We start from the raw sequence: 72089 nt of genomic DNA on the forward strand, positions 1-72089 counted from the left end.
AAGTATGTGGCTTATGTTGGCATTGTTTAACTAGGCTGAGGTTTCTTGCTTTTTTTGTTTGCTTCTTTAATGTGATTTGCTAATTTCATGCTTCCAGAATGTCAACAAGGGTAATAAAATAGCAATTTAAGGCCACATTAAAAGCTGAACTAAATGGCACCATTCTACAGAAGACATTAAAACAAAATAACAGCATGTCCTCCTATCAGAAGGCATCTTTGTAGCTTTAATGTAGAGTGGAGAAGAAAGATCTTTATTTTTCCTGCCCCCTACTTTCTGTGCCAGGGATGATGTTGTTCGTGGGACTAGAAGGCCTAGCTTGTTGCTGCTAAAATAATTTTTGTGACAAGTAAATTCTTTCTCTTAAAAAAAAAGTTTAAAAAATCACTTTATTAAGATATGATTGGCATTAAGAACCTGTAGATATTTTATGTGTACAACTTGATATGTTTGGATATATTTATACACTTATGAAAGTATCAGATCATCATCCCTATCAATGCCATAAATTTATTCATCACTTTCAAAAGCTTCCTCCTAGAAACTTATTTTTGGAGTTTGTTGTTGGTGTGTGTGTGTGTATGTGTTTTCTTTTTGTGATAAGAACACAACATAATGGAAACAACTAATATCCATGTATGGTTACATGGATAAAGAAAAGGTGGTAAATATAGACAACAAAATATTATTTCAATCTTTAAAAGGAAGGAAATCCTGCCATTTGCAACAACATGGATGAGCTTGAAGTATATTATGTTAAGATAAATAAACCAGACACAGAAAGACAAATACTGTGTGATATCACTTATATGTGGAATCAATTCTCTTTTCACTTGAATAATTCACATTCTTCTTAGAGTAGGATTGTAAGATTTGACAGTTGATTTGAATACACAAACAGGGCAGCCATGTTGTCTGTATTCTTAATAGGGGCTCACGAGAAGGAAACTCACCTGGATATTAAAGGCTGGTAAACTTAGTCTCTCTCCACCAGTATCAGTAGAGTTGGCAATATTTACATTGTCAATGTTAAGGGCATTGAATCAGGAACTCTTCCCCCGACTCCATCAACCTCTCACCATAAGCATGCCTGGTGAATAAGGTAACACTATTTTTTGATATGCTCCTTTCTTCCCAATTGGTTCCATGTGGATTCTCCATCAATATTCACATTATGCCATTTTCCTATGATATTCTGTGTGAATTTATAAGGTTGTCTTTACATCATCCACCTAAGTAGTGACAAAGTAGAAAAGTCAGTGAAGAGGCCGGGCGCGGTGGCTCAAGCCTGTAATCCCAGCACTTTGGGAGGCCGAGGTGGGCGGATCACAGGAGATCGAGACCACAGTGAAACCCCGTCTCTACTAAAAATACAAAAAATTAGCCGGGCGCGGTGGCGGGCGCCTGTAGTCCCAGCTACTCAGGAGGCTGAGGCAGGAGAATGGCGGGAACCCGGGAGGCGGAGCTTGCAGTGAGCCGAGATCGCGCCACTGCACTCCAGCCTGGGCAACAGCGTGAGACTCCGTCTCAAAAAAAAAAAAAAAAAAAAAAAAAAAAGAAAAGTCAGTGAAGAATACAAGAAACTTGAGACTGAAGTTCAGAGAAAGATTAAAAACCTACCCAAAAGTGACTTAGAATTTGTTAGTATTGACATTATTTTAAAGCACTTCTTTACTCATGTCTTACTGTCATCTGATAACATGTTGTGTTAGGAAGGCAAGATGTTACTTAACTTCACAGAATATGAAACTAAGAGACTAAGAGAGTTGGGGTCAAATGTAAGATATATTCTACAATCATGACAATAGCTATCAATACAAGCCTTTAGGTGGAATTTTATGTACAGGAAATATGCAGAAACTTCAGCATACTTCTTGGACAAATTGATTTTACTTTTGTACTCTGACTGATGCTAATCCCAAATGCTCTGTTTTTGTGAATATAAGAATTTATTTTTTGGCTGGGTGTGGTGGCTCACGCCTGTAATCCCAGCACTTTGGGAGGTTGAGGTGGGTGGATCACAAGGTCAGGAGTTCAAGACCAGCCTGACTAACATGGTGAAACCCCGTCTTTACTGAAAATACACAAATTAGCTGGGCGTGGTGGTGCGCACCTGTAATCCCAGCTATTCAGGAGACTGAGGCAGGAGAACCGCTTGAACCCGGGAGGCAGAGGTTGCAGTGAGCTGAGATCCTGCACCACTGCACTCCAGCCGGGGTGACAGAGTGAGACTCCATCTCAAAAAACAAAAAAAAAAAGAAAGAAAGAATTTATTTTTTGTCAATTTTTACATGTCTCAGAAAATGTAAAATCTGTGGAAGGCTTGGTAACATATACAAGAATAACGCACATTTAATTTTGGTAAAATTTTAATCTGTATAGATCTGTCAATCTTAGCCACATTTCATTACTATTCCCAACTCTTGGCCTTTCATTCTATATTTATTACAGATGATTGAAATACATTAATATACAATCCCTATCATGATATTCTCATTATTAATGCTTTTCTAATTAGAATTTAAAAATATAAGAATAACATTAGGTAACCTTTAGTACCTTGGGTAGAATTTTACCAAGTGTTCTGGATAAAAGTATGTTCAGGAAAACAATTCAGCATTATAGGAATTAATTGTGCAAATCTCAACCGACCTCTCTGATTGTAAGTGAAATTTACTACAGATCAAAGAGATCCAAAGAAATTCTAGTAATCTAAAAAAACGAATGTAATATTTTGAAAAATAATCACAATAACTACTGGATATTAAATGCTTATTATTAGCTGGCCTTACTTCTTCTCCATTCTAAAGTTTTCTTTCTGGAAAGAGAACTCAATCTTTATTATCATTGGCCTCTACTGTTGCCCTCATTCTGCCCAACGAAAGGTAAAGTGACATCTAATTGGTGATTTGCAAAATGCAATTGTTTGGCCCAGCTCTGCCCTTTATTTCTCTTGGGAGCAAGTTTACTTCACAAAATTGGGAGTTTCCATCTGTTATGCCTTGTGCCAAATATTACCTAGGCTCTCATTTGCTCACTACCATGCTGCTCCTGCTCTGCCTGATTGGTGGATAAAATCTGCCTTCTAGTAGGAGACCCATTGACTCCTGCTCAAAAGTACCTTTCTCCATTGACGTTAAGGATATTTTAGCTTCCTTATCTACTTTTTGCCTTATTTCTTAAAACATTTAGAACCTGGTAGAGAAGAGAGTTGCTATTCATTGAGGTGCTTCTTGAAGACCCAAGGTTTGCAACAGAGAAGAGTATTTTAATCCATGTAATCCATTCCAGAGACCTTGAAAATGTGTTGATTTTCTTTTACAAATGAGAAAGTGGAAGCTCAAGGATTAAAGAGTTCAAGGCCACATGGTAAATGGCTGAGCTTGGGTAGAGCCTGCCTGTCTCTAAGTCCTATACTCCTAAAGTTGCATTCTGCTTTCTAAAGTCACAGAGATGAAAGATTGTTTTTGCACTCTCATCTCGCTGATGAGTAAACAGAGCCAAACAGAAAGAAGTTAATTGTGCAAGGTCATGCAGCTAGGCCTTGACTTCATCAAGGCTTGAAGTCAGGTTCTGTACTTTGTCCTCTTCTGTAAATGTATAATCAGGAAGTAACTTACGCTAAACAGAGTTTTGCCAGGTGTGGCTAAAATCTTTTATGAGAAATCTGATGCCATATTTGCATTTGGCCATAGGACACAGAATCTGGAGAAGAATAATTAAATATTTATTTTCAATTTGGGTTAAAACCAGAAACAGAACATGCCAATAACTGTTTTTAGTAGAGGGCAGGGGCTAAAGAGATTTTAAAAGAGAACAGTCAAGGTTTTATAATTTCTATTATGAAGGTTGAAATAATTATGCAAAATCATGTATCTGCAGAGAATGAACATAAATTATTTTTGTATTGCTAATTGAATATCAAAATCTATTCTGCTGCTGTTATTTGTTTCACAAGAAGAGATATAATAATGAAATTATTATTTTCTGACTTGACTTGTAAATCCAATACATATGTACTTTTTTGATTGCTACAATTTAGAGTAATCAGTCTGTTTTTCAGTACTTTACAACTCCTCACAAACCTTTAGGTCCACTGGCATTTTTAAGTTTTATACCAAAATATATGCAGTTTGATAGCCTCCTCCATATCTGCATACACACACACACAAACAGAAAGACTGTGTAATTGGTATACTTTTTTTTTTTTTTTTTTTTTTTTGAGACAGAATCTTGCTCTGTCACCCAGGCTAGAGTGCAGTGGCATTATTTGGCTCACTGCAACCTCTGCCTCCCGGGTTCAAGGGATTCTCATGGCTCAGCTTCCCAAGTAGCTGGGCTTACAGGCACCCACCACCACGCCAGGCTAATATTTGTATTCTTAGTAGAGATGGGGTTTTGCCATGCTGGCCGGGCTGGTTTTGAACTCCTGACCTCAGGTGATCCAACCCCCTAGGCCTCTCAAAGTGCTGGGATTACAGGCATGAGCTACCGTGCCAGGCCTGGTGTACTTTAAGTACTCTTAATACAATAACCTTCCATGTGTATCATTTAGCTATTACTACTAACTCTCCAAAAAAAACTAGTGTCTTAAATGAACAGGTCTTTATTATTTCTCATCATCTTAGGGACCAGCTCAGCTGACCTCAACAATCTGCTAGGTGATTCACTAAATAGTGTTGCTGATTTTGCCTGTGTTTTCATACACATCTGAGTCTTTGGCCTAGAAAATTTGCCTGTGTTCCATATGTTTTTTCATCATCCAGCAGGCTAGCTCAGTCTTGTTCTCAGCCTAGCTTAAACTTTTTCTAATAGTGCAAGAAATAGAAGTATAAATGTGCAAAAGATTTTTCAAGCCTCTGTTGCTTGTCATGTCAGTTAACATCCTATTGGCCAAAGCAAGTCATATGGTTGAGTCAGAGTGAGAGGGGACTACAAAATTACAGGGCAACAGCTGTGGTTACAGAAAGGCCATATTAGGGTTATCCATGCATTTGTCATACCATACAATGTCAGGTAGCTGACTTTTGTAATTTATTGGAAGATCACAGATAAAAAACATTAATAAAATTGTGTATTCTATTGACTGAATCCTGATGGTATTTATAAGCAATTTAATGCCTGTTGGCAACATCATTTTCTTCTTATTGCTGCACATACAACCAACTTGAGCAGGAGCAGGTTGAATATATTGAGTCGTATCACAAGTTGATGTAGTTTAGACATTATCTGGAAGGGGAAGGAAAGGAGGAAGTCAATAAAAAGAAATCTTAAGCCCAGAGGCGTTTTTAGATAAGCATGACTATTTTCTAGTGACTGCTTTTGTTAAACAAATAAAATGACCAACTTTAATACTGGGACCATAAATGTCTTGGATGGTGACTTAGATGTCTTTTGGGTTCTAGACTTCCTTTCCAAAGTTCTGCTTTTAGCCCATTTTTTTGTTTGTTTTTTGAGATGGAGTCTCACTCTGTCACCAGGCTGGAGTGCAGTGGTGTGATCTCGGCTCACTGCCACCTCCACCTGCCATGTTCAAGCAATCCTCCTGCCTCAGCCTCCCAAATAGCTAGGACCATAGGCACGTGCCACCATGCCCAGCTAATTTTTTTGTATTTTTAGTAGAGACGGGGTTTCATCATGTTGGCCAGGATGGTCTCAATTTCTTAACCTTGTGATCCGCCCATCTCGGCCTTCCAAAGTGCTGGGATTATAGGCGTGAGCCACCGCAGCCAGCCCCAAAGTTTTTTTAAATGTGCATAAGTTACAGTTGAGATGGATTTAACTCACTCATTTTTGCTTCTTATTCCCTAGTTATATGTTTCCAATCACTTAATGACTTTAATAAATTATCATTTGAAATAATGGTGGTTCTAGATGTAACATTATTAACATAGAAATTAAATGAGAGAAAGCATGTGGGATTTTGAGTATTAATCACAAAAATAATTACATAATATTGAATCCACTGACTTAGGTTTCACTTTATTATGAGCATTTATCTTGACATTTTATTTAACCAGGACTCAGCTTCTGAATTGAGTATATCTGCCTTCATCTACTGTCACTATCATTGTGGGATATTTATATAGAAAAAAATAGATCAGATTGGCAATCAGCAGTGACACTGACTAAATTTATAGACCCAAAACTTTAATGCATGCAACTGTCAACTGATCACATCTGTGTGGTAGAATTTGGGGGAATCAAGTTGGTAAATATTTGTCCTCTTGACTTAATTGTTGCATAGCATTTGTGGTGTTAATGTTGATAAATTTGAAAGGTATACAAAGTTATGGAAGACATAGCCCCTGCTCTTAGAAACTTACTATGTGGAGAGGAAATAATAATCTAATGCATAAAAGCATGAAAAATGGCATGTGGTGTCTTAGTTTATTTCATGGTGCTGTAGCAGAATATCACAGACTGGGCAATTTATAATGAACAGAAATTTATTTTGCAGACCCTGAATATCTGAGACAGGTCTCGGTTAACTTAGAAAGTTTATTTTGCCAACATTGAGGACATGTGCTCGTGACACAGCCTCAGGAAGTCCTGACGACAGGTGCGCCAGGTGGTCAGAGCACAGTTTGGTTTTATACATTTTTGGGAGACATGAAACATCAATCAACGTCTGTAAGATGAACATTGGTCCAGTTTGGAAAGATGGGACAACTCAAAGCAAAGGCGGGACAACTTGAAGAGGGGAAGGGCCTTCCAGGTCCTAGGTAGATAAGAGAAAAATGGTTGATAGATCATAGGTAGATAAGAGAAAATTGCTTCCAGGTCACAAGTAGATAAGAAAAAAAATCTTTTGAGTTCCCGATTAGCCTCTCCAAAGAAGGCAATCAGATATGCACTGATCTCAGTGAGCAGAGGGGTGACTTTGAATAGAATGGGAGGCAGGTTTGTTCTAAGCAGTTCTCAGCGTGACTTTTCCCTTTAGCTTAGTGATTTGGGGGCCTCAAGATTTCTTTTCTTTCCACAATTGGCTCACAGATCTGGAGGCTAGAGAGTCCACGATCAGGGGACTGGCATTTTGAAAGAGGGTTTTTGCTGTGTCACATCACACAACACATGACATGGCTGAAGGTCTGAGAGAAACAAGGGGAAATCTACTACCACAGTAACTGTATTAGACCATTCAAGAGTGTGGATCTCTCATGATCTAAACATCTCTTAAAGGTCCCACTTCCTAATACTGTGCCAAGGGCCATTACATTTCAATGAGTTTCAGAGAGGACAAGCATTTCAACCATAGCACATGAAATCATACAGATTTGCGTTAAATTCTTAACTCTGACGTTAACTATCTGTTTTAGTCCATGTTCACGCTGCTGATCAAGAACATATCTGAGACTGGGCAATTTACAAAAGCAAGAGGTTTATTGGACTTACTTTATTCCCCATGTGGCTGGGGAGGCCTCACAATCATGGCACAAGGTGAAAGGCACATCTCCCATGATGGCAGACAGGAGAAGAGAGAATTGTGCAGGGAAACTCCCCTTTTTAAAACCATCAGATCTTGTGAACCTTATTCACTATCATAAGAACAGCATGGGAAAGACCTGTCCCCATCATTTAATTACCTCCCACCAGGTCCCTCTCACAACACGTGGGAATTCAAGATAAGATTTGGGTGGGGAGACAGTCAAACCATATCACTCTCTATGATGTACTGGATCTTACCAAGCCTGAGTTTTTTCCATCTGTTAAGCTGAGATAGGTTTATTGGGAGAATCAAATGTAATAATTGATGTAAAATGCCAAGAACAGGGTCTGCATGTGGTAAGTGCTCAATAAATACTAATATTTAATAACATTAATGAAAAATACAGAAAATATATGTAAGTGATTATAATAAAATGCTGAACACTCATTAAAATAGATTAAATAAGGTTTGTTTAATGCATCCAAAAGTGTAGAAATATTTTAACAAGCAAATAAACTTAATTAAAATGCAATTTTTTAGTTCAGAAATTAAGCTTTGTCTATTTGCAATTTTCCCAGTAGAAGTGCAGAATTGCATATGTTTGCGACTGATGCTTGCATGATCCTGGTTTCTGCTATTTTTTCTCATGGAACCAGTAACAAGAGTAGGGAGCTTCTCTTTTGTGGTAGTTGATATAAAACTTGTCTACCAATATATCCCCTCATCTCAGTGCTTCCCAAATGTTAATATGCAGAATGAAAACAAACAGCATCATCAAATATGCAAATTCAAAATAACACAGAGGTTCTGATTCAGGGTACAGCAATGAGATGAAGAAATCTGAATTTCTCATAATCATGATGTGTTACTCTGATGCAAAAAGTTAGGAGCAACACCTTGAAAACCAATGAAAAGTCATCTCTGCTCTAAATGTCAGAGCCAAAGCATCCAGGTTGGAGCGATAAGAGTATTAGCATTTGAAGAAGACAGAGGCTGATTCAAAGTGGTTCCATGTTAAGTGTTTTTCATCTTGGAAAACATGTGACTGTCTACAGTCCCTTCATTATGGTTTGAAATGCACTTGATGGTGGAGTTGGCAGTCGCTGTATGAAGAAAGGAGATATGTTTGAATGTTTCTGTGTACAATGGATGGGATTAAAATCAGTTGGAGGCTTTGGTGAATACACTGTAACTTAGACAAACCACTTAAACTGAAGAGCACAAAATTAAATTTCCTGTTTTTCCCATCAACACAAAAGTCTTCATAGATTTAAAAATGAAAACTATTTGGAAAATATTGACATAAAAATCTACAGAAGTTTTGTACCTACATAATAATTATCATCAATAACAACACATAGATTAATTTTAAAATTGTTTTCTTAAGATGATTTAATTTCTATGATATGGGAGACCCTGAATACTGAACTATGTACTAGACCTTAAAGTTAACATTACAAGAGAGAATGGCTGCCCTAGGGAGTAGATATATTTCGAGGGCTAAGTAAAAGCTTTTCTATCTTAAAAAATGTATCTTTTCATCCAATGAAAGTTCTGTTATTCCAATAAAATTACAACTTATATGTATAACAACTTTGCCTTAAGTTTGGTAAAATTAACAAGCCCTCAGACTCTTTTATGTTCTTTGATATAAAAGTTGCCTTATCATAATAAGATATAAGTGATCTTGCATAATGTTCTATCCATGAACATTTGTAAAAATGCTTAGTAAACAGAATAATAGCAAAAAATGTAAATGAAATGCTCTCCCCCGATGACACAATTTAGTTCAAAAATATGATGCATGCACATCAAGATAATTTAGAGGCAATTGGGAGAGAAAAATAGGAATTATAGTAAAAACAAACAAGACATATATCTGCTACCTGTCGAGCACTGTTCTAGGTTGTTTAAAATTATTAACTCTAATTCTCAAACAAGTATTGCAAAATAGCTGACTTGGGCTTCATTTTACAGATGATAACTGAGGCTCAGAGATGTCAAATAATTCACCAAAGTTTACACAACTTGAAAATGGCAAAACCAAGATTTAAACTTAAGAATTGCTGCATTCTTTCACAAAAATTCTCAAGAAAGTCTACAGCGTAAAGATCTATAGCATAAAGTATTTATTCAGTATTGTTGCTTCCAATTGCATGCCAAAATGAACAAGAAACAACAAATTGTTTGATCTCATTAAAAGGTAGGGCTGAAAACCAAGATTTGGAACTGCTCATTACATATTAGTTATACTCCTTGACAGTAATCTCTTAACTTAGTCCTAATGAGTCCCTTGCGACATCATCATGCCATTAATTAGTTTAGCAACTCCAGTAGCATGAAGGGATGAATTTCTTGCAGGCCCAACATAAACTTCCTTATGGTTTTTAGTAGTAGTGTCCAGAGAATGAAATTTCTTGATCATCATAGACTTTGTGAAAATCTAACATTATTATCTTTCTCAGCAAATTCTCTGTTACAGCAATATTAATTTAACAGCCAAGCTTTCTTTCCTCCAGAGAAAAGTTTAAAGTAACTTGTGCTTTGCAATTAAATAGGATTTTTACTATTAAAATAATTCAGAATCAGCTAAAAGTGAATTCTGTCAAAGTTCTAGTAAAAATATGCAATAAAGTTAATTTAAAAATAACACTTAAACCAAACCAAGATTGCAGCACCTAATTCCAATAGTTATAATATCTTCTTTAACAATATAACATAAAGCAATATATGTTAATTTATTTAACAAATTAAAGATGAAAAGTGCTCTACATGACTATCCCACTGCAGTAACACTTGCTAAGAAGCATTTTGGGGTAGAGTGTTAAAATATTTAAGTCTTTAATTACAAATCATTTCTCCTAGAGTTATGGGTGGTATAAGTATTAACTAAATAGGGTGCTACAGAGCTGCAAACAGATGGAATCAAATATAGAAGCTACAGAAATAAAGCAACTTACTCTTCCCTGCACTTGTGAAAAACATAATTAAAAATTATTGACTCAAGCAAGTTGCAGGTGAGGGAGAACATACGGAATGAGGCCAATTGAAAAGTAAGAGCAATCTAATAAGACCAAATTAGGTATTTTATCCCATTTATGTTTTTTTCTTCTGGCTTGTTATATTCTTAACCTTTCTGATCTTCATTTTATTTTGTTGCTGCATCTTTGACTCAAATTTGGGACAATTATCTTCCAATTACTTGTTATTCTAAGGCAAATATGACCACATCACCAACTCTGTTTCTCCCAAGTAGGTGCTTCGAAAATGATAACGATTTAGTAAATGGTGGTTACTGTTATTTATTTACGTTTATTTTAATTTTTATTAAAAAGTGGGGAGCAAGATAAAAACAGGTCTCTTAGTGGTAAAAGGCATATCATACAAAAGCTTGTGCATCTCACTCATTGTTGATTTACTTTTGTGCTTTTTCAGCATTCAGTGCTCTAAAGCAGGAAGCCAGAGGGAGTGCTTGAGTAAAGGGAAGCCCAAACTACTGATAGTGAAAAACTTGCGAGAAAGTAGACTAAAAAAGCATTTGAGAGAAAATATAGCACAAAATGGAGCAATTTTCTGAAGAGCCAAATGAGACTGCCCTGTCTATGCCAATAGTTCTCTATGATTATATTTAAATCTTAAGATGATAATTGTGTAACTACAGTCATGGCAAATAAAAAGATCGACCCTTTGTCATGTTCAAACCAAATCATCAATTGCTTTCTTTAAAAATAAACATATAAAAAGGTTTTCATAAAATGGTGTCTCTAAAAGGGCTGAGAAATTTAATTCTGCAAAATATTCATTTCTTGTTGATGCTAGATGAAGAAGACTATGCCGTATATATATTTTTTGTTTCGTTTGTTTTTGTTTTTTGTTTTGAGACAGAGTCTCTCTCTGTTACCCAGGCCAGAGTACAGTGGCATGATTTTGGCTCACTGCAACCCCTGACTCCTGGGTGCAAGAAATTCTCATGCCTCAGCCTCCCAAGTAGCTGGGATTACAGGTGCAGCCCATCATACCTGGCTAATTTTTTTCATTTTTAGTAGAGACTGGGTTTCATCACGTTGGCCAGGCTGGTCTCGAACTCCTGACCTCAGGTGATCCACCCACCTTGGCCTCCCAAAGTGCTGGGATTGCAGGCATGAGTCATTACGCCTGGTCTGTGCTGTATAATTTGACTATTTTCTTTAGGTGTGAGACAGGATATCAAAGCAATTTCAATGAAACTGATTTTAAATTTGCCATCTAAATTAGCCGAGTCCTCATTTTGTTCTCTTTCAAGGAAGAACTGGAAAGATACAGGTGTGTGGCAGGGTATGGTGTAGAGAAATAGCTACAAAACATCCTTTAGGCAAAAGAAGCAGCAGAGGGCAGGAGAAAAGCGTCAATTGGGAAATAGACACGGCCTGCTCACCAGCTTTTGCCAATCACTTACTTACCTTCTTGACCTCAGATGAATGGAATGAGAGAGGGCACCAGATGATTCAAGGTCTCAATCAGCTACAAAATCATAGGAATTTGTGGCAGGAGAAAAATCCATGACTCCTAGAAAAACCTGTGACTTCTGATGGGACAGAAAAGGGATGCAGTTCAATACCAATCCTTCCTTTGATTATACCCGGCCCATTCTACCTGGAAGCTGACTAGCTTTCCTTCATAAACACTTTGTTTGGATTCCCAAATAACCGGAGTTTCTTGTTCTTCCCCAAACATCCCTTAGGGTAACTGGGTATCCCCTGATTCTCCATCTTTTCTTGCAGGCGACAATAAGCCATCTCTGTATGTGCCTAGATTCATTGTTTACTGCTACACAGTATTTACAGGTTCATAGAATGATAAATAGGCAGGAAATTAGAATTATATGAATAAACTTCCTAATTCCATAGGCAGGGAAAAAAATAAATTTCAGAGACATTAAGAAAACAACCTAGAGCCACAAAGCAGTTACATATAGTTATCTAAGAAGAAAATCCACATTGCTTAACTTCCAAAACACACCCTGCGTCGCTCTGTAGTTGCTATGTTATCACAGGTTATATCATAGTATTCTTTGTTAAATATTGTATTGAATGTGGGACCTTCTTTTACGCTTTCTCTGTTTAAAAGAATTTTTTCTATATGTATCCATGTCAGGTTTGAGAAAAACCATTTATAATGAGTAGTTCATGAATCTAATTTACACTCAACTCAAAGTACTTTCTGTTTATCACTTTCTAATTTTCCTCTTTGCTCTAAAGCTCATTATGTCACTTTTTATCTTCCCTGAATTACAGTAGGCATCTCATTAACCTACATCCCCATGCAATTGGACTCACCCAGATGTTGAGTATAACTGATATTGGGGTTGGCAGTGGAGGGTGTGTTGTTGGCTGCCACTTGATTTAAGGTGCAAATTTAGGATTTAGCATTATTTTTATTCTGCAAAGACTTATTTAATCTACACTTCTGTTTTTTGGATCAAAAGAAAGATGAAACTCCATACCAGTAACTTTCTAGTAGGCAAAATGATTTTGAATGTGCTCATAAATGGATGAAATAATAGAGTCCAGTGCTCTTATCTAGTTGTCTTGTGTTTATGTCTTCCACAACAGCCATTTATCAAGTACATTTCAGAAAACGTAGAGATGAAAGCACAGCTCTTCCCCTGAAAAAGTTCATATTTAATGAGAGGTAGCTGGAGGGAAAAACAGAAATAGTCACCAAAAATGCCAGCTGCAAAGCTTTATGCTGAATGGGCTCTCAAGGTGCAACATCTGCAAAGAGATGGGCCCAGATCCAGACTGGAGAAATTGAGGGAGGCTTCCAGAAGGAGTTAATGTCTGAGCCTCTTAGAGAATGTCAAGAAGGGGCGAGCCAAGTGATTCTGTAGAAGGAGGACAGAAGGTAATATACAATTTTTAAAAATCTGGAGCCGAATACATTGGATGTATTTAGGGAAATGTAATAATTTTGGAATGACTGGACTGTAAGAAACTTCCCTAGAAAGGGCAGTGAACAGGCATGCCTAGTTTCTGCAGCTTCCTTTATATAAGCTAAAGAGTTAGACCTTCATGTTGAAATACAAGAAATCCTTGAAAGACTTTAATTGAGAGAATGATGTGATAAGATATATATTTTTATAAGAAGCTGCTGGCAGCAATATGAAAATATATTTATATTTCATAATAGAAATATATTACATAATGTAAACATAAATATATTACAATCCTTCCTTATATTACAAGGAAGAAAAGATGAGCTCCTGAGTAAAGGCAGCCTCACTAAGAATGGAAAAGGAAGACACCCTGGAAACCAATAAGAAGAGAAAATGGACACTCGAGAGAACGGAGAGTCCTGAAAATGTGAAATTAATCAACCTGGGCCACATACTTAATGAGTACCAGAGCAGCGATTAGAACCAGGTGCCTACCACTCAGTTAAGGAGCATTTTGGTGACATCAGTCTGCATCTCTGAGGCTATGCTTTGACAATGATAACAATTAAATTTAAAATAGATTGACTATTTATAGCAAAAGACTATATTTAAGAGATCCCGTTTTCCTCATTATCCAACACAAGTAAAGGCAGGTGTTTGATTTAAATAGAATAGGATGTTAACAACTCCCTCAATGCCTGAACTTCTCGAAAACAAATTGACATTGGCTGCCCTTGATTTAACCTTAGAGCCGATATCATTTCCCTTCATCAATGAGCAAGGTATGTGCAGATTTCCTGTCTTGTCTCCTCTGGATTTTTTTTCTTAATGAAAAGCAACACAATGCCAACAGATACTGTTGCTATGAGGGAGGCTTCTCACAATTCAAACCCTTATTCCCAAGCAGGGTTTTGGGAAATGGAGAGGAGTAGAAGTCAAGGAGAGGGGTGGGGTAAGTAGCAAATGACTGCCTCTCTGCCTGCCTATTCTTCTTGCCTAGCCAGAAATTATGTCAATGCCGCATCTTCATTGCAAGGATCTGATGGGAGAATGTGTATTAAAGGGCTTTGAGAAACTGTAAATGGGAAAAATCAAAAGTTAGCAATTATCGTTCATTTCTCCAAAGTGGAGATGATTTTTAAAGTATTTTACAATGCTTCATTTACAGAGGCAGGACATTTCTTTGCCCAAACTTCAGTTTCCCAAAATGAAATGTGTGTGCCCTTTGGTCTACAGAACACTGTAATCATAGATTTCAAACTGTTGTCAGCTGGCTTAACTCAATTTGCTTGTACACATCTCTTAGATTACTTTTGGTAAATGGTAATTACCAAAAGTTTTGTGGGAGAGTGGGTTAATGACATCCCCCAATCTCCACTACCAGATTATGGTGAATGTCTTCTTTTACACTTAAGTCTTCTATTACACATGTAGGCATTTATTACCTGAACATTAGTAGCAAAGGCCTACCATTAAAACCATTTACAAGAGCAGTTCTAGAGGCTTAAGAAAGTCCTTGCACCTGGAGAGAAATAACAGCGTTCAATGTGTCAGTTGTCATTAGATCTTCACAAAGAGCAAACGAGGACTCACAGCAAGTATGTTCCACAGAAGGTAAGGTCCTGAATGTACGTTAATCCTCAGGTGCACTTACAAAGCAGGGAGGTGCAAAAGTGTGCATTGGTGGCATCATGAAGATAGTGTTGGTAGAATGTCAGAGAAGAAAGTTCTAATTATCCTGTAAGGAGAGGAAGAAGAGATTAGAGCAGAGGACATGGAGTGCCTGACAAGAAGCCCAGGTTTTGAAGGGTAACTTGAAGTTAAATTTACTTGAAGATTTATCTATGAATTTCCATGTTGTTAGCAGTTTTGAGACTAAACAAACTAAGCTATGAGTTCTTGCTTTAGAACAACACCTCTCAGAGCTGTGGAGCATTAACACAATCTTTTGGACGTGATTCCGTTACACCAAGATATTTTTTGGGGAAATTTATTTATATAAGTTAATTTAAAGTTATATCATATATACTGTAAAATAATCATATAGTATTAGTATATAATAGTATATATGTGTGTGCGTATATATATATATCTTTAAATGTGTATATGGGAAACGTAATTCATTGTGACCATGTTATCCATTATCAAATACATCTATATCCTCTCCTGCCTCTGAGCCTGGAGATATGTGGCTCCCAAAACTTGTGACATTCTCTATAGCCCTTGCTTCCCTTTCTCTTTCTCTCTGTATGTTTTTCTAAGACCTATTTATCTTGTTGGTCTCCACCTAAATGCCCCCTACTCAAGGTGCTTTCTCTAATTTCCTACACATGTTAAATTCTGTCATTATATGCTCTTAATGCATCTTCTATTTTTCTATTGGTAATATTTATTATGCTTGTAATTATTAGTCCAAAGACAGACTATTAACTCCTGCGGGAAAGAGTCAATGCCAATCTTCTTCAATACTTTTTTTAGATTTATGAAATTCCTAATATTCTATTGTCTTTTGACTTAAAAACAGCAATTTCATGTGGTTCAAACTCTTACATGACTTAGCACTTAGCAGAGTACCTGTCTGAATGCTAAACACAATTCTACATCTTAAGAGATCTTCATCAAGTATTCATCTGTTAATGAATATGGACAAATGGGACATCCAACATGTTTTACCAACTCTGACTTTATACTAACTGCATTTTTCCCCTGGATCTCATTTTTAAATGATATATTAATCTATTTATGATAAAATGATGCATTATATTATACATGCATTGTTTATGTGATACATCTATGTTACAGCATATATTAAAAGAATAAAAGAGAGATGGAAAATTTAATAGCAAAAGATGCTAGTATTTATGAATAGTGAATTCAACACTCTTCACTTAATTTAGGTGGCTTCATTAAAGTGGAAACATGCCCTATTATCCCAATGCCCCTTTCCTCCCTATTTCCTACTTCTAAATGGAAAGTTGTGGAGACATACATGGTCTGGAGTTGACAGCCTAATTCATCACCCTTAAGCTGTCCCTGGTACTGGGAGAATCAGTATTGACCTACAAGTAGTCATTGCCTTAGAAAAAAATGCTGCTGTGGAAGGTAACCTAGAAATACAAAAGATTTCATGACTGTGAGTGGAAATAGTTTAGTTTGGTTACTATTTAGGACAAGAATTAGCAAACTGTGGCCCATAGACCAAATCCAGCCTACTCCCTGCTTTCGTAAAGTTTTATCAGAACACAGCCCCTCTGATTTATTTGCATGTTACTCATAGCTGCTGAAACACTAAAAGAGCAAAGTTGAGTAGTTGTCACGGAGATAATATTGCCGCAAAGCCAAACATGTTTACTGCTTATCTCTTTATAGAAAAAGTTTGCCAACTCCTGATTTAAGATCCGTGTTTCCTTACATATGTCAAATGATTTAGAAATTACTGCTCAAAAATTAGCAGTATATAGTAACATAGGTAGATAATAACTGAATCATGCAAATAATTGGCATTATTGCATTACTTACTTCAGCAAAGTTATTGCCTATTCCAGCCTAAAGTAATGAAATGAACCCTATGAGAGTTAATTTTATTTTAAGCCTACGCTTAAAGAGGAAAGCATAGTTTGTTCAACATGAAATGACTCATGTCCAAATGCTCATGAACTGATCCACAATATGGCAACCAATTTCAATCACATTTTTCTTCACATTCACATTTTCTGAGTGGGTTGATACAAAGCTAAAAAAACCAAAACTCAGTGTCTGGGTTTAAATGCTCAACTGAACTCCACGTATCCTCATTTCTTTTGATGAATTGTAAGGGTTGCCGCAGTCAGATTGAAAGAATCATGAATCAACAAAAGCCCTTTATTCTCATGCTTATGGGTCTCTAACTGACATCAAGGTGTTTCCCCATGTATTGCTAAGAAGATGAACTGTGGAGACCAAACAAAACCCGAGCCCTCTCAGGTCCAATCCTGAAGACTGGTTGTCTGTTGCAGATGGTTCACAGCCTTCAATAGGGCCCTGGACACTCTTAGGTCACACCTGGGCTTCGAAACACAGCTTTGAATATAGTAATCCATTTTTTTCCCCAAATAATTTAGAAATCTGTCATTTGCTGTCAACACCTGCATTTTTTTCCCTCCTACGCTCTGACCAGAGTTGCATTTTTCACACATGTGCTGTATCTCTGTTTCCTCCTTGGTTCCAACTTCTCAGTCCATTTGTTTTTTCTATGGCTAAATAAATTATTTCCTTCACCAACTGTCCATAGGCAAGCATTTACCAATTCCTTACTCACAGCTTCTGCTATGTTACTTGTTTGGTGTATCCTTTAATCATTCATATCTGGTTCTTATTTGTAGATACACACATGTACATACACACACCTATGTGTATATAAAATATACACACACATATGTATATATTACCAGTTATATCCACTGATGCAATCTCTGATCCCATCTATGTGGGTTTAATTTTCCTTGAGGACTTTGTTATTCATTAGAATGTGTTGTATTCTTCTGGTAATACTGGCTTTCTATTTGGCTTAGGTAGAGATGAGTATCTCCATACCATCTTTTTAAAATAGTATATGAAGAAGTTACTAATTAGTACTAATTCTCTACTCATCTAATTTTCTTTATTTTTCTAGATCAGTTTGACCCCATTTCTAAAGCCCTTATAGATAAAAAATACTTATTAAATCAGCAAACCAAATTGAAGCAATTCTTTATTATATGCAGAAACAAGAGAATTTTTTTTGTGTGTTAGGATTTGTTTCATGTTGTTTTTTTGTTTGCTATTTTAAAAATGCATTATACTGGCTAGTTATCCTCAAAGGTATGTACATTAACATAAAATAACAATTCATTGGAAGCTAAGAACAAGTGGAAAATAAAAAATTAAATAACTTCACTTTAATTAAATTTTTAAGCAAATACTTTATTAAGGCTGTAGGTAATACAAAGACTATGAAAACCCTTTACTAGTCTTAGAAACCTGTAATAAAATAATAAGGGTAGTTAAATGGATATAAGCACACTTTTTCAGATATGAGCACGCTTTCTTTCATTTAAAAATAATATCTGTCTCAGTGGAAGTACTAAATACTGAAAGTAGAAGGGGGAGTAAGATACTGTCTTTATTCTTAATGAGTTTTCAGTCTTCTGTTAGGGGAAAGAAAAGTGAACTCCCAGTAGCAATGCAACAATATGAATATTAAAACTGGCATTAATGGAAGTAAATTAATAATCCAGACAGATAATTTAAGCTATTACATTTGTTGATTTTCTTCTGAAATTCCAATGAACAAATCTATAAATTAGCTATTAATAAAAGAAGGCTTAGAAATAGAGGTAAGAAATGCATCAATGATCTATCCAAGTAAATGGAAAGTATGACCTCTGAGTTAAATTAAAGAACTGTATCAAATAATCCATCTGAGTTTGTGTTGGTTGCAAAAAAATAGAATAATTACCACCAAAATAATGAAAAGGTCAAAACATGTTATAATAAATGAAGTGAGCCCATTCCTGTTGCCAACATCTCTCACATTAATTGGCATTTGTTTTTAAAGGAATTCTGTGACATTTACACTTCAATTACATATGATAAAAATACTAACCAAGTTTCAAAACAAACAGAACAGCTAAAAAATTAGAATTCTACACTTGGAACAGAAACAAAAATAGCAAAAGGTTTACATCTAAAATCAAATCTGGATTATTATTATACATACTCAAAAGAGCTAGATTTACCATGAACTCAAGTATCCGAGTCCTGTATAGGATGGCTTTTATAAACTGAACTAATAATTTTTTATTGATAGATTTAGTTTTATGTCAATATAGATATTTTGGAACTGACATCTCCTGTCATACATACTGTATTTGGCATTAAACTGATTTTTTCCAAAGCAGAAGTCAGGTTGCTCATTTGTACAATAGATCTTCAGTGGTTTCTCAGTGTCTGTTGAATGAAGTTTTGACTCCTTAGCACCAATGTTTAACCTGCCACAAATGTTGAACCTAACTTACCAGCTTCGTTGCTTATTTCTACTTTGTATAAATTTAATAATCTTTAAATTATAAACTTAATATCTGCCAAACTGAGAGTTGCTTCCTCTTTCCAGACCAGAATATAATTTAGGTCATTTATGTCCAATGTTATGAAAATGACCTGAAAAAAATACAAAAGCTAATCAAAATATTTCACTGTCTTTATATTTCGTTAAATGCAATGCCAAATACTGAACTGGTATTTCTAGCTATTCGCTACAAATGTGAATCATTGAAGAACTAAAGAGAGTTAAACATTGTTTGATAAAGGGCTCCAATGCATAGAGTTTTAACCTCCATAGTACAACACTATTCCAGAACGCCAGGGATAGTGGGTGCTTTGTTCCTTGTATTGCTATGATTGGCTCTCAGTACACATGGAGTCAAAACTCTCTAATATTATTTAAGATGGTGCAGGATTATGTTTTTGCTCATTTTTGTGAAACCACAGAAAATCAAGAAATCATGGGAAATATTTAATAGGGTAATAATGTGGGTTACATAATCATCTCCCTGATTGTGTTCCCAGTCAGTTTCTTGGAAGCAGCATTCAAGTAACCTGTTTAACAACTGAAGAAACTCACCAGGTGTTAATTTCATCTACTTTCATTGAAAAGTAAAAGCACTTACAAGGCTCTGCTGGGGAAAGTGAGGACTGGGAGGAGAAAGATCCATGCAGAAAATTTTCCAGTGTCTGAGTTCAGGTTGCCCTAATAGAATATTATAGACACAGACAGGGTAGATTTTAGATAACAGAGATTTATTTCTCATGGTTCTTGAGGCTGGGAAGATGAAGGTCAAGGTGCTGGAAGATGATTCAATATCTGATGAGAGCCTTCTTCCTGATTCATAGACAGCCATCAGCTCACTGTGTCCTCACATAGAGGAAGAACAGCTAGAGAGCTCTCTGGGGTCTCTTATAAGGGCACCAATCCTATTCACAGGGCACTGCCATCATAACCTAATCATCTCCAAAAAGCCCCACCTTCCAATACCATCACCTGAAGGGCGAGGATTTTAACATATGCATTTCCGGGGGACATAACCTTTCAGTCTGCAGCACCAACATATCAATCAATTTATATCATTTGCAAATGGTTTTCTCTGCTTCCAGCCTTTCTTTAGATAACTTCTTCCATCAGAACTACTTGTTAAATGTAGGTAAATATGTCCATTAAAAAACCCTCATATGATATTCCAAGGGTAAGAGACATTAAAGTCTACTAATTGCTAAGTCTAGTTTGAAATTTTACTTTTATTCTGGCATATATTTCTCATTCCAGTAATTATTTACAATATCAGATAATTATAAGTTTATAGACTTTTTGCAGAGAGAATCCAAACTACATTTAGTTCCAAAATTTTCACTGTAAAAATAAGAAAAATGAGGCCTAATGGAATTAAGTGACTTTCTCAAGATGAAATCCTAGTTGAAGTTTTCATTTCTACATCACGTGAGGTAAACAAACACAGATGCCTTCTCCTGTTATACATGAAGATATGCTTGACATTATAAAATAGTGACAGATATAGAATATAGCCAGCTAAATAAGAAAGAAAGAGAATGCAAAGAAAATACAATAGAAAAAGGGACATAATACAGAGCTATAAGTTCAAAAGATGATTATTTGATGAACAAGGGGTCTTTTGTATTTGAATATAAAAACTCAATCAGAAACATAAATTATGTGTTTTGATCCTCAAAATTACACAAGATTCCACCTTGACTAGGATTTTGGAATTATTGTTCCTGCCATTGAACAGTATGAGTAAATCCATGTTCTTTAGTCATTGAATCTACAAGAATTTCTGTCTTTGCTTTGGAGTTCTGAATGGAAAATTTTAAAAAATCTCATAAAGAAATAAATCTCAATTTGCACATAAGTGTCAATTCTAGATATATATTCTTTCTAATGAATGGAAATTACAACTGAAGAAACTAATGTAAAAATAACACTCAGTAAAAGTGCACAAAATCTACCATGTAGGAGTACTGCTACAACCCATGGTTGATGGGAACCTTATAGAAAAACAAACAAACAACAGAAAACAACTCAAGAAAAAAGTGAGCTGGAACCGCCTGTTACTTTTTTCCAGCAGGAGCAGGCTTTGTACTGGCCCCGTGGCAGAGCCCGAGTATGCTACAATGCTCTTTTAGCCCTGTCGTCCACGGAAGGATGTGTTAACCAGCTCAGCAGGGAGTGAGGGTGACTTTTACATCCTGCCCTTTTGGTACCCGGGTTCTTGCCTGGCGTCCAGAAAGAATCAGGTCACACAGACTTGAAGGATGGTGAATGCAGATATTTTATTAAGCAGTGAAAGTGGCTCTCAGTGGAAGGGGAGCTGGAAAGGAGATGGTGTGGGAAGATTATCTTCTCCTGGAGTGGGGAGATAATTTCACCTGGGGATGGCCAAACTCCTCTCCTACCATCCGCAGCTGAACTCCTCTCAACTTTCAGAGGCTTCTTCTCTTCTTTCCTTCTCTGTCATGCCCCGCCGCTCTTTTGGAGCCTGGGGTTTGAAGTTCTTATGGGCACGGGATTGGGGGTGGAGCAGGCCAGGATGGTCTTGGAAAAGGCATCATTCAGGCCTGAAAACAGGAATGCCTGTTTTCATTTAAGGCCGTGGGTCCAGGTTTCTTAAGGATGGAGCCCTTGCCAGGGACCCTGCCCTTCTGCCTTGTGTCCATATCAGTGTGAGCTGTTGAGAGTGAGGGAAGCTGTGTGTGTGTGTGTGTGTGTGTGTGTGTAGGTGTGTATATGGGAACTCTCTGCTAAACCTAAAAAAAATAGTGTATTAAAGAAATACCTAGTAATTTGGGAAGCTGAGGCAGGCAGATTGCTTGAGCCCAGGAGTTCAAGACCAGTCTGTGCAACATGACAAAATCTCATCTCTACAAATAAAAAACAATAATAATGCAAAAATTAGCCAGGCACGTTAGCACATGCATGGGGACTCAGCTACTTGGGAAGCTGAAGCAGGAGAATGGATTAAGCTAGGGAGGCAGAGGCTGCCGTGAGCCATAATTGGGCTGCCTCACTTCAGCCTGGGTGACAGAAAGAGACACTGTCCCAAAAACAAACAAACAAAAGAGAAATAAAAGGAAAAATAAATAAATAAATGGATTACACATATAAATCAAGTTGTTAAAAAAGAACAACATAAAATAAAAGAAGGAGGAAACAATAAAGCTATAAAAAGTCAATAAAACATAAAACTTACTGGGCAGATGAACAAAATGAACATTAATTAAAAGTTATTTGGCTAAATTTTCAAAAGAAAAAGGAGAAAATCCAGGAAAAAGAAAAATAAAGACACTTTAAAACTTACCAAAATTGAAAAAGAAATAGAGTGCTGGAATAGAACAGTTACTATTTCGAAAATAAAATGGTAGTGGGTGATCTTCTTTCCCACCAAAACTGAGGTCCATATGCTTTTATTGGTGAGTTATAATAATTTCCAAGAAGAATGAATTTCAATTTACATAGCTTATTCTAGAGAGTAGGAAAACATAAAACAACTATAATGCTTATTTTATAAGGCTAATAAATTATTGGTTTTAAAACTATATAAGAAAAATACATGAAAGGAATTTGAAATCTAACTTTATATATGTACATCATTATAGAAATCCTAAATATCATATTAGCTCTCCAAAAGCAATTCATGTATTTAAATATACTGTCATTTTTAAGTAGAATTTATCTGAGGAGTTAAGAAAGGAAGTTTTTAACATCAGAAAATTTAGCGATGTTGTTTACATTTAATAGAATTATAATATCATCATTATAATATATGAAGAAACAGTATTTCATTCACTTTGGTGCTTACTTATAATATATATAACAATATGAGATTAGAATAAAACATTTTAAAATTGATAATGTTTGCATTCCCAAATCTTAGAGCTGATTTTGAGAATAAACTTTAGATATAACCCCTTAAGTTCTATAATAAAAGAAAGTCTACCAACATCGAAACTTTTAAATTTAGTATTGGGAGGCTTTGAACAAAGCTTTAAGAAAAAGAAAAGGGGATTAGAATTTAAGAATTGTAAAGAAGAAAAAAATATTTTTATTATTTGCACATAGTACAATCATCCAGGTTGAACAAATTACTGAATCAAAAATTGAAGTAAATAATTCAACAATCCTGATAAATGTCACATCACCTTAAACAAATAGAAATTCTTAGAAACAGCAATAGGCTAATTAAAAATTAATAAAAATAGGATAGTATTAACTATGGCAACAAGCCTATAATTCTGTTTATATTTTTTGTCGTTGGTTTTTTTTTTTTTTCTTTTGAGACAGAGTCTCGCTCTGTCGCCCAGGCTGGACTGCAGTGGCACGATCTCAGCTCACTGCAAGCTCCGCTTCCTGGGTACACGCCATTCTCCTGTCTCAGCCTCCCGAGGAGCTGGGACTACAGGCGCCCGCCACCACGGCCGGTTGGCTACTTTTTTGTATTTTTAGTAGAGACGGGGTTTCACCGTGTTAGCCAGGATGGTCTCGATCTCCTAACCTCGTGATCCACCTGCCTTGGCCTCCCCAACTGTTTAGATTTAAACAGTTAACTCTATGGTAAAAATTGTAAACTCTCACAAAAGAAGGTATCTCAATCTCCAGGACTAATATAAGTAAACGTTTTATGTGAAGGACGAGATAGGAAATTTTTTAGGCTTTATGAGTCTTTCTTTCAATTCTTTTTGTGTATCTGATCTCTATTGCAACTATTTAGCTTTGAAGGAAAGTAATAGGAAAGTGACCATAGACAATATGTAAACAAATTTAGGTGTGGCTGTACTCAGATAAAACTTGACTTATGGACACTGAAATTACAAACCTATGTATTTTCACATGCCTTAAAATATTTTTCAACCATTTAAAAATATTTTTCAAATTATTAGATTGTGAGCCATATAAAAATAAGCAGCAGGCCAGATTTGATCCATGGACTGAAATCTACCAGCCCTTACTATAAAGTGAGACAACAGTTCTCTTAAAGATAATAATTATCCCCAAGTCAGTGTATAAATTAATTGAAAATTCAATGAATATTCCCTTTGGATATGTTTTCAGATCTCCTCGATAAGTTTACTTACATATTTATGAGGAGAAATCAAGGTCCGTGAATAATTAATAAATTCAACTTGAAAAAAAAGAGAGAGATTAAAAAGAGGAAGTTGACTTTCCCTGTGTAGTACACATTACAAAGCCTTAGGGATGAAAACAAGGTAGAGTTGGTAGAAGAACAGATATTTGAACCAATGGAATTTAGATTATTACATAAAAGTAGGGGCACCAGAAATAAATCAGGAAATGATGAAAACATTGGTTTACTATATGGAAAAACACTGGATTATGGACAACGATTAACTCAAGTGGTTTAAATATATATGTAATTGTAATGCTGTTATGAGAATATCTTTATGTTTCAGGGATGGAAAGTTAATCAACTTTCAAAAGCACAAGCCATAAAGAAATAAACCGATAATTTTGACTAATCAAAATAAGAACTCCTATCAATCAAAAAATACTATTGAAAAATTAATAGTAGATAAAATTTATTTTAAAAACTATTTGCAATGCCTAAAATTAAAAAAAAAACAAAGATATAAGGAAGTTATGAAATCAACAAGAAAAATACATTAATAATGGAAAAATGTGCTAAGGGTATGAAAATGATATTTACATACAAGAAACCCTCTCCCAACAAGTTAAAAAGAGAATGACCAAAAGTTTAAAATCAGCAGGGTGCAGTGGCTGGAGCTTGTAAGCCCAGCTACTCAGGAGGCTGAGGTGTGAGGGTCACTTGAACCCAGAAGTTCCAGGCAGTAGTGAGCTGTGATTGTGCCCCTGGACTCCAGCCTGGGTAACAGAATGATACTCTGTTTCTAAAAAATTAAAATTAAACAAAAAGTCATTGGTAATCAGAAAAATGCATGTTAAAACATCAATAAGTCTGATTTTATACTTAACAAAGAGGTAAGAGCTTCACCCATGTGTGGATAGGATGATGTGAACTAGAGGAGTTATTACCATGAACAATCTGTCAGTACTGTTACATTAGTGTGCACATATCCTGCTAACTGGCCATTCCGTTCCTAGGTATATATCCCAATGAAATTATTACCTCTTCCATAAGAAGACATTTATGAGGGTGCCCTTTGTTGCATTTTATGTGGTGGTGGGGAGTTGGAGGCAATCTGAATTCCCGTGACTATTAGTTGATTATTAAAAGGTGGATGCGCACCACTGACTATGTCACAGCAATTAAAAGTAGTTGAGCAATTGAATACATAGAAACACGAATAGATCTTTCAAAACAAGTACTTAGGGGGAAAGAGAAGATAGAATAATAAAATCCGTGAGTTAATAACATTCCTATAAATTAAAAATACACACACACACTGAAAGAAATTCATCTTATGATAAAATAATAGAACTATCAAAATCTACTTTAAACGTATTAAAGTGGTTTCCTATATACCGAGGCAGAGACATGAGAATAAATAAATATGCATGTAAATAAAAAATGATGATGCCTTGTATGGAACAAAATTATTAAAGTGTCCTCAACTAAGGATAGCATTAACTCACAGCTTTATTTATGCATTCAATAAGGAATGAAAGGAAGAATTAAAAGAAGAAGAGAGAAGGGGATAGGAAAAGAGTTAGGAAGGGAGGGAAGGAACAAACCAAGTAATGTTATACAGTAACAATAACCAATTAATAAATTTAATGGGAAAAGTCCCATTGAAGTTAGCAGCAAAATCAGAAATAAACCTAAGGATGTACAAAACATAAACATGATTTTTGCTAATATTCCTACTACCACACTGATGATATACATCTGAATTCTTTAAAAAGAAAAACAGTACATGGAGAGAAAATACAGGATTAAACACAATAGACATTTAACAATAAATATTTTAACTAAGCATTAAAAAATTTATTTATAGATTCACATGTACTTATTAGAAATAGTACGTAGATCCTGTGTACCACTTGCCTGGTTTCTCAATGGAAACATCTGGTATAACTATAGTATAATATCACAATCAAGATACAAATGATACAGTAAAAATTCCTAACACTGATATCATAAAAATACAGAAGAATTTCATCATCATAAGGATCCCTCCTGTTGCCCTTTTAAAGCAACACTCATCTTTAATTCTTCATCCCCAAGGGCACCATTCTCCATTTCTATAATTTATTTATCTCAAGATATTATTTATTATGGAATCTTTTGCAATTGGCTTTCTTTTTCATTTGTATTTTCCTGGAGATACATCCAAGATGTTGCATATATCAATAGTTCATTCTTCTTTATTGTTGTCATGTTCCACGGCATGCTAGACCTTTCATATACATTATTATGAAAGCACAAAAGGGCAATTGCTGGGTTGTAAGATAGTTGCATGTTTGGAGTTCCAGAGTGGCTATACCATTTTCCATATCCTTCAGCAGTGTATGAGATCCAGTTCCTCAACATCCTCACCAGCATTTATTGTTGTCCCTATTTTTTAAAAGTCATTCTGACAGATGGGTAGCAATATATCATGTGGTTTTAATTTGCATTTCTCTGTTAGTCATGTTGAAGCACCTTTTTATGTGCTTACTTGCCATCTGTATATTGTTTTTGGTGACACATATGTTTACATATTTTGCCAATTTTCTAATTGGTTTTTTTTAACTGTCAAGTTTTAAAAGGTTTATATATATACTAGATATTAGTCTTTTGGCAGTTTTGTGTTTTGCAAATGCTTTCTCTCAGTTTGAGGTTTGGTTTTCCATCTTCTTTACAATAGGATCTTTCACCAATCAAAATTTTTTAACTTTGATTAGTAAACTTTATTAATCTTTAAGTTATTTTTGCTTTGGTGTCAAGTTTTAGAACTCCGCCTAACTCACAAAAATTTTCTAATATGTTTTCTAAATAAAAGTTCTGTATTAGTTTTGACGCTGCTGATAAAGACATACCAGAGACTGGGCAATTTACAAATAAAAAAGAGGTTTAATGGACCTACAGTTCCATGTGGCTGGAAAAGCCTCACGATCATAACAGAAAGTGAAAGGCACATCTCATATGGAAGCAGAAAAGAGATGAGAGCTTGTGCAGGGAAATGCCCATTTTTAAAACTATCAGATCTCATGAGACTTATTCACTATCATGAGAACAGTATGGGAAAGATCCGCTTCCATGATTCAATTACCTCCCACCAGGTTCCTCCCACGACATGTAGGAACTGTGGGAGTTACAATTCAAGATGAGATTTGGGTGGTGACACAGCCAAGGGACAAAGCCAAACTGTATCAAGTTTTATAGTTTTATATTTTATATTAAAGATTGTGAGATGTTTTTGAGATATAGATTTTATACAGATTTAGGTAAGAGTTCTCTCTCTCTCTTTTTTTTTTTGTCCTATAGATATTTAATTGCTCCAGTACCATTCGTTGAAAGGCTATTCTTCTCCCCATTGGATTGCTTTTGTAACATTGTCTGAAAAAATGTTCTGCATATTTATTTGGGTCTTTCACTGTGTTCTCTATTCTGCTCCACTTGGTTATGTTTCTTCGCTCCTACCAATACCACAGTATCTTGAGTACCATAGTGTCTCAAATCAGATAGCGATTCTTGTTATTTTATTTTTTCAAGACAATTTTAGCTGTTTGAGAGTATGTGCCTTTCCATACAAATTTAAAATGAAGTTGTCCATATATTCAAAATCTTTGCCAGAATTGTATAGAAATTGTATTAAAACTATAGATGAATATGGGAATAATTAATATCTTTACTGTAAGTCTTTCAATTCATGAATATAGTATGTCTTTCTATTTGTGTGGATCTTCTTTTGCTTTAGTTCATCCATATTTTGTAATTGTCAGCATCTGGATTCTGCACATGTGTTAACTTGACACTTAAGGAATTCATTTGCTTTGGAGTGATTGTAAATGATATTGTATTTTTAATTTCAGCCCCCCACCTGTTCATATATAGAAATGCAATTAATATATGTTTGTTGATCTTGCATCTGTGATCTTATTGAGCTCATTATTAATTTTACAAACTTTTTTTGATTTCCTGAATTGTTCTACTTGATCATGTCAGCTCCACAAAAAAAAAAAAAAAGTTTTATTTGCTCCTTTCCACTATGTAGAGTTTAATTCATTTTCTTACCATATTTGTATGAACTCTTCTGTATTGTGTTAAATAAGAGTGGTAAGAGCCTACCATATCTTTGTTGTAGTAGGCTGAATAATACTCCCTCCCACCCTCCTGAAGATAACAGCATCTAACTACTGGAACCTGTGAATATGTCACCTTACGTGGTACAAAGACATTTTCACATGTGATTAATTTGAGGATGTTGAGATGGAGAGATTATTCTAGATTATTCTGCATGCCTAAGGTAATCATAAATGTCTTTACAACAGCAAGACAGGGAGAGATTTTACTATAGAAAAGGAATGTCAGGGTGATCAAGTGTGAGAAAGATTTAGCTAAGCATTGCTGGCTATGAAGATGTAGGAAAAGTCTGAGCCAAGAGATTCCTGTGACCTCTAGAAGTTGGAAGAAGCATAGAACAGATTATTTTCTGGAGTCTGCAGAATAAATTACTGCTGCTAACCCCTTCATTTTAGCACAGTGAAACTGATATCATATTTTGGAACACCAAAAGAGTAAGATAATATATATTGTTCTAAGCCACAAAATTTGTGGCACTTCACTTTAGCAGTGGTAGAAAACTAATACGCTTCCCTTATTTCCAATGTTATATCATAAACATTCAGTTATTCACTGTTAAGTGTAACATAATCTGTAGGGTTCTTTTTTTTTTTTGTAGATGCTGTTTATATAGTTGAGAAAGTTGTCATCAATTTTTAGTTTTCTGAGAGGTTTGTAATTGATATTGTATTAGTCTGTTCTCATGCTTCTAATAAAGACATACCCAAGACTGGGTAACTTATAAAAGGAGGTTTAATGGACTCATAGTTCCACATGACTGGGGAGGCCTCACAATCATGGTGGAAGGTAAAGGGGAAGCAAGACACATCTTACATGGCATCAGGAAGGGGGCATCTGCAGGGGAACTGCCCTTTATAAAACCATCAGATCTCCTGAGACTTATTCACTATCACAAGAACAGCATGGGAAACATCCACCCTGAGGATTCAATTACCTCCCACTGGTAGGACACGTAGAAATTATGGGAACTACAATTCAAGATGAGATTTGGGTGGGGACACAGCCATACCATATCAGATACATATTATATTTTTTAATATGTTTTTTTCTGTAGTATTTGATGCATTCATACAATTTGTCATCTTTAGTCTGCTAATATGGTAGACTATACTAGTTGATTTTAGAATATTGAGACAATATTGTATACCTGGAACAAATTCCACTTGGTTTTTGTGAATGGTTATTTTTATTCATTTCTGGATTTAATCACCAATATTTTGATGAGGATTATTATGTCTAAGTTAAAGAAATATGTTTGTTTGCACTTTTTCACTTTTTCTGTCTTCCCTTTTTCCTTTTTTACTTTTTTATTTTGCTTCTTTTTTTGAATGAGTTGGTAAGTGTTCCTTCCTGTTCTGTTTTATGGAAGAGATTGTGTAAAGTTGGTGTTAGTTCTTCTTTAATTACTTGATAGTTTCCCTCAGTAAAACACTCTGGGCCTGGAATTTATTTTCAGGAGATTTTAAATTATAAATTTAATTTATTTAGTAATTATAGGAGTATTCAGCTTGTCTCTTTCATTTTGTTTGAATATTGTTAGTTTGTGGGTTTTGAGGAATTGATCCATTTCTTCTAAATTATCAAATTTATGAGCACAGAGTTTCTTACTGTGTTCCTTTATTATTTTGTAATGGCTTCAGGGTTAGTAGTAACACCCCTTGTTTCACTCCTGATATTGGTGACTTTTTTCATCTTTTTATCTTTGTCAGCCTTGCTGGGGTTTTAATCAATTTTGTTGAATATGCAGAATAAGTTTTTTGCTACATTGATTTTTCTCAATTGCTTTTTCCCTATTGTTTTTCTATCCTCAGTTTCACTGAATCCTGTGTTTGTCTACAATGTCCTTTCTTCTGCTTGTGTTGGATATATTTTGCTATTTGAGATACAAACTCAAATAATTGATTCAAAACATTTCCTTTTTCTTAATGTCAGCATTTAGTATCATAAATTTCTATCTCGACAGTGCTTTTGCGGCTTCTACTTATTTATCTAGATTACATTTTTACTTAGTAAAATATATTTTTTAACTTTCTTTAGATTTACTATTGACATAAATAATTTAGAAGTATATTATGTAATTTTCAAATTTCTAGAGGTAGCTCTCTTGTCTTTCTAATATTAGTCTTTAGTTCTATTTTGTTAGAGTCAGATAAAATACTATCTATGATTTCAATTTTTAAAAAATGAGGTTCCTCTTATGGTCTATTATGTGAGTTACTGATATGGTTTGCTTTTCCCCCTTTTGCTTGCAACTTCTTCTCGCAGCCACCATGTGAAGAAGGATGTGTTTGCTTCCCCTTCTGCCATAATTGTAAGTTTCCTAAGGCCTCCCCAGCCGTGCTGAACTGTGAGTGAATTAAACGTTTTTCCTTTATAAATTACCCAGTCTCAGGTATGTTTTCATTAGCAGCATGAGAACAGACTAATACAGTTACCTTGTTGAATTTTCTCATGGGCACTATATGTGTATATTATTAGATAGAATTTATTAAAATATATACATTGCTATATAAAAGTATTATGTTATGTATTATATAATAAATAATTATATATTATAATTTACATAAAATATATACAATAATGATATATATTATTTTATATTATGTATTATTTTTACAGTTTACTATTATATATTATATCAACTACATAAAATAATAATTTATAAATCTTTAAAAATTTTTAGTTTATAATTATTTTACTATATATTTTATATTTATAAAATATAAAATAATACTTTGTATATTCTATAAAATATAACATAACTTATAATAATTTATATATAAAATAATTATGGCATCACTCATGCTGAGATTCCAAACAGAATTTGAGTTATTATCTGATCTTTGGAGAAATCAGAAGAGAGAGATAAGAGTATTATTTCCCAAATAGGCCAGTTTCAATTGGGATCTTAATTAAGTTCCCTCTGGTGTAATCTTTACAAAGAAAAAGGTAATCTGAAAAAAACCAGCGTTAACCAATCAGTTATTTCTGTATTGTTCAGTTTCCCTACTTTCACTTAATAAGGAAAGCAACTTCGAGGTTACCAATCCCTTTTTTATTCCTTATTTCTACTTTCTTCAGCCCTTCTCTGTCTATGAAAACAAACTCTTTTGCTTGGCTCATTGGAATATTTATTCTCTTTTTTGGAATAAAATGTTGCCTGATTCTAGAATCACAAATAAAGCCAATTTATATCTTTAAATTTTTGCCATAATTTTGTCCTTTGGTGTATTCACACACACACATATACACACACACATATATATATGTATTCACACACACACATATACACACACACACACACACATATATATATATATATATATTTATGTGGATGGGAAATAATTGGGTAGAGTAATACATATATATATATGTAATACATGTATATGTATATACACACACACACACAGAGACAGTTCTGACCTGTTTTGAGTTATAATTTTTTTGACTTTATGATGGTTGGAAAACAATGTGCACTTCTCAACTTATGATGGGGTTATGTCCTGATAAACCCATCATAAATTTAAGATATTGGGAACATGACCCCATCATGGTAAGTTGAGCATCTGTATTGTTGGGTGGAATAGTCTATATATGTAAACGAGAATCTGTTTCAATTCTAGTTTCTGCTGATTTTATGTCTAGTAGTTCTATCGATTGTTGAGAGTAGAGCAATAAATGAAATAACATTATTTTAAAAAGTGAACATTGTAATCACTTCATTCTCTAGCCATACACAGCGACTGATGGCAGATAATAATAAGAAAATCCTCAGCCTGCTGCCTCAGGTTCATTTCGTGCCCTGGAATGTAGTGCTAAACTGCACTTCATAATCTTTGGAAAACTTAAAATTCAGCACCAACCAACCAGATACTTAGGTTCCACTTCAGACCTACTGAATTTGATTCACCTGAGATGAAGTGTGCACATTTTCATTTGAGCAGTCTTTACATGTTTCTGATGATCAATTTAGTAAAAAACAAGTACAATTAAATTGAAGTTTTGTAAAAAGATTGAAAACATAATAACCTCTAAAACCTTGCTTCTCAAGGTGTATTCTGTGGATTCATCATCACCAGGGGACCTATTTGAAATGAAGAATCTCAGGTTAATTCTAGAATTACTGAAAGAGACTTCTTACATTAACAGGTTTTAAATGGGATTCTTGCAGTTGTCAACATTTTAGAGACACTGCAGCTGGTTGTCAACATTTTAGAGACACTGAAACTTACCGTCAGAAGATACTGAAAATGTGTCTTGCGGATTTAAATTTAGGACCTGGGGGTCTATGCATCGAACAGGATGCTAGACTCTTCTCAATCCAGCTGTATTTGTCTAGTGCTTTCTACTAAGTTTCTGCCTGTGTCTCCTGAATACCCTCTTAGTTCCATGCTGGAAGAGGAACCTGTCTTTTTGCTAGAACCTGAACTACTTTCTAGAACTCTCTAGAGAGGAGAGATCAACCTACCTGTTACATGTTGCAAAGCAGAGGAATTTTATGGAAGATGAATGTTACTAAATTCAAAGGAAGTCCCTGCCCTGCATATTCTACTACTCAGTTATAATGCACCCATTATAGACTGAAGCTACTCTAATCCGTGTGTCGTTGGTCACTACCTTATAGGTGTTTTCTGTTTGTTTGTTTTGTTTTTTTCACCTCCTGTTTGTTACACTAGTTAATCTCCAGTTGAATTCATAGGTTTTTGCTTCATCATTTCCTGCCCTTTAAGATTCTAAAATGTCCTGTGTCCAAATCTTAGTCTCATGACAAGTGACGCTCTGAAATGATACAGGGAACATAATCAAAGAAAACACGTCTTTCTAGATTCAATAATATAGGTGCCATGTGGTTTATTCTGGGTTACAAAGAAACACAGGAAGCCCTTTTGGCCCCCTAGCTAAAGTAATTTCCTTCCTTTATTCTGCCTTATTGTACTGAATAATATTAAGTTTCATGTGACAAATGCTATTATTATCAATAGAAAAGTATTAATGACAACGAGAAATAGTGAACACTTGGAAACCAACTTCAGTTTGTTGCCTAATGGTTCAAAATGTTATCCGGTCAGATGAAAAACTTCATTGACTTTTCATTTCCCAGGAAATTTGGTAGAGCTGAAATAATATAATGGTTTTAAAAAGAGAGAAAAAAGGAAATGGAGGGCAGGTCAAAGGATTGTGTGCATTATTTAAAGACTCTTTCTCTCTGGGATATAAATAATGTCACTGATGTTGTTTCTAGGGTTATGCTGCAGAATTTCCAACAGTGACTAGTTAGGAAGCCCAGGTATTGGAGCAAATTGGGAAATGAATCCCAATTCAAACAAAGTGAGTGGAAGGGCTTATTTGTAACCTGGTCCTACTAACCACAGCATCGAGCTAAGACCGTGATCTCATTCATAAAAACTGTTATCCAATCATCTCAATAAATGTTTGTTTTGTTTTGTATGCTTTCATTTAAATAGACTGTTTGCTACCATGCAGAAGTATTCATATTTTCCAATTCCCAGGCCAACCTCTGGTATGGCTCACAAAACTATTACATTTTAACATAGCATCCATGTATATTGTATCCCCATAATCTATGCACAACTTACGTCTCAAGCATGACACATGAGACACATGGATGTATCCTTAATTATCTTGCTCCCATTTCCTGGACTATCTTTCCTTACACATTTTCATTCATTATTTATCAAAGTGAGAGAACACATTGTTGAATTAAAGATGTTTCCCATGAGTTCTTCTGGTGGTATTGAGAGAAATGGATATTGAAGAGATGTGAATCCCATAAATCTGTATGAGAGAAGAAACATTTTGTTTTTACCTGTGTTAGTCAACTTGGGCTTCCATAACAAAATAATGTGGCTTAAACAACAGCAATTTATTTTCTCACAGTTCTGGAGACTAGAAATCCAAGATCAGGGTGTCAGAAACATCCAGTGAGGCCTCTCTCCTGGGCGGCTTCCCACCCTGTCCTCACATGGTCTTTCTTCTGTATGCATCTATCTCTGGTGTCTCTTCCTCTTCTTATAAGGACACCAGTCCTATTGAATTAGGACTTCACCCAGATGGCCTCATTTAATTTCAATTATGTCCTTTAAGACTCTATCTCCAAATGCAGTGACATTGAGGGTTAGGGTTCCAACCAGTGAATTTTGAGGGAGCACAAGTCAATCCATAACATGACTTAATATGTCAGAGTATAATTACATTATGTTTTTTTAAATGATTTAGAAGTTATAGTTTCTAAACGAAACACGGGTGTAATCTCAAGCACTTTTCTTCTTACTGTCCTCATTGCACTGGAACCTGTGAAAATTAATCCTAATTTGCTCCCATTTTCAGTGTTACCACCATTCTTCTCAAACATACATAAACACAACAAGCAGGTTCAAGCTTCTTAATTGGATAAACACCAATTAAGTGTATATTTTAAGTGTATATTTTCCTGTCCTGATTTTTACCTTCAAATATTTAGAGGCTGATGTCTTTGTGCTCAGTGACTGGATGGACATTTTCCTTGGTTCTTGAAATAGGTGAGTGTTAAGCTTCTGAACTGACCACTCTCCTGGGTGCCAAATGAACCATAAAGGGCTAGTCTCGTCTCTGATTTGGGATAACAATTGAGAAACCTGTTTGACTCATGAGTATTCTCTAGGCTCTGTCCACTGTTTTCAGGCCCCAGAATCCTGATTCCTGAGCACCCACCTCTTACTTCACCACATGGAGACTCCGGTCCCCTCTGCCACTACACAGAGCCACTGAAACTTTCCTCTCAAGCTTTCTTGTCTTAATTTGCTCTACCTCATTCATGCCCATTTTCATTGGTAGTCTATTCTACTTCTATAGTACATATTTATTTTATTTTGTTTTGGTTTGTTTTGTTTTTGAGACAGGGTCTCATTTTGTCACACAAGCTTCAGTGCAGTGGTGCAATCTTGGCTCACTGCAACCCCGAACTCCCAGGCTCAAGTGATCCTTCCACCTCAGCCTCCAGAGTAGCTGGGACTACAGGCACATGCCACCATACCCATTTGATTTTTCATATTTTTATATAGAGGCAAGGTTTCATCACGTTTCCCAGGCCGGTCTCAAAACTTGGGTTCAAGTGCTGGGCCTCCCAAAGCTCTGGGATGACAGGCATGAGCCACCGCACCCAGTCGCATACTTATATTTTTCAGACTCCTCATTCTCCTCAATCCAAAAACAAAACGTAATTGTAATGACATAAATATCACACCATAATCAAAAAGAGACATTAGTGTTGTCTGTAATGTTACTCTTGATCTGAAATTTTAGAGGATGAGGAAAACTGACACTCTACTACCCCAGCAATTCCAAACTTCTGAATTTGATAGATGAAGAAACTAAAGCCCTTCAGTTTCAAAACAAAAACACACCAATCCATGTATGCTCCTGCCAAATATAAGTCTGAATGCATGAGATCCATTCTACTACCTGCTGGATGTTCATTCCTTCTTTCTCAACAAATACAGGCACTATAGTAGGCATTGAGGTAGTTAATGGTGAACAGAGAAAACCATTTCGTTCCTTCCATCATCACTCTCATAGTCTGACTAGACAGAGTAATAATAAGCAAAGAGTGATGTAAATACATGCAAAATGTCAACGGTGGGCACTGCTCTGAAGTATAAATACAACATATGAGAAGCTGTATTCAGAGAATTGGACACACTGGGTACATTGGAGAGAGCTTCCCTGGAAAACTAAAATGTAAAAGATGACACTGATTTAATTAGGTGAATAAGGACAGGAAGAATATTTATACCAGAAGAAATAACCCCTACAAAGATCCTATGCTGAAAGACTGCACAGAACAAATTAGCGTGGAGAGTAACAGGAACAAGAGAGGAGGAGCAAAATGTGGTTGGAGACACAGACACACTGTGTGATACTGTGTGATACTGTGTGGTATCACACAGTAAAAGCCTTTGGGCCAAGTGAAGTTTTGCTTTATGGCAAAAGCAGCAGGACATCAGTAAAGGGCCCGTCTCACTATCACTGCCGCTTCGGCCCTAAACCAGCCCCGGTTTCTCTTACCTGTTTATTATTACTCTTTCCTCCTCACTGTTCTTTCCTCCTTGAGCCTCCCAAAGTCTATTCTCAGCAACAGTCAGCGTGATTAGTTTAAACCCAGGTCTGATCATGTTACCTGTCTGCTCACAGCCAATTCCAACATCCTGTCTTTCCCAGAATAGCATCCAAAGTCCATCTGCTGGCCTGAAGGCCCTCCATGATCATATTTACTGCTACTTCTCTAACCACACCTTCTAACTCTGTTTTCCCTCACATACCCTCTCTGTATCGCTGTGAAGCCCCGTAACTGTTCCAGAACATTTCAAGCATGCTCTTGTCCCAGGGTGTTGGCATTTCCTGTCCTCTAGATTGGCCCTCTTCCAGGTAGGCACATGAGTCAGTCTCCCCAAGTGCACAGGTCTTTCTCAGACATGCACTCACCAGGGAGGTCTTCCCTGACTTCCCTGTAGAAAACAGCTACCATCCTGCTTCCATCACTTCCCAGCACCATCCTCAGCTTTATTTTTCTTCCTAGCATTGTCTGCTACCTATCAAGTCTTTTTGTTTCTCTGTTTTGATCAGCCTGCTGCCACAAAAATGAAAGTTCTTTGAGAGCAAGGGCTTGTTTTCTTTCCTGCTTTATGCCTAGTGGGTTGAAAAGTAACTAGAACGTAGTGACCGGTAAATATTTGTTGAATTCACAAATAAATGAAAAAGTGTGGGACATTCATTACCACAATCATTTTGCCCATTAGATATTTTTCATTTTTTGTTCTGAATCAGAATGTTCACTTGTATGCAGAGAATACACAGATATGCCCTGTTGTAAATCAAGATCTAACTCAAGTCCTGTTTACCCTCTAGGACTGCCTTTCAATACTAGCAACCTTGATTTTTAAAATTCCCAATAAACTAATAATCTAAACCAGTAATTTATCTATAACAGCCCAGTGTCTTTTCTTGGGTAATTCTCATCTCTTGAACACTATTGTGTAATTTGAAAATATGTACTCAAACTTTTTTCATTTTCTTTTATGTAGAGCTGCCAATGCAATGCTATTTTGTAAGAGGTAAACACACACTTGCTGCTTTCTCATAATAACTACTATTTATCATTCTTAAGCAGGAAAAAAAAGCAGTATATGTTCACTTAAAAAGTAGTAACCAGTTTTAGCTGAGACATAACTCTTGTATGATAGAGTAGTGGAAATAGACATGGAAAGGAAAGTTAGATGTTTTAATATTGTATTGAAAAATGTAGAATTTTTCTATAGCAATGAGGAGACATTGAGTATTGCAGATCAATGAAAGGGTTTTAGAAAGATAACACACAATACTATTGAGGCAGATTGGTTAGAATACAAAGAGAAGTTGTTTGGCTCAAAGGCCATCAAAGTAGGCCATTCTGAATGAGGCCACTGTCAGTAGGAACAGAAATTTTTTAAAAATAATATTTTTGATGTTTTTGCTTTTATTCAAGCATTTACTAACTCGGACTGTTGCTGTACTGTGTTAGCCATTAGAGCTTAAAAAAAATGAGCTGTAAGTTTCATGGACATGCCTTTAAAATAACTTCATTATCTACGTTTTTCCTTTCAGTCTAAGAATTCCAGTTCCTATTAACAATGTCATGATGCATATTCATTAAGCCTAACAAAAGTCGTACATTTACATTTGCATAACATTTTGCAGTTTAAAAATAGCCTTCATGTGCTTTAATTATGTTATTTGATCTCACAAGAATCCTAGCAGGTAAGCTGAGTAGGAAATTCTCTTCAGTTTTTGATAAGAAACTGTAAGTCAGATTTGGTAAGTCATTGGCCCCAGGTTACACCACCTGTGAATTCAGAATTGAATTCATATATCTAAATTCCAAATAATATGGTTTTCCTTATAATTTCATTCCAAATATATATTACTTTATTTGATTTTATTTTTGAGACAGGGTCTCACTCTCTCTCCCAGGCTGGAGTGCAGTGACACAATCTCGGCTCACTGCAAGCTCTGCCTCTCGAGTTCACGCCATTCTCCTGCCTCAGCCTCCCGAGTAGCTGGGACTACAGGCACCCGCCACCACGCCAGGATAATTTTTTGTATTTTTAGTAGTGACGGGGTTTCACCATGTTAGCCAAGATGGTCTCGATCTCCTGACCTTGTGATCCACCTGCCTCGGCCTCCCAAAGTGCTGGGATTATAGGTGTGAGCCACTGCACCCGGCCTCCACATATATTTTTAAAGTTCATGTGAAAGTAATTTTGTATCTGTACTAATTCCACTTTAATTCCCCTCTCCAGAGCCTATGGTTTATTGTCTAATTTCATTACTTCTTTTGTTACAGGTTTTATAAGAAATATCAACAGTGCTGTATGTTTTTTTTTTTTTTTTTTTTTTGTGATAGAATTGTGAGGCTATAAATACAAACCCCCCCCCCAAAAAAACACAACAAGAAAAGAAAAAACACACAAAGATAAGCTAATAAGCCTTTCTCCTAATGGTGCAAAACTTCTGTCTCAAAAACAAAGAAAGATAGTGTTTTTAGATATATACATTTTACAAATAAAAATATATCATCATTGATTTATGTTTTTAAAGTAAAAATGTAGACTTTAATTTCAGTTTGTGTAAATATTTTAAATTTGTTATTCTGTTTACATAACTTCTCACAATTGGAGAAGCTAAAAATTGAATTAGACAGGATAGTAAAATATTAAATCCTGCTGGAAAACATTAAACCAAAAGCCATAACTCTCATTGTTTTTGCTCTGTGAATTCACAGTATTAATTAGTTTAGCAGGAAAGCAAAACAAATTATTAGCATGAATCAACTTGAATTTCAGATATTCTGAAAATAAGCATCAGTTCAGTTCATTAGAATGAATTCTTTTTAATGAAAGATATTCCCAGCCTTCAGATTTTGCATCTTAAATATTTTTCTCTAATAAAAGGAACCCCGGTTTCTTGGAAAAATAGCTGATTCTAGGGTTAGGGAAGAAAATACACAAGGTAAACCTCAGGAAACTGGTAGTGTCAGACAGTAGGAAAGTGCTTAGAAAGAAAATACACACACACACACACACACACAACTGTATATATATCAGAGGGACACAGGAAGCAGCAACATAGATGGAACTGGAGGTCATTATGTTAGTGAAAGAAGCAGGCACAGAAACACAAACATAGTGTGCTTTCACTTATTTGTTGGATCTAAAAATCAAAACAATTGACCTCATAGAGAGACAGAGCAGAAGGATGGCTACCAGAGGCTGGGAAGTGTAGTTGCCGGGGGCAGTGAAGAGGGAGGTGGGGATTGTTAATGGGAAAAAAACAAAAAACAAACCACAGAAAGAGTGAAAGAGACCTAGTATTTCACAGCATGATGAGAGGATTATAGTCAATAATAATTTAATGGTGCTTTAAAAAATAACTAAAGAGTATAATTGTATTGTTTGTAACACAAAGGATAAATGCTTGAGGATATGGATACTCAAATATTTCATATACTACACAAATATATACATATATATGTACTATGTACCCACAAAAGTTAAAATGTAAATAAAAGAACTTCCAATGGACAAAGTTAGGACAATGTGAGCAACAAGATAAATAGCATGGCATTGTCATATAAGCCAAATATAAAATAAATATACTGACATCATACTATTGTAAATGACCGATTTTTTTTACTTTTTTTAATTACAGCTGTCAACATGCAACATGGGTTAAAAAGTAGATAGGGATGAATATAGGCACACTTTCCTATGATGCTTAGGGACTAAGGAAGGCATTATAATTAAAGCTGGTGATAAGAACACCAGGAGTGATTCACGCTGGATGGTGAACACCTATATCTATCTATCAAAGGTAAGTCAGAGAACTGAAAAATTCAAGCTGGAGAAGATGCACCAGGCAGCTAACATGAATGGAAGACTATTAGACATAAATAGTCTTGCCTTGGGAGATGGAGGCTGAGGATGGAAGCTTCCCATGTTCACACACACAATAAGATGAGCTAAAGGTACTCCACCAACCCGCACGCTGCCAAATGCTGAACAGGTCTCATGCCATTCAAAGATGAGTACGTGGAAAATACACCTATGCTAGGTCTTTGAAATGATAGTAAATAAAAGTAGATAACAAACATTGTCCAGATATTTCCACCAAAGAATGTCTCTCTGAAGAGCATGCATCTGAGAGCTATTGGCTAAAAGAAACTGATGAAAACTAGAGAAAATATATGGTTGACTTACTGAATATTGTTGCAATTGAATGTTATCACAGTAAATTCAAGAAATTATAAAGAGATAACAAGAAGCTGAAATTAGACAATCTATCTAGGAAGAATTTTTTAAAAAGAATGAAATGGAGATTAGTATGGAGTAACAGATTTATAAAGTTTATCCATCCACAACAGTAAAAGACATAAGTAAGAGGAAAGAACAAGGTATCAAAGAAGTAAAGAAAAACTTAGAAGAAAACTCCTTTAGAATATAAATAAAAGCAGTGATTAAATAAGTAGAAATGTAATGATACATCACTAGGACAATTGGATGAGAAATATCATTCAAAAATACACTCAAAACACATTTTTTTTTTTTGGAGCTGATGAAAAGCTTTCATGTGAATATTTAAAAACTCACTATAAAAAACTAACACAATGGTAACAATGCCAGTCTGTGACCTACATAAATTTTTGAATTTTAAGGAAAAAGAAAAAAAATAATCTTTCAAGCATTCAATTAGTAAAAACAAAAAGCCTACAAAGGAATCACATTCAGAATGATTAAGGGTCATAAATTTATAAAGTTGTATCTGCAGAATTTTGAAAGACAGAAGCTAAAAGAAATATATACACAGCTATTCAAGTAAAATATACAATAAAATTATGTAAATGTTTAGAAAATATACCCCCTAAATATGATTCTCAAGACTAGTATTAGAAATTATTCTCCTGCTCACTGAAATATGCATTTAAAAATCAAGAATGAAAAATTCATAGGATAAAGGAACTCACAATGATTCTGAAAATCATAAAATGCAAATTTCACAAAAGATAATTTTTAAGTTAATGAGTACAAAGACTGTACTTCTAGTGATAAAATAGTATTGAGGCTTGAAGCAAATTACTTAACATTTCTTGTGTCTACCATTTTCATTTGCAAAACATTAACATGTCCCAGTAATATCAAAGTTCGAATTAATATTTTAAAGCCACATGAACATTTTGTCTGTTTTCTCTTTCACACAGTACTTGGGAAAGCTCTGTGATCAGAAGAGTTATGTGTCTTGTAACCCTTACTCAAAATGTCGATGGAAGACTAGACTGTTACTATCTTTGATTGTAAGTTTTCCAGTACAAGCAAGAATATTTTCCTTGATCTCATTTCTATTCAAATGGCAGAACACAGAACAAAGCCACGAAATTTTCTTGATTTTTGGCAAATGAGTTTTCCTTTTATAAAATTGGTTAATATAGCTCTTCCAAGCTGAAAGCTATGTGATGCATTCAGTATCTTCTATGACTGTCTTTTGCCTCACCACTGGTACTTCCCCAGGCTGCTACTTTCTGAATACAATAACAGGAAGTAAAGAAACGGAAAGAAAAAGAAAGAGTGAGCAAGGGAGAGAGAGAAAAAAAGGAAGGAAGGAGAGAAGGAAAGAAAAAGAAGGAAAGAGAGGGAAAGGAAGGAAGTCAAGAAGGAAAGAAGGAAGGAAGGAAGGAAGGAAGGGAGAGAGAGGGAGAGAAAGAAAGGAAGAGAGAGAGGGAGGGAGAGAAAGAAAGGAAGAAAGAAAGGAAAGAAAGGAAAGAAAGAATGAAAGAAAGAAAGAATGAAAGAAAGAAAGAAAGAAAGAAAAGAAAGAAAGAGAAAGAAAGAGGAGGAAGGAAGGAAAGAAAGAAAATAAAAGAAAGAAAGAGGAAGAGGGAGAGAGAGAAAAGAAACCTTGCTACTTCAATGGTTGTGTTAATCTGATTTTAAAAGACACCTGATATGGTTTGGCTGTGTCCCCACCCAAATCTCATCTTGAATTCCCACATGTTGTGGGAGGGACCTGGTGGGAGATGATTAAATTATGGGGGCAGGTTTTTCTCGTGCTGTTCCCAATGATAGTGAATAAGTGTCACGAGATCTGATGGCTTTATAAGGCAGAGTTTCCCTGCACAAGCTCTCTCTTTGCCTGCTGTCATCCACGTAAGATATGAGCTGCTCCTCGTTGCCTTCTGCCATGATTGTGAGGCTTTGGCTTCCCCAGCCACATGGAACTGTAAGTCCAATAAACCCCTTTTCCTGTATAAATTACCCAGTCTTGGGTATGTCTTTATCAGCAGCATGAAAACAGAACTAATACAGAACCTTTCAAAATATACTGCTTAATCAATCAATTTAGTTAACATATCTATTCTTGAATAATTAATGTAGATTAAAGGCAAGAAAAATTATGTAAATTCTACTCACAGCATTATAGTACAAGCTTCTTTGCTGTCTGTAACAATCACATGAAGTTAGGTTGTTGAAAATGCTCCATAACTGCAATAGTACTAACTCATAATGAAAAATCCAGGCATTTCAAGATCTTCAGAGAATCAAATAGGGGGTTTAAGAAAAAAAGTAATATGCTATCTTCAAGAAGGATTTCAAGTATGTATAAATGACATATAAATAAATAATTCCCAAGCATTCAGAGGTGACCGTGGAATTGCTAAACTATGTTATTTTCCTACTTCTTTATTAATCTCTGAAAGCAATGCTAATTAGGATCAGTCTGATTATATACATATATATATACACACACACACACATATGCACACACACATACATGCACACATAAGTATGTATACATATATAGATATACAGATATCTATATCTATATCTACACACACATATATATGAATGTCAAAGATCTTTTAGCTTATACATATGCTAAAAGAGACTGGAAACTCCTGTCTAACAATATAAGACTAACTTTTTCTAAAGTAGCTCTTGACCTTATTTTGCTAAGTCATTAATCTTTATTTTGGGATGGCTTTTGTTATTGGAGACATTTTTCTACCACTTAAAAATTCACTTATGTACCCTATAGTCCTATAGTGCTTCTACATGAATGCCGTTACAGGGGAGAAGATGCTACTACTGCAACTAACACTGCCATTTTCTCATTGTGAGATACATAAAGAGACGATAAGATCTGTTCGCTAGCAAAGTGAGTTCTTGGTGCAGGCTGTGATCCAGAATCAAGTTATTGTGTGTCCTCAAACTGTTAGAGTTTATTCCTCACTCAGATGTGATTTCAAGACCAAGATTTGGGGGCTTTCTGACTTCAGTCAAAACAGTAAGCTGGAAATTTACCTATAATCAGTTCTGGGGTCCATTTTTAAATGCAGGACATATCAGTTACTCAGATGCTAACAAGGCATTTCAGCTATTTACCTGTATATTCCCTCTGTGTTGAATAAGCAAGCTCTTATTTTTGTGCAAGCTCAGACTTTGTGGCTCAAAGTCTGCCCTGTCTCTTTGCCCTGCATGGTTGAAGTTGTATTTTAACACATCTTATTGGACCATTACCAATGCTAGTTTACCAGTATGGGTTTATGTGCAGGTGTGTGCAGGTGTGCAGGGATGGTGGGGGTGGTGGTGTCACGAATTTTCCTCTGACCAGTATAGTTATGATGATTATAATTAGTCTATTGTCATATTTTTAAGATATCTTATAGTATTTAGGGAATGTAGAATCATGGTTGGCCAATTTTCTTAAATGTTTTTTGGGTAGCTTAGCAAATAACAAATGCAGAATAATAACAGCCTCAATTATCTCCCTTCATTCTTCCAACTCTTTCACTTCATCCTCTCCACGCATTTTCATCTTTGTATCCCCACTCCATTTTCAGCTTCCGATGTTTATATGTGGTCACTTCCTCTGTTACCACCATGCTCAAAAATGCTTACATCAAGAGGACTTAAATCATTCTGGACACAGAGTATTGCCTCTTTCTGTGCTCAGTTATGTTCCTCAAAGTTGTGACTTATATTTTGCTATTGTCTCCATTTTCTACCTACTAATTTCTTTACTACTACTACACTCAACTAATACTTGCTGAGTAATTAATGTTTATCAGCCACAAGGCATCATGGCAAGAAGCTGAAGACAGAGCTGAATGTCACATGAGTTTTTATTCTTTTCAGTAACCAACCTGTTACATTACTTCTCTCCCCAAACTGTTATTTCAAAAGTTGCCAGGCTTCATCTACCACCTAAGATGACATTTCCTTCGTCCTCATCTCGCCTGAAATATGCAGTATTTTACATGGCTAACCATGCTTCTCTCCTTAGAACTTCCTCTTCTCTTATTTTCCAAGGCTACGCTACTCAAAATGGGGTCGGTGTGTTGATGGCTGGTCTGCAAACTCCTTACTGTCAATTCATGATAAGACAGGGAGCTAGTGCCAAAATGTTAGTGAACTTCGTTTAGTTCAGCTCTTCTTTTTTTCCTCCCTGCCTCCCTCCCTCCCTCCCTCCCTCCCTTCCTTCCTTCCTTCCTTCCTGGCATTCATAGTAACAATACTTTCTTGATATAGAAATAAAGAAATTAGTGTTTTGATTTCCTTTTAGCACTTGTGGCACTTGCTTTTTATCTCATCGTGGACTGGCACCCTCAGTAATACTTTTTCTGTTTTAGAATTACTTCTTAATTACTTCACTGTTCCCTTTCTCAGCCTACAATGGTAGCAATAACTATATATTTGTGTATATTATATATTTCATATTTAATATACATATATACACACATTATATATGTGTGTGTATCTATATTTAGACACATACACACACACACACACAGTCTACCCTTGAACAACATGTGAGTTAGGGGCACCAATGGCCTGCACAGTTGAAAATTTACATATAACTTTTGATTTAAAAAGGTAAAACTGTAACTACCAATAACCTACCCTTGACCAAAGCCTTACTAATAAATAACAGTTGGTGACAACCTTTTGTATGTTATATATATTCTTTACTGTATTCTTACAATAAACTAAAGAAAAGAAAATGTTAATAAGAAAATCATAAGGAAAAGAAAATATATTCACTACCCATTAAGTGGAATTGGATTATCATGAAGATCTTGTTTCTCATCACCTTCACATTGAGTAGGCTGAGGAGGAGGAGGAAGAGAAGGGGTTGGTCTTCCTCTCTCAAGGGAGGCAGAAAAAAAATGCATATAAGTGGACCCATGCAGTTTAAACCCGTGTTGTTCAAGGGCTACTAGTACGCTTAACTGTTGGTACCTTCTGAGGTTCTGTTCTTAGACCTGAGTACAGGATGAAGTAATGAAAACTCTATCCTTAATGCCTATTTTTTTTCAGACAGGGTCTTACTCTGTCACCTAGTCTGGAGTGTAGTGGCGTGATCATGGCTCACTGAAGCCTCCACCTCCTGGGCTCAAAGGGTCCTCCCACCTCAGCCTCCTAAGTAGCAGGGGTTATAGGCATATACCACCATGCTAAGTTAATTTTGTTTATTTTTTATAGAAATGGGGTCTTACTATGTTGCCCAGGCTGGTTTTGAACTCCTGGGCTCAAACAATTCTCCCACTTCAGCCTCCCAAAGTGCTAGGATTATAGGCATGAGCCACTGGACACCTAGCCTATACTTGATACCTTGATATCCCTCCTGGTTATTAAAAAAATGTGGGCTGGGCATGTTGGTCCACACTTGTGATCCCAGTACTTTGGTAGACTGAGGCAGGAGGATCAGTTGAGCTCAGGACTTCAAGACCAGCCTGGGTATCACAGTGGGACCCACATCTCTACAAAAAATAAAGTAGAAAATTATCCAGGCATGGTAGTGTGCACCTGTGGTCTCAGCTACTTGGAGGGCTGAGGCAAGAGGATGCCTTGAGCCCAGGAATTTGAGTCTGTAGTTAGCTATTATCATGCCACTGCACTCCAACCTCAGTGACAGGGTGAAACTTGGTGTCAGAAAAAAAAAAGTGTGTGTATACACGGGATGGGATGGGTATATCAGTGTGTATATAAGTCATATGCATAAATAATGCAGACGTGCAAGTTTCCAACCTTTTAAGGGCAGATGCTTGGTCATTAGACAGACTTCGTTCTAATAAAATCAGGGTTCTTAATGGTCTCTGCTTCCCTGGAACCCCAGCATCTAGTTCCTAAATAATTAATGTGTTCTACATTCAATAATGGATTCCTGGAACATTCTTGGTCATGAGAGATGCCCAATAAGTATTGAATGAGTAAATTAAGGTGTTCTCAGTCTTGATATCTGCTTACAGAATGCCTCCCTCAACTCCACCCTACCTCCAGGGCACTGAAAAAAAATGTTTGTGTCACTATCTTTCGCTTCTCCATTTTAGAGCTCTCACTGAAACAAACATGTTACCATTTCTAAGGTATGAAAGATCTCAACTAAATATTGTCCTCTTGATGAATATGTTTGTATTTCAAAAAACAAATCAAGAAGCTCTCCCTGAAGAAAATTGGCCATTCTACCTTTTGCGCACCTCTTTAATCTCCACAGCACAGTTGTCTATTAGAAATTGTCATACTGTAATTAAATGTTTTCTTTACATGTCCTATACCCTCCTCCAAGTTTCCATTTCCAGAGGACAGGTTGAATGAAAGACAATTAACTTTTAATTTGGCACCTATGACATGCCAGTTACCTTACTAGCATACATGACCCAATTTCATCTTTTGCCCACTCTCTACGTGAGGCATTATTATCTGTGATGTTTCAGACGCAGAATTTCAGACACAGAGCTTAAGTCATGATTAATTAATGATGGTGGAGTCATGATTCATACCTAGAGTCTTCTGATTCTAAAAGTCCTTAGTTTTTTCTTCTGGCCATCCCTAAAACTCTTCAAAGTTCCTAATAGTTACTTGAACTTCATTATAAATAAATATGGGAAAAATAAACAAACAAAAGCAAACCAGTAACAATCATTTACTACTTAAACCGTCGTAGCCAACCATGATTGCCTGAGTCTTTTAAATCTCTTGGAGGGCATTTGTTTAGTATATATAAATTGCTAAATTTCATGGAGTGAAGTGTGTATGCGTGTTTGTGTATGTAAGTTGGAATTGGGAACATTTTGATGTAGTAAAGGTCTTCATACCACTCGGATGAAAGATAGAGATGTCTGGTAAACAGACTTTCAAAGTTTTGTAGATTTTGGAATTTTTAGAGTTCCAAAGAGACATTGGCCCTCGTACTTTTTCCTAATTTCTATTCTTCTCCAGCTGACATATTTTGATATTTATTTATCCAGCCTAGTCCAGTTTTCACCTTGGTTTTTTGTTCTGGTAAGATTTGGCTTACACCTCCTGTAGTTAATTTCTGGAGTAACAATCTGCTTTGGGGTATAACAATAGCGAATATATAATCTCTAAAGTCTCTGAGAGTCATTGGGGAGGATAGACATCAGTTTGTCTTTGAGCACAGAGCTTTCCTCAGTAGAGAATGGCTATCCAAATAGCTAAACCCTGTTTAAGTCACTCACTGAAGTGTATAGATGGAATGAAGTCTGGGTGTTTACAGAACTTCACTTCTTCGATCCTACAACATCTGATTGCTTCTGGATAGATATATGTGAGTTAACTGAAGTGTAGAGTGAATTTATCTACAAAAGAAAAGTCATTAACTTTTAAGTTAGAACCCAGAATGATATATTGACTCTTCAATATTTTATTTGAGAATATGATAAATCCACTGCTCAAGTCATGCTAAATATTCTATCAAAAAGTATACTTTGATTCTAATTAGAGTTTTATTTCAGGTAGAAGAAAAAAAATAAGAGATGACGTCTTAAAAGTTTTGAATACGTAAAACATAAGGTTTTATTATTCCAAAGAGAAACATTCTATTATGCAAATATATTAATTCAGTTGCTGGTATGGAGACTTTAAATAGAAATAAAGTTTAAATGAGGATTTCATGTTGCGCAATTGCTGAGTGAAATAATCAGCTATTTATTATTGCTTAGATTACATGTTGGTTTTAAAAGAATCTTCTTTTAATATATATTAGTTTGTGCAAATCATCTACTATGACTACAGATTTTTCCAGTTGCTCTAGAAATAGAAATTATCATTCAGAGATAAAGTCTGCAAACAAGCAGAAACATTGCATCTGAAAATGGGTTTAACCTAGTGTGTTTACTTTAAATCAACCGAAATTGCTTACGTCAGTTGATGTAGAAGAACAGTATAAAATGTACTAAGGTCTTTGCTATTCACGCATGTGTAAGCGCAGATTCCATTTTATGCCCGTGAATTTCAGAAAAAAATGTGTGTGTATGTATATGTACTTGTGCATATATACATATATGTATTTAAAGTGACAGAGATTGATATAGACATATGGATACATGCAAAGTGAGGGAAAGGAGAGACGAATCATTGACTTAACAAAATGAAAATCTCTAGCAATGACCAATCTATTTTTATGAATCTGTATGTTTTCAAGAACACATTTTGACATCTTTATGCTTTGCTAAAACTTCAGGACATTTTTTAAGCCTTGAAATATCAGTGCCACACTGTAGCAGACATTTTTCATGCATTTTTGGCCACTCGATATATTTGAGCATCCTTCCTATGTTGGATAACTTCTTCCATGTAAGTCCACACCTCTCCAAAGTAAATGTCATATACATGTCATTCTCATGCTTCTTCCAGCTATTTGTACCTGCATAAGCTCACCCTACCAGACCATTCTTGGGCAAAGAGAGGCACAGTGAAGTGGACACTGCACAGCTTCCCCTCTGAAAAGCAGAAGTAGACAACTTACTGTGCATTAGAGAGGTCAATGGTCCATCCATCAGATCCCAGGATTGATGTAGTGGTCAGTGCAGCGATAGTGAGGTTTCTAATGGGACTGTCCCAATATAATTTGGGTGTTGCTTCTGTTGTCCAGCCTAGAAATTCTGTGAGTATCCTTATATCTTTGAAAATCCCTTCCATCCTACTAGAGTAGGTTTTTTATTTTATTGTAAAAGCCATGACTGGCATACTGCCCAAACGCTTGTACCCTCTAACCTATTTAAGAACCTCACTTAAAGATTTTCCCTTCCCTCTGTCTCTTCATCAACTTTTCTCCTCTTTTATCTGAATCATTCCCAGCAGCACACGCACATGCTATTGTTCTCTCATCTTAAAAACTCCCTCTGTCTTATCATACTTTCACTTCAAGCCACTGTCTTGGTTATTTCTTTCCTTTTTCAGCAAAACCCCTAGTAGTGTTATATATACACACTCTCTCCAATTTATTACTCCCATTCTCTCTTGAACTTGCTTCAATCAAGCTTTTCCACTGAAACTGCCTTTTTTTTCAAAGTCCCCAGTGACCTCCACATCACTAAGCCGACCTCCGCGTTGTTAAACCATCTTTAGTTCTTACCTTGCCTCACCTATCAGCAGCACACCCTGCGATAAAATTGATCACTCTCTCCTCGAAATACTTGCTTAGCTGCCAGGACAGCATACTCTCCTAGTTTTCCTCCTACTTCTCTGCTGCTCTTTGGCCTTTTTTTCTTTTTCTTAATTTTGAAGTACCCCAGTGCTTAAATCTTGTATCTCTTTTCTTTTATATCTATACTCACCTAACCTCATGGCTTTCAATGCTAACAGGCTCATTCCTTTCTCTTGAACTCCAGGCTTGCATAGCCACCTACCTACTCAACATCTCGACTTGGAAGTCTAATAGACATTTCAAAAATATTATTCCTAAAATTGAGCTTTTGATCTCCCCGACCATTTGGAGCCCTACTCCTCTCAGTTTTCCTTATCTTCGTAACAAGCAACTTAATTCTTTCCATTGAGTAGGTCAAATATTAGTGCCATCTTTCATTCTTGTATGTCCTCTGTATATCACGTCTAATCCACTAGGAAATCTGTTCCAGGCCACCTTCAGAATATTCTCAGGCTCTGATGCATCTTCATTACCTCCACATTTATCTCTCTGGCCCAAACTATCGCCTTTCATTTGTTTACTGCAGTAGACTTCTAGTAGGTTTCTCTTCTTAATTCTTGCCCTTTTCCCATCATCTATTCCTAAGACAGGAGCATCATGATATTTTGTTTGTTTGTTTGTTTTTGTTGTTCTGAGTTGGAGTCTCACTCCATCGCCCAGGCTGTAATGCAGTGGTGCAATCTTGGCTCACTGCAACCTCTCCCACCCGGGTTCAAAGAATTCTGCTGCCTCAGTCTCCCCAGTAGCTGGGATTACAGGAGTGCAACACCACGCCTGGCTAATTTTTGTATTTTTAGTAGAGACGGGGTTTCACTGTGTTGACCAGGCTGGTCTCAAACTCCTGACTTCAAATGATCCACCCAGCTTGGCCTCCCAAAGCGCTGGGATTACAGGTGTGGGCCACTATGCTGGCCGCATCATGAGTTTTAAATGTAGGTGAAAGCACCTTATATCTCTGCTCAAATGGTTCCACAGCCAAAGTCCTTACAATGATCCATTTGCTCAAATATTTTCTGGCCTTATTACTTTTCTGATCTCATCTCTGGGTGATTTCTCCTTAGTCATTTGGGTTGTGCCAGTGACCCTCTTTGATGATCCTAGAACACACCAGAAGCAGTCTCACCACAGGGACCGTGACTCTGTTTTTTGGCTTCTTGCCTTTTCCCCAGATGTCAGCACATGTGTTATCTTATCTTCTTATTGCTTTTATTTGCATTTACCCTTCTTAATGAATCCTTTCTTGTCACCCTAATCAAAATTACAACCCATTTATATATATATATAACATTTTATATATAATATTTATATATAATATTATATATATAATATATATAATATTTATAATTTATTATATACAATAAAATATAATTATATATTATATATAAAATATTATATATATAATATTAGTACTTAGTATTTATAAAAATCCAACAATCCACTAGCACGTGGCTGTGTAACAATAAGGCTCTTTGTATGACTGGCAAACAGTAGGTGCTTAGGATGACCAACTCTTCTCAGTTTGCTTGAGACTTGTCTAGTTTTAGTACTGAAAGTTTTGTGTCCCAGGAAACATTTCAGATCCAGGAAAACTGACACAGTTGGTCACACAAGCTCTGTAAATATTTGTTAAATGACAGGATGAGAACAGAGGTGAAAGTATGCACTCTAAGTAATTATTAAACCTATAGTGTATTTAATCTCTAGCTTTCTAGATGACACAATCATCTGGAAGAAAGGATATAATCACATCCAATCATACAATGGAAAAGTGCAGACATTTCCACAATCATCATAAAGTGCCATTTAAGAAATCTCTCTAAATGTATAACAACTATTATTAGATCCATACACTCAAGTCTTATCTACAACTCTATTATAAAGGATACTTTATAAAAATGCTTATCCTTATGACTGACAGCAAATTTATAAAAATATTGAATATAACTGTAAAATATACACATTGGAGAGATTCAACCACATTATTACTTACTGTATGGTCATGAGTAAATGCAAACAAAATATTGACTTTACTGAACTAAATCATGTTTCCAGTTAATAGCTGTGTGTGACTTCAATGATGAGCTGAAGTCCATCCCTTAGGCATAAATCTTTCTGGGGTACCTAAGTAAGCTCACGTGGTTATTATAGGCTCATATAATTATTATAGTAATTATTTGTAATGCTATATAAACAACAATTATACTTTATAAAATGTTAAATGCTGTATAATACTTATCATAATACTTACATATTATATAGCATTTAACATTTTTAATATATTAAGTATTATATGGCATTTAACATTTTTATAATATAACATAATTTCTTTGTATATTGATAATGCACAACCATTGATAAAATATGAATACCAATTTCAATATGAATATTACAAGCTTTTTTGAAAAGTCAGCTTAAATGTTTTAAACATAAGCATCCAAATAAACAAATGTTAATAAACAGAACACAAAGAAATGAGAGTTAAGGGTTAAGTTCCCCAAAACAAACTCCTTTTAGGGTGCCTCCCTGCAAAGTTCCTTGGGAAATGGACTACATCTGAGTTCAGTTCGTCTGGGTAAAGTGTGGAGTGATAACTCATGCCAACTGGATCTGCCATGTAATATAGTTTCAACTGAACTGTGATCATGCTGAAAGGGACCGGCGTTCTATCAGCCAGACTTGTAATAAGATAGAGATGCAGACCAAGGCTCTGACACATGTCAATCACTGTGGGGGAGAAGCTCAATGAAAAGTTTCTCACTAGAATCAGCTATCTGGCCCTGCTAGATCCCTGTGAGCTGCCTCTCAGAACTTCAGTGGAGATCTAGAATGCCTGTGAGTGCTTATCTCTGAGCCTTACCGCCGGTAAAGGCCTTGCGTGTGCATTGTGGAGCTCTACACTTTTGTTGGCTTGGCCACTGGTACAGAGAGTTATTCATCTGGTCCAGCACCCATCAGGACCTGGGCCTTCTGGATATGAGCCAAGAGATCAGAGACCAGTGGCTCATCCTGAGGATGAGAGAAATTTGCTTGGGGTGGCATAGCCAGTTATGCTCAGGGAACAACCTGACTGATCATTGACTAACCATGAAAGCTAGATCTTTAAAACACAAGAAATGTAAAACCTGGAGAGATTAGGATACCCAAGATAATGACTCATAGCTTTATTTATGACCCTGAAGTCAAGAGGTCATCCAAGAGAAGGTGAACACCACCATGGGAATGGCTGAAGTGGGCTCCTTTACAAATAATTTTTGAAAATGATAATGAATGGAGCATTCAAAGCATGTTGAATGTTCTTACTTGAACAGAGTTAAGAAATAGGCTACTTTTATGACCCTCATCCTGTGATGGGGTCAGTCTGAGAAGGCATAGCGTCTTTTAGGTTCTGTGAGTACTCACTAATTGCAAACCAGGAGGCAGATGGCCTAAAGTTTACTGCCCTATATGAGGTCCTCCAGGTGAGGCAGATAACCCATGGGGTTCCCGAAACTGCCAGGTAAGCCTCTCAACTGGTTATTCTCTTCTTTCCCTACTAGAACATTCTCCACACTTCTCTTCCGTGTCCAGCATCCAGGAGTAGGATCCTTTCAGATTGCCTCTCCCTGATGTCCTTGCCTGCTGTTTCCAGGTCTGCTCATCCAGTGAAAAGCAGCAGAAGCACACAGGAGGGTAAGGGGAGGCAGAAAAGGATTATTTCTTCCCTATTCCTTTCCTGCATCAAGATTACACCTCTGGCAAGAACTAAATCATTATATGATAAAAACTCCAGCTTCCAAAGTCCTATTCTCACCAGACTCTGGTAATTCTATCTCCTTACATTGTCTCTTCTGCCTTGAGGTGGTAATGCCTTCCCTCTGTTGTTAATTCTTTGGTACCCTACTGTCTTTTTTTGTTCCTTTAATGCTGCCCATACTTCAGTAAACTAGTCTTTTATTAATAATTCTGATTGTTTTCTGTAGAAAGACAAAAGATGAATAACTCCATTGTTTCCTCTTGTTAATACATTTTAATCTTTACCCCTTGTATATTAGGCTGAAAGGAGTGTACTATTGGGATTTATCGTGGTCACAGGAATTAGATTGATTAGTGTAAAATAAATTATAGTGGAAAAACAAAACATTCCAACAAAATGCATTACCAGAAATGTATGAGTATTAATGAATAAAATACCTATTTCTGCTTCCATTACAAAAAGCACACGATGATAACCTTACAAAATTTTACCATGGAATATGAATGAATAATAAAGGTCAGTTTTGTTATGTAGAATGGTTTTGGTCATTGTAGATATTTATCACAGGCTAAACAATGCAGTCTGATGAGCATCGTGAGACTTTGCTAAGGCTCAGATAGATGCACTCCCATGGGAATAGGCGAATTAGACAGCAAAAAGTCAGTCAATGTGTAAACTGATCTGGAAATGAAATTTCCTACAAGTGTCAAACATTCAAAGCAGAATAGGAAAAGTAGTATCGTGCTGACAGTAAGCACTAGTAAAACTGCCATCATCAGAGATCAGAAAAAAAATGCAGTGCTACAGGACTACAGGAATGTAAGTTTAACATTGACCATTGCTTTTATGAAAATGAATGAGCCAATAATGCATTACTTTCTGAGAGCCCAATAAGCACTGAATAGAAGAGCATTAACTATTCGCATTAGAGCCTATGAAATATGCTTTCACATGATGCTTGCCGTTTGCTTCTGTCATAGGTTCATCCAAAGTTATTAAATTTTAAAATTGCACTAGGACTTTTTATATGTAGTACATTTATAGCCTCTGATTTATATAGCACTTTTCTTCCATAGTGCCATTATATCCTCATTCTCCAATTCAGTTGTGCTTATGGTTAAATATAGCGAGCAATACATGCGTGTGCATTAAATATATATACAATGTTATATAAGTTTTTCTTGATCTTTATATACCATATTTCCTGAAATTTTGCAGTAGGTCAGAATGCAATTTCAAGATGACTTGCAATATGGAATGGTATTTACATCCACAGGAATTTGGTATGTTTCAAGATTGTCTCTAAATAGCAATCATTCTGAAGTAGGCGGTCTAATCTGTATGAAATCCCATTCTCTGTGTATTTAACTTACATAAAGTCAACTATATATGCCTTAGAAAGAGATGCAGAAAATAAATGTATTAAAATTAAAATTGGTCATGCCATTCTGCCTGCTGTTTCTCTATCTCCCTGAGTGAAGCTCAGTTAAGCAAATCAAATTGCCTTTCTTTAATTCATCCCAATTTCATCATCACTCTCATAAGGTGAGAATCTTAACTGGATAACTAGGTGTTGAGAGTTTAAAGATGCTTTATTTATTTATTTATTTATTTAAGAGACAAAGTCTCACTCTGTAGCTCAGGCTGGAGTGCAGTAGAACAATCATGACGCACTGCAGCCTTGAACTGCTGGATTCAAGTGATCCTCCCACCTCAGCTTCCTGAGTAGCTAGGACTACAGGCATGTGCCACAATGCCACCCTCCTAACAATACATATTTTTTTTATATAGCACATACATTAATCTTAATCCAGCTACTCCACCTGACATTAAACCAAGGAAAAAATGATCTAATCCCAGCCTAAGGAAAAACTGCTGTTGGACTCACTGCATTGAGAGATAGTACGTCAGTCTCCAACAGGATTTTCTAAGGAATATTCCAGGTTTAATTTCACCAAGATATAATGATTCCCTTGTCATAGACTTTAGACACTTGCCCTCTGGTAGAGTGGGACTGCATCAATGAGTAATAATAAAGAAAATGGCCGTTTCTGCGTAAGTTTCAAAAAGTATAACTTTATGAAATTTTAAAATGGAATATGGATGAATGAATAAAGGTCAGTTTTGTCACCTAGAATGGTTTCTAGTCATGGCAGGTAGTCATCACATGCTAAACAATGCGGCCTGATGACCATAAAATCAGTATAAAAGGAGGAGTTCATGTCCTTTGTAGGGACGTGGATGAAGCTGGAAACCATCATTCTGAGCAAACTGTTGCAAGGACAGAAAACCAAACACCGCACGTTCTCACTCATAGGTGGGAGTTGAACAATGAGAACACTTGGACACAGGGTGGGGACCATCACACACCGGGGACTGTCATGGAGTATGGGGAGAGGGGAGGGATAACATTAGGACATATACCTAATATAAATGACGAGTTAATGGGTGCAGCACACCAACATGGCACATGTATACAAACCTGCACGTTGTGCACATGTACCCTAGAAATTAAAGTATAATAATAAAGAAAAAATCAGTATAAAATCTCTGTAACATTCTTAGTGGTGACAACAACTCTTAGATTCAGGTTTTCCACTGCCTTGGACCACACTGAGGAGAGATTTAAACAGAAATAGGCCACTCAGAATAAAGCAACTATTCAAAAGAGGGAGGCAGGAAGTTACAACCTGTGTTGGAGAGTGCTGGGTAGAGAATTGGCCTTGAGGTGAATGTGCCGTGAGTGGGATGATTGTGTGAACCTTCATTAGGATGGCAGATTCTGCTAGTAATTTCTCAAATCTTTTGAAAACAGCACTTAGACTAATCACCCCCACATTATTAAAACAAGGAGTTGTAAAAATGGAAGACGTTCTACCGCTTAGAAGCTATTCAAATTTGCATTAACTTTGAAGCCTGGTCATTTAATATATGCCCATATTACAAATTAGGGAAAAGTGTTTTTGTTCAACAAAAAGAGTCCTTAACAGCAAGAAATGCTTGTCACCAGGGGGCGCCGGTGAGCAAGTTTCAAATATGTCACCCCGTCCCCCCCAACAATGGCGAATGGAAGAAAGGAAGGGAAGTAAGTTTTCCTATTCCTGCTCTATATGATTTCTCATAACCACCATCATAGAAAACGTCTCTTATTTTTTCAAAAACCAATTGTTGCTAACTGATATTTTCATTTGAGTTGGCATGTTAGAAAGCAGCTTTAGATTTCAATTCCAGTTTCACAACGGAATAGTTGAGTGTGAGTGAGCTAGTAATTTCTTTTTATGGGCAAAATGGATGTAATGATAATGCTGTCTCAAATTATTTTTGCCAGAACTAAACTGTTTGGCAGTGATAATAACTAATGTTTGCATATCCTCAGTTTAATTAGCTTATCTTTGCATGCGTCATCTACATTATGAAACACTGAAAGATAACAAGTCTTTCCTAAAAATGAACTGATTAAAGAAGAGTAATAATATTGGAAGTTCTTAATTTCAGCTCTTTCTGTAAAATTAGTTGAGTATTGTCTAATACCAGAAGCACTTTTCAAAAGTGAAGTATTCAGCTTCTCCTTGAAGCTTGATATTTGTAGGCTGTGAAAATGGTGTGGACTCTTCAGACTTTTCCAAAATTTCTTGAAGGAGGAAAATGGCTGTTGTATGAGAAATAAGGAGGAGAAGGGAGAAACATGGAGGGACAGACAAAAACGGTACTCCTGGGAGCTGTTCATCCAGATATGCAAGAAAAAGAAATGGACTCTATTCTATTTCCAGAATCCACTGTGATTTGTTTATTAGCTGACGCCCGTGGAATTTTCATTCTGAGATATTATTTCCTGGGCTCTCAGCACTTTCCCTCTTTTAGTTACATCAACAACCTGACGCTATAATGTGCTCATGTTGTATATTAACACATGTTGGAGTTCTATTACACTGGAGCAAAACCTTGTAAGCCATTTATTCAGTTCTCCAATTAGTAAAACATTTAATAAGAAAAAATTGTTATGAGAGACATACATAGCTGGTTTTAACCATGTGACTGCACAAAAGAAAATCTAAAACGAGAATACTTTTATTCTATTTATTCGTCTTGTCACTTTGATCCTTTGTTAAATTATTGGGAAGAGAAAGTCCACCCAGGGCCAAGGATATAGATGTGAGCATAGAGTTTCTCATTTTTGTTATTACTATTTTTCTTTTCCTTCTTTAACTTTAGGTCCCATACTGTGCCTATTAGTGATTTCATGGAACACAAATCTTTCTGAGGGGAAACTTTTCTAAAAACAGAATTCAGTTTCTTTTTATTCTGTCTTTCAATATACAATAGCTATTAAATCCGCCTACTGCTATCAGAACCTTTCTGCACCCCGGAATCGGCTGTCTCATCATGACTTCCTGTCCCTTGTCTTATTCACTTGTTTCTAAGACCAGCCTGAGCAATAGTTTTGAGCTCATTTTTCTTTTTCTTTACTCAGGTAGACAGCTGCCTTTTAGCCCTTACATAATTTTCTTATTTCTTGTATGTGAAAGAAATTGTCACTGATAAAAAGGAAGGAGAGATGAATATACTGTCCCTTTGCTATAGAGAAAAAAATGCAAGGGAAATAGTACATCATTTTAATTTATATCCTTTTTTTGAAGTTTGGCTTTTAGATCTAGTTTGATCAGGGGCAAGTCACTTTTTAGGGATGTCACATAAGATTTTTAACTTTATTATAATAGAAGTAATAATAACAATAATAACAATCTCTGCATATATTCTAGACAAAAATTTGTTACATGAGAGAAAAAATCCACAAATGAAATAATGAGGACTCAGAGATAACTTCATAATTTATAGGTTTATTAGTCCATTAATTGATTGATTAATCTGACAAATATTTATGAAACATGTAGTATGTCCAAGGTGTATATATATACATATATATGTGTGTGTGTGTACATATATATGTGTGTACACACACACATATATATGTATATATATATTTTTTTGGAGACGGAGTCTCGCTCTGTACCCCAGGCTGGAGTGCAGAGGCGCGATCTCTGCTCACTGCAAGCTCCGCCTTCCGGGTTCCCGCCATTCTCCTGCCTCAGCCTCCCGAGTAGCTGGGACTACAGGCGCCGCCACCTCGCCCGGCTAGTTTTTTGTATTTCTTAATAGAGACGGAGTTTCACCGTGTTAGCCAGGATGGTCTTCATCTCCTGACCTCGTGATCCGCCCGTCTAGGCCTTCCAAAGTACTGGGATTACAGGCGTGAGCCACCGCGCCTGGCCGTCCAAGGTATATTTTGTTTCAAAAATTCCTAACCAGTAACCAGTCAAATAGGGGAAGAGAGAAAAGCCAATATTTAGGGAATAATACACAGTTTAATTAAATCATGTATTCTTTCATTCCAAAGCTATTTCCTGAATTCCTATGACATGACTCACATATATTTAGCAAAAGAGGATTAGATTTTACAAAGAGGGAACTCATGGAGAATGTATTGAAAGAAGTGAGAATATAGGAAGAGAAACCAATTTGAGAAGCTGAAGGGTGCCTACACCTTTTGTGGGGACTTAGGTTTATCTAATTGAGAGGGAGGACTGTTTACGAAAAAAATAAAAAAAAAAGCCAAATTATGTCCATAAGTAAATAGCTATTTTCACGTAGGGAAAAATCACAATAAATTATTAATACAAATTTTTAAAAGTTGACATATACTAGAAATATCATTTAATTTTTTAACAATGACACACTTTATATGAATTAACTTACTGGTTACTTCTCTGTAATTTTTTTCCTTCAATCTAGCTATATTTTCTTTCAATTACTCTTCATTTGACATTTCTCTATAGGGAAAAGTGAGATATTTTAGTATTAATTGTCATGATAAACATTTGTTTGGCTTTTTACTTTTCATTTTTATTTTATATTTTACTCTTATTTTGGATTCAGAAGGTACATATGTAGGTTTGTTATGTGGGTATATTGTGTGATGCTGAGATTTGGGGTATGGATGATCCTGTCACCCAGGGAGTGAATATAGCACCCAATAGGTAGTTTTTCAGCCCTCACCAATCTCTCTCCTTCTCTCACTAATAGTCCTCGCTATCTATTGCTTTAATCTTTGTGTCCATGTATACTCAATGTTTAGCTCCCACCTATAAATGAGAACATGTGGTATTTGATTTTCTGTTCTTACATTAATTCATGTAGGATAATGGCCTCCAGTTGCATCCATGTTGCTGCAAATGACATGATTTCATTATTTTTTATGGCTGTATTTATGGTGTGTGTAACTTTTTTTTATATACAATCCACTGATGGTGGGCATCTTGATTGATTGCATGTCTTTCCTTTTGTGAGTACTGCTGCAATGGACATACAAGTACAAGTGTCTTTTTGGAAGAACAATTTATTTTCCTTTGGATATATACCCAGTACTGGAATTGCTGGGTTGAATGGTAGTTCTCTTTCAAGTTGTTTGAGAAATCTCCAAACTGCTTTTCACAAGGACTGAACTAGTTTGCATTTCTGTCAACAGTATATAAATATTCTCTTTTCTCCATGGCCTCACCAGCATCTGTTATTTTCTAAATTTTTCATGATCACCATTCTGATTGGTGTGAGATTATATCTCATTGTGGTTTTGATTTGCATTTCTCTGATGATTAGTGATGATATGCATTTTTTTCATATGTTTCTTGGCCACTTGTATGTCCTCTTGAGAGTTGTCTGTTCATGTCCTTTGCCAATTTTTAAATTTGATTATTTGCTGTTTACTTGTACATTTTAAGTTCTTTGTAGATTCTGGATATTAGACCTTTGTTGGATGCAGGGTGCAAATATTTTCTTCCATTATACAGGTTGTCAGTTATTCTATTGATTATTATTAGTTTTTGGTATGCAGAAGCTCTTTAATTAGGTTCCACTTTTCAATTGTTGTTTTTATTGCAATTTCTTTTGTGGACTTACCCATAAATTCTTTCCCAAAGTTGATGCTGAGAAGAGAATTTTCTAGGTTTTTTTCTTGGATTTTTATAGTTTGATGTTTTACACTTAAATTTTAAATCCATCTTGAGTTAATTCTTTGTACATGGTGAAAGACAGGAGTCCAGTTTTATACTTATGCATATGTCTAGCCAGTTATCCCAGCACAATTTATGGAATAGGGAGTCCTTTCCATATTGCTTGTTTTTGTCAACTTTATGGAAGATCAGATCACTGTAGCTGTGCAGCTTTTGTTCTAGATTCTCTATTCTATTTCCTTGGTCTATGTATCTGTTTTGTACCAGTACCATGCTGTTTTGTTTACTGTATCCCTATAGTATAGTTTAAAGCCAAGTAATGTGACACCTCTGGCTTTGTTCATTTTGCTTAGGATCACTTTGGCTATTCAGGCTCTTTTTTGTTTCCATATAAATTGTAGAACAGTTTTTACAAATTATGTGAAAATTGATGTTGGTACTTTGATAGGAGCATTGTTGAATCTGTAAAATGCTGCGGGCAGTATGGACATTTTAACAGCATTGATTCCCTTATTCCAAGAGCATAAAACATTTTTCCATGTATTTGTGTCATCTCTGATTTCTTTCAGAAGTGTTTTGTCATTCTCCTTGTAGATATCTTTCATCTCCTTAGATAGATGTATTCCTAGATATTATATTTTTGTGTGCCTATTGTAAATGGGATTGTGTTTCTGATTTGGCTCTCAACTAGAATGTTTCTAGTGTATAAAAATGCCACTGATTTTTGTACATTGATTTTATATCCCAAGACTTTCCTGAAGTTGTTTATTTGTTCTAAGGACCATTTGGGAGAGTCTTTATGGTTTTCTAGATATAACATCATACAGTCAATAAAGAGACATAATTTAACTTCTTTTCCTATTTCAATGCCTTTTATTTCTTTCTCCTCCCTGATTGCTTTGGCTAAGACTTCCACTACTATGTTAAATAGGAGTGATGAGAGCAGGAATTCTTGTCTTGTTCCAGTTCTCAAGAGGAATGCTTCCAGTTTTTGCCCATTCTGTATGATGCTGGCTAAAGGTTTGTTGTAGATGGAGCTCATTATTTCCTGACATATTCTTTTGATGTCTATCTGTTGAGGGTTTTTATCAGGAAGGGATATTGAATTTTACTGAAGACTTTTTCTGCATCTATTGAAGGGATCATATGATTTTTGTTTTTGATTCTGTTTAGGTGGTAAATCATATTTATTGATATACATATATTTAATTAACCTTATCCCAGGAATGAAGCCTATTTCATCACAGTGAATAAACTTTCTGATATTGCTACTGGATTTGGTTTGCTTGTATTTTTTTGAGTATTTTTGCATCTATGTTCCTCAGTGACACTGGTCTCAATTTTTCATTTTTCATTGTGTCTCTGTTGGATTTTGGTATTGGGATGATGCTGGCTTCATAAAATGAGTTAGAAACGAGCTCCTCCTTCTCTATCATTTGAGACATTTTCAGTAGGATTAGTGCTAGTTCTTTTTGTAGGTCTGGTAAAATTTGGCTGTTAATCTGTCTTGTCCAGGTCTATTTTAGGTTGATAGGTTCTTTATTACTGATTCAATTTCAGAAGTTGATATTGGTCCTTTCAGGTTTTAACTTTCTTCCTGGTTCAATCTTGGGAATTTGTGTGTTTCCAGTAATTTATTCATTTCCTCTAGAATTTCTAATTTGTGTGTGTAGAGGTGTTTGTAATAGTCACTGAAGATTTTTAGTATTTCTGTGGAATAGGTTGTAATGTCATTGTCATTTCTGATTGAACTTATTTGGATCTTCTCTGTTTTTTTTTTCTTTGTTAATCTAGAAGAGTGGTGTAGCTAATGGTCTAGTAATCTTGTTTGTTCTTTTGAAAAAAACAATTATTTGTTTCACTGATCTTCTTTATGAATTTTTGCATCTCAATTTCCTTCAGTTCTTCTCTGATTTTAGTTATTTCTTTTCTTCTGCTGCCTTTGGGATGATTTGATCTTTATTATTTCCACTTCCTCTAGGTAAAATATTAGATTGTTAATTGGAGATTTTTCTAACTTTGCAGTAGAGTTATTATTAGGAGCAAGTTCTTTAATTTCCGTGTTTCTGTCTAGTTTTGAGAAACCTTCTTAGTATTGATTTCTATTTTTATTGCACTGTGGTTCAAGAGTGTATTTGGTATGATTTTGATTTTATTGAATTTATTGAAACTTGCTTTAGGACTGACCATGTGGTTGATTTTAGAATATGTTACATGTAAGCATGAGAAGAATGTATATTCTGTGGTTGTTAGGCGAAGTATTCTGTAGATATCTATTGCATCCAATTGGTTGAGTGTAAAGTTTAAATTCACAATTTCTTTGTTAGTTTTTTGCCTGAATGATCTGTCTAATTCTGTTAATGGAGTGTTTAAATTCCCCACTATTATTGTGTGACTGTCTGAATCTCTTCATTGATCGGGAATAACTTGTTTTATGAATCTGGTTGCTCCCATATTGGGTGCAAATATATTCAGGATAGTTAAGTCTTCTTGTTGAACTGAACACTCTATCATTATGAAATATCCTTCCTTATCTTTCCTGATGGTCATTGGTTTAAAGACCATTTTATCTAGCATATGAAAGGGATTCCAGCTTTTTTTTTTTTTTTTTCATTTGCATAGTACATCTTCCTTCATACCTTTACTGGGAGCCTGTGTGTAGCATTAAATGTGAGATGGGTCTTTTGAAGACAGTAGATAATCAGGTCTTGTCTGTCTTTTCCTTTTATTTATTTATTTATTTTTTTGAGATAGAGTTTCACTCTTGTTGCCCAAGCTGGAGTGCAATGGTGCATCTCAGCTCACTGCAACCTCCGCCTCCTGAGTTCAAGCAATTCTCCTGCTTCAGCCTCCTGAGTGACTGGGATTACAGGCAGGTACCACCACACCTGGCTAATTTTTTTGTGTTTTTAGTAGAGACAGGGTTTCACCATTTTAGCCAGGCTGGTCTCGAACTCCTAACCTCAGGTGATCTGCCCGCTTTGACCTCCCAAAGTGCTGACCCAGGTCTTGTCTTTTAATCCAGCTTGCCACTCTTTGTCTTTTAAGTAGGGGTGATTAGACCATTTATATTCAGGGTTAGTACTGGTAATGTGAGATTTTTGATCCTATCATCATGTAACAACATGGTTGTTTTGTATGACTTGATTACGAAAATGCTTTATATTGTCTGTGGGCTCTATATTAAGCATGTTTTGTGGTAGCAGACTCATTTTTTTTGTTTACATGTTTAGCACTCACTTAATGACTGCTTTTAAGGCTGATTTTGTGGTAATGAATTCCCTTAGTGTTTGCTTATATGAGGAGTATTTTATATCTTCTTCGCCTATGAAGCTTAGTTTGGCAGAATATGAAATTCTTGGTTGGAATTTCTTTTCTTTGAGGATCCTGAAAATAGACGCCCCAACTCTTCTTTTTTTATGGTTTCTGCTGAGAGGTTCACTGCAAACCTGATGGGGTTCCCTGTGTAAATGACATTTCTGTCTAGTTACTTTTCAGGTTTTATCTTTCACATTCATCTTGATTAATCTGACAATTACAAGCCTGGGGGATAGTCGTCTTGTGTCTCCCAGGGGTTCTCTCTATTTCTTGAATTTACATGCCAATCTCTCTAGCAACGCTGGGGAGCTTTTCATGGACTATATCCTCAAATACACTTTCCAAGTTGCTTACTCTTTCCTCCTCTCTCAGAAATGCCAATGAGTCATATATTTGGTCTGTTTACATAATCTCATGTTTCTCAGCCATTTTGTTAATTTATTTAAATTATATTTTCTTTATTTTTATCTGACTGAGTTGATTCGAAGAAGCAGCTATCAATCTTTGAGATTCTTCTCTCAGGTTGGCCTATTCTGCTTATAATGCTTCTCACTGTACTAAGAAATTATCCTAGTACATTTCTCAATTATAGGAGTTAACTTGATTCTTTTTTAAAATGGCTATTCTGTCTTTCAGCTCTTGCATCATTTTACTGGACCTTTGCATTCCTTGGATTGGATTTCAACTTTCTCTTCAATCTCGATAGCTCCCTTCCTTGACATCCAGATTCTGAATTTTAGATGTCTGTCATTTTGGTAATTTCAGTCTGGTTAAGAACCATTGCTGGGGCGCTAGTGTCTCATTTGGAGGTAAGGGGACCTCTGACTTTTTGAATTGCTAAAGTTCTTGCTCTGATTAACATTCCTCTGAGAGGGCTGGTGTTCCTTTAACTGTAGTATAAGTTAAATGTAGTCAGTTGGCTTCATTTCTGGGTGCTTTCATTAGGCCAAGGCCACGTATACAATCGTTATTTGTTGCTGGATTCTTGCCTTAAGTTTCACAGGTGCTAAATACTGGCAAAATATTTTTGGTGTTGTAAGTTGGGCTTTAATCCAGTAGATGGCACTTAAGAGTGATGGCCAAGAGATAGGCTTCAGCTAGCTGTGTGTCTCTTTTGTATTTCAACATGTTCACAGTGGGTTCTGTGGTGGGGTTGGGGAGAGATATGACTCCCCTCACCAGATTTACTCCTGGGCCTTCGAACAGCCCTCTCCAATCAGTGGGGCTGTGCCTGCATTTCCCTTGATTGGTGTTCCCGGCCATGGGGCTCCCTGAGGCAGACAGCACAGCCAGCAGATAGGGTATCCACTTCCTTCACTGCCTATATGGAGGGAGGCATGTCCCATCCTACACTGGTCCATGAACCCTGGTGTCTCCAGTCCTCTCAGTATTCTGAGATTTGGGGCACCTTTCCCACTCAGGCACCACTAGGCCAGCAAGACTTGCTTGGCTGGGAGCAGTAGGGGCAAAGGCAGTCTCATGATCTGCCGTTTAGGCATTTTCTGAAGAAACACAGAGCTGTGCACAGCCGCAGGGTTCAGGCAGGGGTGGAGCCACTGGTCTGGAAGCTCAACCTGGCAAGATCTGCCTGGCTAGGGGCAATGGGGGCAAGGGGGTCACGTGATCTGCAGTCCAGGTGGTTCCTGAGGGAACACAGCACTGTGCCTGCCATCGGAACTCAGGCAGAGATGGGACAACAGCACTGGAAGTCCATGCTAGGTAGCCTTGCCTGGCTTCAGTGTGTGGGGGCCAGTGGGGGTGACACGGTCTACAGTCTGGGAGGTTCCCAGGGGAACATAATGCTGTGCCTATCTGTAGCATTCAGGTAGGGTGGAGGTTGTCATGTTGGAAGCCAAGCAGAGAATTGTCTGGCAAGAAGGAGTGGGACAGTCTCACTGCTCCCCTGGTACCATGAGTGTGGCGTCATTGGGCATCATGGAAGCTGGTGCTAGGCTGCTCAGGCATCCAGGTCCTGTGGGGCTTTCTGTGGTCTTAAGTAATGCCTCTCTGAAAGAAAACCCAGGAGGATTTCTGTATCAGTCCAGAGACGTGGGTGTCTCAGAGAGATTCTTCCATTCCCAGAATTGCAAAGGTTCCTGTTGGAGGAGCTCTTACTCTACTACCCTTTGCCTGTGTTAGGGAGCTTCTCCTGGCTCCTCGCTGGTCCCAGGTGTGTGGCTGCTCAGATTTACTCTTACCTGTCCTCCATGGGTCTCCTCTCTTGCTTGATGGATTCTGACATGGTTAGAGAATCCACTTGAAGAGTCAGTATTTACTCGCCACTTTATTTTCTTTCTGTGAGTGCTGCACACACTAGCTGTCAGCCATTTTAAAGAGAAACTTTGCTTTGTTTTTAGGTTGACAATTTATAAAAGTTAGTTTAAGCTTTGTAGTTCTTTATTGGTAATGGCATAAAAATATTTTATGCTTGATGTAAAATTTAGTGAAAACCTTATCACATTTTTTCATGAATAAGTACTAAAAAATTGTAGCTTTTTACATTTTCTTGTGCAGAGGCTATTTAAGTTATTGTTATTCATTAATCTATTTGTCTTTGTTGTCTCTGCTATAACGGTCTGTTTTGTGTTTCATGTACTATTCACCAATAGCTATATTTAGTGCTCACCTCCTCCTTGCTAGATTAAAAAAATGTCTGTGCATACATCAAACCAAGCAACTTAGAAATGCAATGAGAGAATTGAAGGAGAATGGGACAGTGTTTCTAACAGACTGTGGTTCATGTAGCTAACAGATTCTGCAGATTTTACATAAATATGTGAGCACCTTGTCATGTTCCTTCCCAATGCCTTGAAAGGAGCCCATGAAAGTGAGAGGTTCTGTTTTACAAAAATCTGCCCATGGTTTGGAGCTGCCACAGTCAAGAGAAACCCATATGCATTTAAATAAAGACAATGGCAGAAAGAGTACACATTTGAGGAATATTAAGGAGGCAAAATCTATAATTAGTTTCATGATGGAGATGAATATTGCCATTTCTATATATGGTAATATCTGTTCTTCTTTCTTATTTATTACCAATTGACATTAATACAGGTCTGTGAATACCTGTAATAGTTAAGTTTGAAGACTAGTCTCTTGGATCCACAAGAGGCTGAAGGGGAATAATTATAATCTAAGCAAACTCTGGAGCCAAAAGCTAAACAGGAAAGTCAAGATGTTATCATTGTCTCGGCCACCAGACAGCAAGAATGCCTTGAGGAGTAATATGACTTCTCATCTTAAATTTATAATCAATTAATGTACAGCTAGGTCATTCTAAATGGTACCATCACTAATGAAGGCTGCAATCTATTGGGATCAATAAATTATAAATACAATCTATAGAGGTTCCCTGAAACCAGAGGAAATACTGCCTGATCTTTCTAGGGACCATCTGGTCAGGAAGCACAGAAGAGGTAAAGTGTGTACTGAGTTGTAAAACACTCCAAGCGTTTGGCCATTTGGTAAAATAAGGGGAAATTTGAGGAGGGAAGATGAATTAAGCAAGGTTTCATCAAATGTTCCAATAGCTATGTTATCCATTAGAGATCACTGGTATAATTTTCTATTCCTGCGATACAGTAGATTAGATGCTTCCCAATGAAGTTCGGAAACACTGGTCAAGTTTAAAATTAAAATTAAAATGTATTACTGTCCTGGAACAAGAGGCCATGGAAAAAAAAAAAATAAAATGGAGCTGGAAGATGCAAAGAAACAGTGACCCTAAACCCCATAGTGGATATAGAAATCCCTGTGACTATGTCTGCAAGCTGGTGGAATTTCATTCCTATGCAATTTGGAATTGGAATGGTTCCTAGTACATTTGAAGGCGTGTATTCTCTATGGTGCAGCAATTACACACCTAGATACGGTTTCATCAATTTTGAGTTACATTTTTTCATAGTTTAATATGTCTGAAGTTAAAATGCAATTCCGATATATTTTAATTGAAAACTTTTTTCTTTCAATTAAAATATTTTGTGCATGATTTTGTGCAAAATAATGGTCTGTATTGTATTACTGATAACCTCTTAGCCTAGCCTTGATGAAGTATCACATACATACCCTAGAGAAACTCTTGTATGTTTTTGTCAATATATTATAAAATGTTCATTGTAGTGTTTGCCTAACAGAAACCTGTAAACAATCCAATTGCCCGTCAGTGACAAAAAGAATAAACACATTGTGTTATATTTAAAGTAGCAGATGTGAATGAATATACTTTAGTTACACATGTCAGCATAGAGGCATCTGAAATATCCATTGTTCAAAAGTCACAGAAGAATACACACAGAGTAATTTATTAAATACAACAAGTCATTAAAGTTAAATGATACATATATGGATGGTAGCACTATAAATAAAACCAAAAACATTATTAGTACAGTATCCAGGAGCATAGAGATAATGAAACAATTAGGAAGCTCACCCAGAGTGCTTCTTATTTCATGATAATTAGTCTTTTTCTTAAGGTGAGTGGTGGGCAGATGGGTTTATGCATTTTATTATTCTCTAAAATATGATTGATTTATTCTTTCCTACATACGACAAATTTCAAATGAAACTATTAAATTAAATATACAGAAAAGGTCCACCTGATGTAGACTTGAAGAGATTTGACCTTAACCTCTCAACAATTATTTCAAGCGAAGAAGACCCAGAAGTTTCGTATGGAATACCATTGTAAGAACTGCAGTCACTTTGTGTTCTGGGCTATCTAGAATATGTACACCTGGGCCAGATAGCCCACTGAAGCCCCATAATGATCTTTCAATATTGTCAAGGGTTATTAGTACTATGCCCATTTGAAAACACAAAAACAGAGGCACACCATTATTATGGTTGACACCTAAATTTTTTTAATTAATTAATGGAAGAGCTGGAGTAAAATGCATCTCCCCAACCACAAACCCAGGTTACACAACTCTGCATGCTTATAAGGCCAGAAAATTTGGATATAGAAGACATTGTTAGGTGGTCTGCAGATGTTTGAAACAGGAGTGAATGCATATGTGTGTGTGTGTTTATATATACTATAGATATAGGATACTTGCAGTTTTCAAACAGCATTATTTAATTTTATCTGTATTTCTTTCTAAATTATATTGTAGTTGCAAAACAAAACAAATGCAATCAAAATTCAGTCTTTCACTTAATAATTTTGAGTTCCTACTATAATCCCCCGGGCATAATGGATGGAAGGGGTTACTCTCTTAATAAAACACCAGCTCTGGCTATTCAATAGGGAAAATGTGTACTTCAATTTCTGTTAAGACCAGACAAAAATTTATAACTGCCAGGAGAATAAAACTGGTACATTTTTAATGGCTGCTTTTAAAGAACAGCTTTTATTTTTACTGGATGTTTTAAGGATGAGCAGGATGAAACTGACACCTTAAGGAATGTGACATACAGAAAAGTGCACAAGGGTAGAAAGAGTTGTGAAGAGTTGTGCATGAACACATAAAAAAGCAGCTTATCTTTGACCCACCTGTACTAGGTATGGTTGTTTCACATCTGGAGAACAACACAGAAGGCAATTGTGAGTAAATTTTTTGAGCTTTACTAAGGTATAATTGAAAAAGAGAAAGTATATATATTTGTGGTATACATTTGATATTTGATATATGTCTACATTGTGAAATGATTAATCCAAGCTAGTTAACATATTCATCACCTCATCTACTTACTGTGTGTGTGGTAAAAACATGTAAAATTTACTCAGCAATTTTTAAGTATCTTTTTTGATTAACTATAGTCACCATGCTGTACAGTAGATCTCTAGAATTTATTCATTCTGTCCAGATGAAAGTTTGTACCATCTGAAGAACATCTTTCCATCCCCACCCCTGTGTGTCAGCTGCTGGCAACCACCATTCTACTCTCCGCTTTTATGAGTTCAACTTTTTTGGTTTCCACATATAAGTGAGATCATGTGGCTTTTTGTCTTTCTGTGCTTGGCTTACTTTATTTACCATAATGTCGTTCAGGTTCATCCATGTTTTCAACAAATGGAAGAATTTTCTCCTCTTTTAAGGCTGAATAGTATTCGCACGTGTGCACGTGTGTGTATTACATTTTCTTTATCCATTTATCCATTGATGGACACAGGTTATGTTCACATCTTGACTATTGTGAATAATGTTACAATGACCATGGGAGTGCAGATATCTTTTCAAGATACTGATTTTATTCTTGTGGGTATATACTCAGAAGTAAGATTGCTGGATTTTATGGTAGTTCTATATTTATTTTCATTTAGCATTCCCTATACTGTTTTCCCCTTGCATTAAGAGTTAGCCCACTCTATGTAAGTGAGAGGAGAATATTCAATAGAATGGGATTATAAATAGTGGGGAGATAAGATTAAAAACACAGATCACACATATGATGAGAACCAAAAACATTAAATTAATATAATACACCAAAAAAGATGTTAATAAAAGTTGTGACAATAGATTAGTGGAACCAGTTCTAAAATGCTCACGTGGCAAACAGAGTGTATGCTTTTCTTACAAGATGAGATTAAAGGGTCAATTGTTCATAGTTTTACAAAAAAGGTATGCAGAATGCACCCTACTCTGTCTCAAAAAGAAAAAAAAAAGAAAAAACATTTTGCTCCTGCAAATTCCTTACTCTTTCTGTCTCTATACAGCTACTAAAGAGCCTCTGAGCAAATTTTATATATTATAACTAAATAGTGTTTATCCTAATGTTACTTTAATTTTTTTGTTTTGTTTTGTTTTGAGACAGAGTCTCACATTGTCACCCAGGTTGGAGTGCAGTGGCATGATCTCTACCCACTGTAACCTCCCAGATTCAAGAGATTCTTGTGCCTCAGCCTACTGAGTAGCTGATAAGACCAAGCCCAGGTAATTTTTGTATTTTTAGTAGAAACAGGGGTTCACCATGTTGCCCAGGCTGGTCTGGAGCTCACAACTTCAGGTGTTCCGCTCACTTGGCCTCCCAAAGTGCTGGGAATATAGGCATGAGCCACAGCGCCCAGCTGTTATTTTACTTTTAAGGAGACTTTTGATATTTAAATTATTTTTTTCTAGTGCTTGTTTTATTTATTTAATGCCAGTTAATTTCCCCTTGAGATATTCCTTCTAAAGTCCCAGTGGGATAAAGCAATGTCCAGGTTTAGTTCCATGTTGAAAAGTCAATGCAGAATTAGTTTTAATTTTATCCTAAACTCCATAGCAGGAGATTCCCTCCTGTACAAGTTCATTTTCACATTGCTGTAAAGAAGTACCTGAGACTGTGTAATTTATAAAGAAAAGAGGTTTAATTGACTCACAGTTCCGCATGGTTGGGGAGGCCTCAGGAAACTTACAATCATGATGGAAGGTGAAGGGGAAGTAAGATATGTCTTACATGGTGGCAGGAGAGAGAGAGAAGGAGAAGGGAACTGCCAAACACTTTGAAACCATCAGGTAGCAGGAGAACAAACTCACTATCACAAGAACAGTGGGGGGAATTCACCCCCATGATCTAATCACCTCCCACCCAGTCCCTCGCTTTACACATGGGGATTACAATTCGAGATATGATTTGGTTGGGGACACAGAGCCAAACGATATCACCTTGCTATCATTATACTATCAAAATCTTTTGTGAAAGAGTTTCTCCCGTTAAATGTGATAAATAAAGGACTTCAACAACTCTGAGCCACTCTCTTTCCTAAGCACAGTTGAAGCTACTCCGGGAATCTCTTTTCTTCTTTACCAGGGACAAACTCATAGCACCTACATTTTCGTGCTATAATTAGAAGCATTAAGACTGACTGACTCCCAGGGGTTTTGTAAGCATTAATGACAACCAGGATCTCTTTGGACATTAA

At 36.0% G+C, this 72089-nt stretch overlaps 1 long non-coding RNA gene across 5 annotated transcripts; it reads right to left on the reverse strand.

Annotated features, from left to right (window-relative positions):
• Positions 1-2402: 2402 nt before the first annotated feature.
• LOC105467596 (uncharacterized) lies at positions 2403-37273 on the reverse strand. 5 transcript variants are annotated; one of them, XR_011625654.1, is made up of 5 exons: positions 36719-37273; positions 32684-34450; positions 14998-15081; positions 11869-11993; positions 2403-5229 (listed from the first exon to the last, which is right to left on the reverse strand). It is a non-coding gene; the product is annotated as an uncharacterized lncRNA (long non-coding RNA). The 5 variants fall into 5 exon arrangements; XR_011625656.1 differs by lacking the exon at positions 36719-37273 and adding an exon at positions 35122-36710; XR_011625657.1 differs by lacking the exon at positions 36719-37273 and having other exon boundaries at positions 32684-32738; positions 34252-36710.
• Between the last annotated feature and the right edge of the window lie 34816 nt (positions 37274-72089).

This window comes from Macaca nemestrina, chromosome 7, assembly GCF_043159975.1.
Source record: "Macaca nemestrina isolate mMacNem1 chromosome 7, mMacNem.hap1, whole genome shotgun sequence".
Taxonomy (NCBI): domain Eukaryota; kingdom Metazoa; phylum Chordata; class Mammalia; order Primates; family Cercopithecidae; genus Macaca; species Macaca nemestrina.